General features: G+C 43.1%; 2 protein-coding genes across 2 annotated transcripts; one reads left to right on the top strand and one right to left on the bottom strand.

Annotated features, from left to right (window-relative positions):
* Window positions 1-17786: 17786 nt before the first annotated feature.
* Window positions 17787-23531, top strand: LOC311051621 (centrosome-associated protein 350-like; the record flags this gene model as incomplete). The annotated part of the gene is made up of 1 exon (XM_084066201.1): window positions 17787-23531. The coding sequence occupies one exon, from the start codon at window positions 17787-17789 to the stop codon at window positions 23529-23531; it is 5745 nt and encodes a 1914-aa protein (XP_083922327.1).
* A 1782-nt stretch (window positions 23532-25313) lies between these two features.
* Window positions 25314-25934, bottom strand: LOC311051768 (small ribosomal subunit protein mS38-like; the record flags this gene model as incomplete). Its single annotated transcript, XM_084066403.1, has 1 exon — window positions 25314-25934. One exon carries the CDS (start codon window positions 25932-25934, stop codon window positions 25314-25316), a length of 621 nt encoding a protein of 206 aa, XP_083922529.1.
* Window positions 25935-64749: the final 38815 nt, after the last annotated feature.

Here is a 64749-nt window from a genome sequence, read left to right as displayed (position 1 = left end):
ATGACTTTTTTTCCCTATCGATTAGCCACCCCATGGAGACTTGAATTCATGGATATTGTTTAGTTTTTGTCGCATTCCTAAACCAATAGTTCGATGACTGGCAGCGGTTCCGGTAGGAGACACAAAAAGTCTCCTTTTTGTCTCCTACCGGAACCACTGGTCACCCCTGGAACAATCCACTAATCGATTGGTTTAGCATTTATAAAACACAGACACACTTTCACCGTCAAAATGTTATAAAATATAAATGTAAATGTAACAAAAATAAATACCCATGACATGATGTTACCACTTTCCCTTTCACTTGCAAAACAAACAAAGAAAGAAATAGCAGAAATAACCGATGCACAAGCTCAAAACTCTGCACCGCCATGCAACGCATTGTGCTTGTAAATAGATCGCCATTGTTTTGGCTGCTGTTGTGTTAACTGTCATACGACAGAGTATAGACCAATTATTTGTTTACTAACATTGAGCCTGGACGCACAGGTGATTGTTTCACGCAATCAATTCCCAACCTGTTTCGGGGTGCACTGGTTTCAGCACACCCCAACCCCCTCTTGTGTGTGTTGGCTAGTGAGACGCGTCCTAACGAGACCTGATATAATGGGTTTCGTTGCGCGCATACTGGCTGCACGCAGCCAGTATGACGTCGTCTGTTAAGGGGTCTATAGGGATTAATACAAATTAAAAACAAAAAAAAACATAAAACGTTTGACCCACTTTTTGATTTGAGCTAAAAAAAACATTATTTTACACTTTGGCTAATCAAAAATAGCCGATCTACAAGCTCATAGCGCGGCACCGAGTGCCGCGCTACGAGCTTGTAGATCTGCTATTTTTTAAAAATCGTGAAAATGTGTGCGAATCTTTGAATATATATTTTTTTTAAGTGAACATTTGTGACTCAAATCTTTGCTTCTCGGGGTCCCTGGAACAAAAATATTTTGAGGTGGGGGTCCACGGCCAAATGCATATCATTTTGGGGTCCTGGACATGAAAAAGTTTAAGAATCACTGATATAGAAACATGTTTTTTCAAAAACTGTTAAGATTTAGAAGACATTTCGTATAATCAGAACCTCAGGCCTTAATGGGTTAAATATGGAGATACAAGGTGTCTACACTGTGGTATGGCTGTGCAGTCTGGCCTTTGAGTATACTGTCTACTAAATCAATTGACCCTGATAGATTTGTTTACATTTGTTTGTTTGTTTGTGAGCCGCCTGCTATTGACCCTTTCTCTCTCCGTGAAACTAACTTCATAATGGCCCTGACTTCTTCTATCAGTCAAAAGTCACTGTGATGATGCCTGGTTTATACTTAGCAGTATTGTGGAAGGTAAGGAATAAGTACATTTACTCAAAACTGCATTATATAACATTCCTATTCTAACCTAGATTTGAACCTTGGACTCCTGCACCGAGTGCTGACATTTTTTAATCACTTAGAGCCTGCCTGCTTGCTCAGGGGAGAAATAAAGTCAAATCATAAACAGGATCGTGTCACGGGTCGTGTCCAACCACACAGGATCTTAATGTCTCAATAGAAGAGCAGGCAGACCAAATACAACCACCCCCAATTGTATAAGTTGTATTGTATTAACATACACAACTATACAGATTGGACAAAATAGCATCGAGACCTGAAACCGATTCTACATGTCTCCTGAATCCCAACAGTTTTCTGAAAAACGTGTTTCTATATCAGTGGTGCTCAATCTTTTTCATGTCAAGGACCCCCAAAATGATATGTATTTGGCCGCGGACCCCCATCAAAATATTTTGTTCCAGGGACCCCCCAGAAGCAAAGATCTGAGTTAAAAATTTTCACTTTAAAAATATATATATTCAGAAGATTTACACACATTTTCACGAATTTTCAAAAATAGCAGATCTACAAGCTCATAGCGCGGCACTCGGTGCCGCGCTATGAGCTTGTATATCTGCTATTTTTGAATAGCCCAAAGTGTAAAATAATGCTTTTTAGCTCAAATCTAAAAATGACACAGTTCCAGGTTCTTAATGGGTTAAGAACACTGTGGTAAGTGCAATACTTGAGTACATGTAATTAGTTACTTTCCACCACGGCACGACACGTTTGCACAACCAACTATGAATCAGGCTAGACATCAGCATCTTGTATGAAACACTGCAGGTAGCTAATTTAAACGGTTACGGATGAAATGACATCAATCTCGGGTTCCAGAGCGGTCGGCTCCAGCAGTTGCCTGGCTAGGATTTTTAAATTAATTTGAGACCTCAGGCAGCATTTCAAAGTGTAGGTATAAAACTGAAGGTGACCGTTTGTTCACTGAGAACAACCTAAAGACATTTATTCTGCCAGAAACCTTTCTACGTACCTTACCTTACGTACTGTGCTACTCCACCTCAAACCTCTTGTTCTTATCGGCTCGCTCTAATAGCGGACGTCTTTTTAGATGACATTGATTATTGTCTCCGCCAGGCCGAAAGGCATGGCCGAGAGACTATGTTTTGCACTCCGTCCGTCCGTGTGCCACCAGGGGGCTGATTTTTGCAAAATAATTTTTTTGACAGTACTCCTACAGATTTTGTCCAAACCTCACACAAATCGGTAAACACTATCTCTATAGTCATTAAACCAAACTTGTTCAGATTTTTCATATTCCATCCTGATTGGCTTAAGATTGGACTCAAAACTTTGCAGGAGTGCTCTGCTCTGAACAAAATGCCTCAAATCATGAACACAGAATGTAATTTTCGTGAAATTCTGCACGCACACTCCCATGAGGCCGAGGAATACATGCCACTTAACAATTTTCAAATCAGCCTCATGGTGGCGCTATAACAGGCCGATTTCTGTTTTTACCCATAACAACACCGATCTGTGTAAAACGTTGTACGTGCCTAGAGGCCAAGGAAAAACCTTTAACACATTGGGTGCCAAAACCGCATATATACACTTCTTTTCAAAAACTGACGTCAAGTGCCAAAACCGTATATACGTTTTTTGAAAAAAAGATTTTTTTTATTTTTTTTCCTTCACAGCACCAGGAGGTATCATTTTTCGAAGATTTAGACTTTAATCCACTTCCTGGTTAACTTATGACTTCAAAAGCCTGTATCTCTGCTCCTGTGTACTTTTTTTACAATGTATTTTTGACTATTTTCAACTGGCTGCAAATATGGAACGGATTACCGAATGTTTTGAATTTTTTCCCCCCGATTGTACGAGACCTCTATGTGTGTAATGAGGGGATCACCGTGAGGACGGTGATCACTGAAAATATTTTGTGACTACTTGAAAAAGGTTAAAAAATGGTTAAAAATCCACGCACTCAACGTACACTTTTTAAATAAAACTCTGGCACCCCTTTTCACATCTGCCTTTTATAGCGCCACCAGGAGGCCGACTTATGTAAAACAAATGTTTCGGTATTACTTATTCAAAATGTCACGCAAATCGGTACACATGATCTCATGATCTTTTGAAAATAGCCGATCTACAAGCTCACAAGCTTGTAGATCTGCTATTTTGTAATAATAATAATAATCTAACTCAATGTAGCAGGGCTATGTAAAGCAATGACTATGCCACCCACACATATAGGAGTGAGGGATCCTTTAAACACATCAACCATATACTGTATATAATGTATATAGAGATATATAGGACTGAACAAGGTAAGGTTCCTCAGTAAGGTACGGGTTCAGAATGAACAGAACCAGAGGCTGATGTATCAAATGTGTCAAGTTTATTCAAACAGTTTGTATAAAAAATAGTCAGGTTAAAATACAGAAAGGAAGAAAGCGGTTAGTATTACTGGGAGTTCTGCAAAGGGACTAAACCCAAAAGGCAAAGGGGCAATAAGGGTAAGGGTTTCGGGGCCTCTAAAGCAAATATACCGAAATTAAACAAATCAAATCCAAATAATGCAAAACCAAAAGCAAATAAAGTAAATAAGCAAATCAACACAAAATACAAATATGCAAAACCGAAATCAAAATCATGCAATTAATGGCCCAGTATAGTTCTGTCCTCAGGTCAACCCTATTGCACACAGTCCAATAGACGGGTTTCATGTTTGTAAACATTGAGAGGATATGACCGCGCAGAGGAGGGGGTAAGCCTATGGGTGCGTTTGGAAATTACGCACCGGAGCACACTCGCCTATTAGTTTGTATTGGCCAGTGCGCTCACTGCCGCTCAGGGCTGTATTTTCGAACGCGCCTTTCCCCCAGGCATGCGCAGATTGCGCATTCTGCTCTGTGATGACGTCGCGCGGAAATCCGTCTATAGCAAAAAAACAGTCTAAACAGTGTATATGGCACGGTGGGAAAAACAGTGATGGTTAGTTCAGATCCTACAAAAAAATAAAATAAAGCATTAGACCAACCCTCCAACAATACATCCCAGACATTAGGCCCCTATAGCAAGATGACAAAATACAGCAAAATAACAAACATACCCAATGAGTCAATATATGCTCATGGCTCCCATTGATATAGGCCTGCACAGCCACAGGGTACTGCTGCTCAAAGGACCTGGAGGCTTCTGGAAATACAGATATATATTAGTATAATTAACAACAGGCCTAATAGTGTCAGCCTATCTAAACTCTTATATATATACTATTGCTACAATGAGTTATAAAAACCTTGTCATTTGTTTCAGATAGTCTTACCGAGAATTAGTCTGTACCCCTCATGCCTCCAGGTCTCTCTCACAAACACTCAAGCCAGGTTTCTGGCTAGACAGGAGGCCACAAACCTGGCCACCCCTCTTTATGCACTTTCCTTAAAGGGCCAGTGCTACATCTACAAAGTAACTACTAACTAGTAGTAAAAGTACAGTATTTGCCTCCGAGATGTAGTGGAGTAGAGGGAAAAGTACAGAAACTTGGAAATAATCCAGTAAAGTAAAAAATACCTCAAAATTGTACTTAAGTACAGTACCTGAGTAAATGTACTTAGTTACTTTACACCACTGGGTACCACAGCATGGAAGGCAGTATTTGTGATTCTATGTAGCTCCAAGGAAATGAAGTGTTTTTGACCCAAAACCTTAGCTGTCGTCTTTCCTCCAACTGAGCCTTTGTTACATCGTGGATATTTTATTGTATTTGTTGTAGAGCGAAAACATAAGGGGGCCTAGTAGAGAGCCCCTGCGGTACTCCGCTCAACTAAGTGCATAGGTCTTGAGTGGTTTATGTTTGATATGGAAAGGTAATATTGAATTCTATTTTCTAAACTACTTGAAAGTTTTCATGAGGTTCTGTGGCTCTTGCTTTTTTTGTCCGTGGCATACAGTGCTCCTTTGTTGTGTGTAGACAACAAGCAGTGGTGGAAAGTAAAGTAGATTTATTCAAGTGCAGTGATGGCAGAAGTACTCGTGTTGTTTTACTTAAGTAAAAGCATCAATACCCTATTGAAGAAATAGTCTGTTACGAGTACAAGGTCGGTATTTATAATGTATTTGGGTAAAAGTACAAAAGTATTGGCATCGAAATGTACTTAAAGTACCAAAAGTAAAAGTACTCATTATGCAGAAGGTCCCATTTCACAAGTTTTCAAATGAATAAAATGTAGGCCTGTAAAATCCTTTGAAAATAGCAGATCTACAAGCTCATAACGCGTCGCTTTGCGACGCGTTGTGAGCTTGTAGATCGGCTATTTTCAAATTGACTAAATGTATATAGGGCTGAAGTGGTTAATGTGCAGTATGTTTTGTAATAATAATCAAAATGTACAAAGTAACTAGTAACTAAAGTTTTCAAATAATTGTAGTGGAGTAAAAGTACAATATTTGCCACTGAGATTTAGTGGAGTAGAAGTAAAATAACTGAGAATTGGAAATACTAAAGTAAAGATACCTCCAAAATAGTACTTAAGTTCAATACTTGAGTAAATGTACTTAGTTACTTTACACCACTGAGTTTGTCCTTCTGCATCCTGGATGTCGCTGACAGTCTCTTCATTTACAAGGGTCTGCACTAGTCTCATCACCTGAAACTGGATCAATTGGTCTCTATAGGGGCATTTACTGTAGGGTATAATACTTGAGGATGCATTACATACAGTAAGGACTGCACCTGCTTTGTCTAGCCCTTATGTGTCTGCATTATGATGTTTTTGTTGTTGTTTGTTATATTGCCCTTCATTTAAAATGGTATTGTTTTTTGTGTATGATGTGATCATGTTGAACTCAGGGTGTCCTTGAAAAGGAGAGCTTGCTCTCAATGGTCTGCTATGAATAAATTAAAGTCAAAAAATACATTATAATTTAAAAAAATCTCCTCCTTCCTATCTGTCCACCGGATAAAAAATCTTTTCAGAGATTTAAATCTGGGACAGAGAAACATGGCGACCTTAGTGAGTATAGGAGATCATCTCCCTGTCTGTGCACACTTCTCCTCACATCCAGTGGTGGAAGAAGTACTCACATTTCTTACTTAAGTAAAAGTATCAATACTGCAATATTACTGTTACTGTACGTAAAAGCCTGGAATGAAAAAATGACTTGAGTAAAAGTACACAAGTATTCTATCAAAATGTGCTTAAAGTACCAAAAGTAGAAAGTACTCATCAAGTTTTCAAATGTATAAAAATCTTTTGAAAATAGCAGATCTACAAGCTCACAATGTGTCGCATCGCGACGCATTGTGAGGTTGTAGATCTGCTATTTTCAAAAGGTCGAAATGTATGTTTTGTAATAGTAATCAAAATCTACAAAGTAACTAGTAACTAAAATTGCAAAATAATTGTAGTGGAGTAAAAGGAAAATATTTGCCTCTGAGATATAGTGGAGTAGAAGTAAAAGCACTGACAATTGGAACTACTCCAGTAAAGTAAAAGTACCTCAAAATTGTACTTAAGTAGGCCTACAGTACTTGAGTTAATGTACTTAGTTACTTTACACCAACTGCTCACTGCTCACGTCCAAATACTGCAGCTCAGACACAGAGTTTAGTCTCAATATTAGATCGGGGACTTTGTTGGCATGGTTCACTGACTAACAGTTATTTGTCCAACCTCCTGGGAGCCAGATGATTGTGTTCTGGGGCCCTATGACTTATTCCTTCAAAACAGGTACAAGATTTATTTTAGTTTTTTAAAGGGAAATGCTTTTGGAAAAATAAGAAATGAATGCCCTTATGTATGTCTCCAGTTGGAGTACTTCCTCTTGAAACTCTCACTTTAGAAGTCGTGAGAGAATGATATTTTTGCCAGACAATTTCAGCTCTCTGTTTTGCATCCAACCCACATTTTTTTCTCTCAGATAACAGGAACTTAAAACATGTGACGCCACTGTATAATTACAGGCTATGGCTTTAAGAATGGCTCACAAATTAAAGGTTGTATTATCCACCCCCAATACAAATGTTTCCTCTTCTCCACAACATGATCTCGTAACGCCAGCTGTTGGTCAAGGTATAAAAGATGACACAAGTCGTCTTATAACCTGTTGCACATCGTCACTGTCAGGCAGAAACCTTGTATCTCCATATTTCTTTTCTTTTTTTTTTTCGTAAATAAATGACCGACTTCATCGGTTACATGGCGGCTTTCCGACATGTCGCCTTTCCGACGTTAACGAACCCTATACCTAAACCTCACCCTAACCCTAACCGCACGCGGAAGCCACTAGTCGGAGTGGCGAGATGTCGGCGTGGAAGACGGTTACCGACTTCATCATACTACAGAAGGCCTATCACACACTAGCAACGGTTTGCTATTTTTGAACGTGAAAGTGGTTCAGAGTGTCTGTTTTATACACATCGAACCATTGAGAAGTACAATATGTTGAGGTATTTTTTTTACTTTCTTCAGTATTTACAATTTTCAATACTTTTACTTCTACTCCACTGCATCTCAGAGGAAAATATTGTACTTTAACTCCACTACAATTATATTAACTTTTAATTAAGTTAAAAATGTGAGTCTTTTTCCACCACTGCTATAAACATGCAACATTTCTGAGTGCGTGTGTGTCCCTCCGTCTGTCTACCGGTATATACATGCCTTTTGATAGGCATGTACAGAATATATACTGTAATATGAGTTAATTTCAGTTTTTGGAATGCCGAAAACTTGTACATCTCTCCGGCGAGAGAATGCGTGTGATCCCATTGGTTCACCGATCTGTCCGTCAGCCCCCGCCCCGTCAACACAACATTACGAGCGTCGCCCACTGCACTCTGGTTGGTTGGGGAAATGAAACACTTCCTATATCGGGTACACCGACGCGCTGGTCCAGGCTTTTATTTTTTAGCAAAACTGAAAAATAAAAGCCTGGAGATCGAGGCTACTCCCACACTGTAGGGGGCCGTCTGGGGCGTCTTGGTGTGCAACAGAGGGAGTTATGCCCCAGGAAACGTTTAAATAGTAAAACATTGTCGCCTGTTGGGTGAAAACTTTGTATGTAAAAAAAAACACGTTACTTTTCAGCAAATGAAAAGAAAGAACCATGTATTCCAATGGCTCCAGTGTAGTTATTATATTAACTCAGATCAGGTTTTACTGCAGTCTGGGATCCCATTCGGTAAATTTGGCTTCTGTGTTCATTCCTACTAACAACACCATGTTTAACCCCTTAAATCGGGGAATGCATCTGTGTGTCATTTTAGATTTTAGCTACAGTATAACCATTATTGTATACTTTGGCTATTCACAAATAGCAGATATAAAAGCTCATAGCGCAGCACTTGGTGCCTTGAGCTTGTATATCTGCTATTTTTTTTAAATCTCCGCCCCCCCACCACCCAGAAGCAAAGATTTGAGTTACACATGTTCGCTTAAAAACAAATGATATTCAAAGATCTGCACACATTTTCACGATTTTTCAAAAATAGCAGATCTACAATCTCATAGCGCGGCACTCGGTGCCGCGCTATGGGCTTGTATATCTGCTATTTTTGAATATCCAAATAAATCAAAAAAATGATACAGATACTTTCCCGGTCTTAAAGGGGTAAGGCAGTGGTGCTGATATATTCTGCTGAATATGTCTTGAGAGATTAGTTTGACTAAGAATACAGGGTTTAATTGGTCAAAGCAACACTCAGGATTTGACAGTGTAATGTAAGTACGCAGGGATTCATTAATAGGACTATAATTAACACCTTGGCCACTGGTGCCGCATTAGGAACTAGATTGCTTACAATAACGGCTAATGAAGCATTCGGTAATAACGAGCTCCATTGTCATTTGGGCGGAATAATAGGAACCAATCATTAGCCAATAATGTGACACACCATACCTCCTGGAAAACTAATAACTTACTCTAATAACTACTAATGAATTACTGATCGCATCGACACGGAACATAATTAGCTCTTTTGCCATAGCGTTCCCAACAGGTTTTAGTTGCTAAGGAGAAGGAGGGGGGAAAAAAGAGAAGAAAATAAAATATGTAATTGCTTTTCGATCTCATAACTCCATCTCGTGAATCGACCGCCACCCCGCCTCTCGTTACTTAGAATGATAGCTTTGTTAGCTTTATTGATGCAGTGGTCTGTTTTTAGGTGTGTGCGTGCGCACGCACGCACGCACGCACGCACGCACGCACGCACGCACGCACGCACGCACGCACACACATACACACACACACACCCCCCCACCTACGCCACATGTAGGCGTATATACATGCTGACAAAATACACAAATATATAGCTACTGAAAAGCATAAGGCCCACACATGTGTGGACACACACACACAACTCACTCTTACACGTGCATTCCCAACCGCTCACACACACACACACACACACACACACACACACACACACACACACACACACACACACACACACACACACACGCGCGCGCGCGTGCATGCGTGCGTGAGTGTACTTATATTACCGCACTTGTAAGGACCCATGTCCCCACAACTATAGTGGAATTCGATAAAACAGACATTGTGGGGACAATTTCCCTGGTCCTCACAAAGAAAAATGGTTGTTTTAAATAACGTTATAGAGTGAGGATTACACATAGGATTCAGGTTGTTGTTAAACATTTAGAGGTCAGGTAGCCTATAGGGGTTAGAGTTAGAGCTATATGTGATTTATGGTAAACTCAGGTGCTACAAACCTGAAAATACAAGCTTGGAGCTTGTAGATCAGCTATTTTGGGTTGTATTTTCTGCTAAGTTCGATTCTAAAACGATGATGTCCTCAGAAGTATAGTAATATGAACGTGTGCGTGCGTGCGTGCGTGCGTGCGTGCGTGCGTGCGTGCGTGCGTGCGTGTGTGTGTGTGTGTTTGTGTTTGACAGAGAGTCATTCCATCTATCAATCACACCTCGGCCCCGGAGCGCCGGAGCAAAGCAAGTACCTCTGAATAGAAGATTAAATGACTGTACTTCTGTGTGCTGGTCTCCACCGCAAAGACCTGGACTGAACCATTAAATGGCTCTATTTCTGTGTGCTGGTCTCCACTGTAAAGACCTGGACTGAACCATTAAATGGCTCTATTTCTGTGTACTGATCTCCACTGTAAAGACAAGTGGTGGAAGAAGTACCCAGTTATTTCACTTAAGTAAAAGTAGCAATACCACAATATAAAATAGAATGTAATACAAATAAAAAATGTTATTTGAGTAAAAATACAAAAGTATTGGCATCAAAATATACTTAAAGTAAAAGTACTAAAATGTTTGAAAATAGCAGATCTACAAGCTCAATTGTGAGCTTGTAGATCGGCTATTTTCAAATAGCCTATGTATGAAATAGGGCTAAAGTGGTTAAGGTATGTTTTATAATATAATCATTTATATATGCAAAGTAACTACTAACTAAAGTCTTCAAATAATTGTAATGGAGTAAAAGTAGAATATTTGCCTCCGAGATGTAGTGGAGTAGAAGTAAAAGTATTGGAAATTGGAAATACTCCAGTAAAGTAAAAATCACACCCAGTGTGAAGTGAACGGTGCTATTTATGAGCAAAGTTTTAAGTTAATTTCATCATGTGTCCCGCTAGCCAATCACAGCACGTCCTGCAAAGACAAGTATTCAGACCCTTTGCTGTGACACTTTGCACCGCCCTGTGCTCAAAAACAACAGTGGTCATCACAGTGATGGAAGCTCACTTAAAAAAAAAGAAGTAATTTCTTTGAAGTGAGTGGTGAGTTATTAATTTCATCATGCGTCTCGCTAGCCAATCACAGTACGTCACAGCCAATCAGCCAATCACAGTACAGAAAGAGACGGAGGAGCTTATTCAGGGAGTTCAACGTTTTTTTCCAGACCAAGGACCCCTTAGCTGAGATAGAGAGATGAAGTAGGGACCCCCACTACTGCATAAAATTGTGTTGCAGATTAAACTTTTTCCTAGATGTAATAGATGGCTTCATAGACTTGTTTGATAGCACTATCATTAGTGTTGTGTGGAAAAAAAAATATGAAAAAGTTAATGAAACATGTTTATCTCTTGTTGAGTTCATGTTAATGCATTTTCAGAATGTTTTACCAATTACAGTACAGTAAACCTCTTTGTCGAAAACAGCAGATCTATGAGATGGATTGTGAGCTTGTAGATCTGCAGTTCTTTTGGCTAATGTTCCCCATAGAATAGAGATGCTAGGGTTAGAGTGGTGAAAGAAAAATTAAGAGGAAAAAAAGGCTTTAAGCGGGGTTCTAAATGGACACTTACAAGTCTGTAACTCTAACAGTATACAGATGGAACCAAATGGACCCGTTAGGTTCCATTTGGATCCATGGGTTTACAAGTTTGAGAACCACTAGCTTAGATGTTGTTGAAGGAGGCGATATCTACGATCTGGAGGAAGTCTTTGAACTTGTCAATCTCGTTCTCCACTGCCCTAGGGTTCCCGGACCCCCTGTTGAAGACCCATGGCGGCCTAGAGCTTGTTGAAGTAGGCGACGTCTAGGTTATGTCTTAGAGCTTGTTGAAGCAGGCGACGTCTACACTCTGGACGAAGTCTTCGAACTTGGTGATCTCGTCCTCCAGCATGTCGGTGCCCACCTTCTCGTCCTCGACCACGCAGCCGATCTGCAGCTTCTTGATGCCGTAGCCCACCTCCACCAGCTTGGATACCCCCCACAGGAGCCCATCGGCCGCAACCGAGCGCACGCAGCGCTCCACCTCCGCCATGTCCGTCTCATCGTCCCAGGGCTTGACGTCCAGCACGATCGTGGACTTGGCCACGATTTGGGGTTTCTCGACAACCTTCTGCTTGAGGGGCTCCACGGTTTCAGGTTTTTTGGCGCTATCGTCGTCGCCAAACAGGTCGATTTCATCGTCGTCCTCGCCGTCGTCATCATCGTTGCCTTTTTCTACCTGATGGAGGTCCTCCTGGGCAGAATTGATGAGCATCTTCTCGATCCTCTTCAGCGTGGCGAGTATCTCCATGCTGTTCTTCTCCAGCACGGCCAATTTGGCCAAATCTTGAGGCTGGGCGCTCATGTTTGATGCGTTGATTACAGTGGTTTAATTGCCTTTGAGTTGCTGAGTGCTTGAATGTGATGGTCGAACAGCCAGGTAGGGGGTGACGCAAAGCTTTTATAGGCTCCCGAAGATGTCATCATGACGTATTACTTTAATTTGGGGGTCTATGACATGGAAAAGTTTGAGAAACAGTGTCCTAGCCCTATTTCCCCTAACTCCCTCTCAAAAGGCCTTGCCTTTGGCCAAGCCATAATTGTAAATAAAAAGTGGTTCTTACAAGTTTTTCTACAAATCCTAAGTGGACGAAAGTGACGTGTTTTGGGATGACGTCACATCCGTCCATTCCTTCATCAGAAGATGCGTCGCCATGTAAATTGTGAGTAAAAGTACTCACAATGCGTCGTGATGTGACGCATTGTGAGTACTTTTACTTAATTTTGGTACTTTAAGTACATTTTTATACCAATACTATTGTACTTTTACTCAAATATATTTAGAATTCCGGAGTTTTACTTGTAAGGGAGTATTTCTACTGTATATTTCTACATTGCAGTATTGATACTTTTACGCAAGTAAAAGTATACTGCAGCTTAAAACTGTCACGAACGAGCGAAAACCAACCAATGGGCTCGACTCACGAGCTTGCGCACAAGCTTGTGCACCGGGTTGCGCATGGAGGTAACGCAAAACGCTTCACCTCTGTGAAGCAAAGCGTGTCACAGAAGCCCCAAATAGGCCCAGGACGTTCTTGCAGCCGAGCGGCGTTATGGAGATCTCCCCGACATCCTCCAGACCGGGGACAGAGAAAGGCGGCAGCGCGTTCTCTGACGTCACTCTGTGACATCACAAGCTCATGGACGTCACCATATATGGCTTATTTTTATTCCGGTTATGTTGGAAATAGCCTACTTTAACTCCATATGGTTGCAGGAGAGAGTCAGGTAACATGTAGTCCAGTTCTATATGTCCAAAAAAGAAGGTTCGTTCAAATTTTCGGGGGATTAGGAAAACTATACATTTTTGGAATCTTCAGAGTATAACAAATCAGAAAATCCATGATTCCATTTGCGCAGAAGCCAATATGGTGGCCATCTTGGATTTTGAAAAATGGCAACCTTTGAATATTAGTTTTTCAATATCTCGACTTCTAGATTACATAGGATCTGGATTCTAGTGGCTAAGTCTACATTTTTAGGGTCAGGAAATCCAATGGTGATAATAACAAACATTTAAAAATGATCAATGGCACAGATTTGGGTCATAATCCTTGATTTCTGGGGGAAAATTGAAAAATGTAATATTTGTTTTTCCACTATTTTGACCTCTAGATTACATAGGATCATGATTCAAGTGGTTAAATCTACATTTTTCAGGAAATCCAATGGTGCTAATTAAAATCAGTGATCAATAGCACATATTTACATAACAATCTAGAATTGTAATATATGATTATCTGAAGAGACAGAGATAGATGATTTCTCTCATTGACACAAGGTTACGTCATTTATTTACACAAACACAAACTAGACCAGTCTATACTGTACATCATCCTCACTATCATCATCAGCTGGCCGTCCTTGTCCTTGTAGTAGCCATAGTTGAGTGGGTCAAGGAACTCCTGCTGACAATGTGTGCCTGACTCCACACTCTGCCCTGGATATGGACTCTTAGGACATACTGCTTGAGAGCACCAAGAGTGGGTGGAAGCTTGTCCCCTTCTGCCATGTGTTTGCAGAATAGATGCCATCTCAGCTCAGGGATGTTTTTGATTTTTGATTTTGATCCCCTTTGGTAAGTATGCAGTGCATACAAACTTAGTTACTGCAGTTAGTAGATCCTCTGACACATCACTGGTTTGAGAAAGCATCTTCAGAGCCTCGAGGACATCATCACCAGCTTTGAGGTAGCTGTTCCACCAGGTAGGTTTGCCTATCCTAGACAATCTCCCAGTGTTGTCTGCTCCTGTAAAGGCATGAAATGCCGGGCAAAGCTTTTGCTCGATCTGCACCCAGAATTTTCCATATTGGTGCCACTTCCAAAATCCCAGAAGACTGTCAAGATACATTGGCTAATGACAGCAATGATGATAGTGAGTGATATTCTGCAAACACAAGGTAGAAGGGGACAAGCTTCCACCCACCCTTGGTGCTCTCAAGCAGCATGTCCTAAGAGTCCACATTGCTCAGCAGGAGTTCCTTGACCCACTCAACAATGGCTACTACAAGGACAAGGACGGCCAGCTGAAACCAGTTACAACTGAGTCCCTCCCAGCACCAGAGGCAATCATTGAGATGGTCAGATGTCACTGTAAAGCAGACTGTTCTTCACTTAGATGTTCGTGCAGATCAGTGGGGCTACCCTGTACAGAGCTATGTCAGTGTACTGCTGACTGCCAAAATGATGAAGACTGTCAAGATACATTGGCTAGTGACAGCAATGATGATAGTGAGGATGATGATACATTGGCTAGTGACAGCAATGATGATAGTGAGGATGATGTATAGACTGGTCTAGTTTGTGTTTGTGTAAATAAATGACGCAACCTTGTGTCAATGATAGAAATCATCTGTCTCTGTCTCTTCAGATAATCATATATTACAATTCTAGATTGTTATGTAAATATGTGCTATTGATCACTGATTTTAATTAGCACCATTGTATTTCTTGAAAAATGTCGATTTAACCACTTGAATCATGATCCTATTTAATCTAGAAGTCAAAATAGTGGAAAAACGAATATTACATTTTTCATTTTTTCCCCCAAAATCAAGGATTATGACCCAAATCTGTGCCATTGATCATTTGTAAATGTTGTTAATTAGCACCATTGGTTTTCCTGACCCTAAAAATGTAGATTTAGCCACTAGAATCCAGATCCTATGTAATCTAGAAGTCGAGATATTGAAAAACGAATATTCAAAGGTCGCCATTTTTCAAAATGCTTCTGCGCAAATGGAATCATGGATTTTCTGATTTGTTATACTCTGAAGATTCCAAAAATGTATAGTTTTCCTAATCCCCCGAAAATTTTAACGAAATTACATATAGAACTGGACTAATGCAGGCAAACGTTAAAACGCTGAAGTCAATAGAGTTGTCTCACATGAACTGGAGGTTTATTTGTTACAGACCTGAAACCTGGGGTCACCACCATGACACCTTATGGTGGACATTTTCTCAATATCAGATTTTTGACACGGACATACACAATATATGGTCAATAATTTTACCAGAAACCATACACAGTGGATAGGGAAGGCTAGTATTTGACTATTAACTATTATAGGTTATTTGTTTTAATGACTAGGGAAAACAACCTCATTATGTAAACAACAGTAATTATGGTTGTAAACAGTAATGCACAGTTAAATCAAGCAACACAGTAAAGGCACTGTAAGCTGACAGAGCATATCAGAACATTGGCTGACGGTGGTCAGAAATGTACTAGCAGCAATTGAATCGATCGAAGTGTTTTGTCTGTCTGTCTGTCTGTCTGTGACAGTCTGTCTGTCTGGCATGCGGCTCGCGCACCCCTTGGGTCACAATAGCGCTGGCCATGGTTCTGAAACACATATTGTACATTGAACAGCAACATTAATGGGTCTACTATAGCAAAGGCATGTACAGTATATGCACATTAGCCAGCAGTACATTTACACATTGTTAAATTAAAGTAGACTATTAATGTGTTAATAACATCAGTGTCCTACCTATTATGAAGAACACTTGGAGACTGGGATGTCAGCCACTGTATACTGGCAGGTAGCAATCATGAGGCAGGCGTCGATACAAATCAAATCAAATCAAATCAAATCAAACTTTATTTATATAGCACATTTACAACAATCAAGATTGACCAAAGTGCTGTACATGGAGGGTAACAACAGAAACAGGCCTGTACAACAACATAGTTACAGGACAAATCAATAAGAAAAGAAAACATATGAAACAAGGTAAACGACAAAAGATTAAACAACGTTAAAAGCTAGAGAAAATAAGTTAGTTTTGAGGCGGGATTTAAGACAAAATCTCCTTATCGGACAGCAGCACGTACTACTGCCTCTGAAGCCTCAGTTTGCCTTGTCGAATAAAACAGCAGCATGAACTTTATCTAAACAAAACAAACACACGTGGGGACAATTGAAGATGTATTAAAGACATAGTTCAATGTTGAAAATCAGTGGCATTTCCCTTTAATTGCGAGATGAGAGTAAATGTCCCTATAGTCAACGTAATAGTCACATAAGTAGAGTGCAAATAAAACAGTTCATTGCTTCCAAGAAACTAGGATACCAAGTGTACCCTATCAAACTACTGTACAACTACAATACAATGTTAGAGGGTGTGATCGAATGCAGGCCACTGCATATCCACGATTAAATGAAGACATTGATTTCAGTCCTTTACTGCAGGTGTCCCAATGTATGGTCCACTGCTTCTTTTATTGTATTATTTTCTGTTCTGATGTGTATATTTTTTCTTTCACATTTATATATTTCTGCTTTTTCATTTCTTTAGCTATATACAATATTTTTTGTCACTCCTGTTCATGTTTGTTTTTACGTTCATACAGTAAATTTCATCCGTCTTGTACAGCCATCTAGTGGTACATCTCTGTACTTGTCAACTGTGTCTGACTTCCTCCCCAGTTTGCAGTCTGTATGTAAGTATAGAGCACTGAAGTCTGACGTAATTTACGCATCCTACCTGGGTCGCGTTGTTTTCCCCGCATTCTGAATTCCCACAGACGTGTTTAATTTCGTGTCAAATAAGAACTGTGTTCCAAAAATGATCCTGGCGGTTTGACTCAAATGGATATGAAGCATATTTTTTTATTTAATTTTTTATTTCTATCATCAAATGGCCATCTAACAAAGTCTTTTTTAATTTTTCACCAGCAGAGAGCCTCAGTCTTTTCCTTTGTTAAACATTAAACCTAGTTCACTCCCATTCTAATGCAAATGTCACACTCACAGAGGCGGTCACAAGTGACGTCACTGACAGTGGCGACAGTCAGCCAATTGTGGTACGGCATGACTCATGTCATACCGTGATTGGCTGACCACAATTCAAAAAACAATTCAGCTCGATCAACATTATTAAGGCCTGACTGCACTGTGTGTCCGTGACGTCTCAGCCGATCGCATATGCAGCGCTTACACAGTTTGCAGGTGTCTGACATAAAAAGTATAAAAGTATAAAAGCTCAGCAGCTGTCATCCTCTGATCTTTCCTGTCCAACTACTTAAGTTAAAGCTATATTGAAAAGTATATTTTCTGTAGACTCTCCTGTCTAGCCAGGCATTAGCCCTGGAGAGATAGATGCTACAGGCTATGAGGATGCCTTTGTGTCATCCTGTAGTAGCCGGAGGCAGTGGCCATTCTAACTCACTCACTTAATGGGGAGTTCTCCCCATGAGAAACGGACTGGAGACTTCAACTCCCACCATGTCTACAAACCCCAGCAGTCAAGGCCCCATGTTCCCCAGCAGTCAAAGCCACATGAGCCTGTCTACAAGCCCCAGCAGTCAAGGCCACATGAGCCTGTCTACAAGCCCCAGCAGTTAAGGCCACATGAGCCCGTCTACAAGCCCCAGCAGTCAAGGCCACATGAGCCTGTCTACAAGCCCCAGCAGTCAAGGCCACATGAGCCTGTCTACAAGCCCCAGCAGTCAAGGCCACATGAGCCTGTCTACAAGCCCCAGCAGTCAAGGCCCCAGCTTCCCCAGCGGTCAGGCTACCAGCCCCACCCGGTATCGTATGGCACCAAGCCCCAGCAGCTAGGCTACCAGCCCCACCCGTTATCATATGGCACCAAGCCCCAGCAGCCAAAGCCCCAGGTGCCCCATCCATCTTCCTACAAGCCCAAGACATCACTGTCAGGCTTCCAGGCCAAACCCCAGCTGTCGAACTACAAGCCTCAGCAGCTAAATCCTCGGGTGTCTCAGTCATATGGCTACCAGCTCAAGCCCCCTACTCTGAGGAGGAGCTCAGAGAAGAGCTCTGCAAACAGACAGACCAGGAGTTTTCTCTCTGATGGCACCCTAGGGGGTGCCTCAGGGCATTATCTTCAAAGTGTGGGGCCAGGTAGTAAAAGGTCTTCAGGCAACAGGGTCCCTGCATTGGACTCTCCATGTGGCTCTCCTTCAGATAATGGGTCTCCACCAGGGGCAAACTTTCCAGGTGTGTCCCCGAACTGTGGCTCTTCAGTCGGGATAGAGAGCCGCAACCTTGGCCTGGGGACTGGACCCTTAGCATCCAAGGCTAGGCTAACCACTTCCTCTGGAACACTCCCCACAGCCCAGAGTACGCTACATTACACTCTCAGTGTCCTGCAGCAGGTCCGCCAGAAGCTGCTCTATCTGGAGTCCATGGAGGAATCGGTACGGCAGCTTGGAGACTTGGAGAGGCTGAGGGGTGTGTCGATGGCCCAGCAGGGAGTCTCATTGGCTCAAATACTCAAGGCTCAGCAGCAGAGGCATGAACGTGACCTTTATGACCTTAGGATCAAGGCTGAGGGAGATGCTCCGGAGAGACAGCTGCAGCCAGAGGAGAGTACACAGAGAGCAGCCAGGGTCCACGCTGAGCTGCAGGAAAACATACCAGCGACCTCCCAGCACCAGCCTTTGGGCGGCCTCCAGAACGATACAGCCAAGATGATGAGTCAACATGCTGAGACAGCACGCTACACAGCCAACGCCCCTCGACACATCAAAGAGATGACAGAGCTGGCATGCTCCCAGATAGCTGGAGCTCCCATAAGCACCCCGCCAGACCACCAGAAAGAGTGTCACATGAGACCCCTGCAGGCCAGGGCTGACACTACCGACAGCTCCAGGAGTGAGGTGTCAGGCAGCTGCAGAACCAGGCCGGAGGAACCTCTCTCTCCCCTGGACAGCTTCAGTCACTCCAACTCCCTGTCCTCCAGGAGACCCACAATCAGCGGAGGAGACACCAACAGCCACCCCAGCCCATTGCCTGCCTCATTAGCTCAAAGGGAGCGGAGGAGAATGGTTGTAGCAGAACACAAGCGGAAGAAGGAGGCAGGTCTGTGCCTGAGCAGGGAGAAGGAGGAAGGCAGCAGCTTGGTGGAAGATGACGCTCCCACAGGGGTGGACAACTCACTCTGTACCGACAGCATTACCTCCATTGTGGAGGAGAAAGCCTTATCAGACCAGAGGAATTGGAGAATGGATGGAGAAGAAGAGAAGCGAAGCAAGAATGAGTCAGCAGAGAAGAGGAATCCATGCGTGAGCAGGGAGAAGGAGGCAGGCAGCAGTTTGGTGGAGGATGACCCCACAGGGGTGGATGACTCACTCCGTACCGTCGGCATCACCTCCACAGTGGAGGAGAAAGCAGACAGCACCACATTAGCAACAGAGTGCTCCCGGAAGGTCAAAGAGTCCATGACGGAGGACAAGATGGAGGAGCAGTCGTTCTGCTCCCTTCTGCCCTCTGAGGTGGACCGCTGCGGGACCTTGGAGAAGTCCCGCCCACATGTGGAATCGGAGGAGGACCCAGCCAACCACGACAGGACATTGACCTCGGTGACATGTGTCGGCTCTAAGCCTCGAGACATGAGCAGGGCTTGTTCAGGCCAACAGGACAGCTTCTCCCAGTTCACCATGGACATAGTGCTACGTCAGTACGTGACGGATGAGGAGGTGCGCCTCCAGCACCAGAGCTCACTGCTGCGCCTCCGTCAGAAGACCATCGAAGAGAAGACAAAGACGGAACTAGCCTGGCTGGAGCACCAGAAGAAGAGTTTGCGAAACAAGGGAGAGGACGACAAGGTGCCCCCCATCAGGGAGAAGCAAAAGGGCCTGAAGCTGAAGCTACAGCAGGAGAAGGTTGAGATCCACTGCCTCCAGGAGGCCAACAAGGAAGCAAGGAAGGCGAGGCTGCTGTTGCTGAAGCAACAGGAGGAGATAGAGAGGATGAGAACCTCCACTCTCAGAGTGAAGGAGCGGATCAGAATTGCCGGAGGCGAAGCACCGCCTGAGACTACCATGTCCGAGACGCTGGTATCTGAAGCTGCCTCTCTCATCACAAGGCTAGCAGACAGTGATGTCCGCAGCCCCTCACCCCCCCTCTCCATGTCTGGCAGAAGTGAGACCAGCAGTATCATGAAGCTGAAAAAGATGCACTCTCACATGGATGAAACATTTCTGACCAAGCGGGAGCAGCAGCTGATGCAGAGGCGTCGACATGCCGAGGAGCAGCTGGAGTGGAAGCAGAGATTGGACCGGGAGGAGGAAGAGGTCCGCAGGATGGAGCAGGAGGCCCTTGCTGCCTGGGACCACCACAATGCTGCTGTAGGTCCCTCCTCCAGCCTCCAGCATCACAGCCCAGAACACAGGACTGACAGTGAGAAAAAGAGCGACTACTCTGTGACAATTGGGGGGGGCCCATCCACAGCACCTCCTAAATCTTTCCCTGAAATACTTTTGGCTTCCAAACAGAGCAAACCTTCCACTTACACCCGAGATTTCACCTCTGCCTCTCCACCACCTAGCAAGCCATCTGTTCCAGCCAAAGAAAGCCTCAGCACTGCTCACTCTCCATCAAATATCAGCGCTACCAATACCCAGATGCAGCTCTGTTCTGCCACCTGGACCACCAGCAACACACACATCCAGCCCATTGACACCCCCACAACCACACAGACCGAACCTGTGTCAGATCAGATAGAAATTGAGAGCCGAATCAGAGTGCTGAAGGAAGAGCTGAGGAAAAGCAAGTCTATGGCATACCAGCTGAAGAAGGAACAGAAGAAGAGGAACAAGGAGCGCCTGAAAGCACAGGAAGCCATTCTTCTGAAGCAGCTGGAGTCTATGAAATCATTCATAGAGAAGACCACGGCAGAGCTGAATAAGGAGCCGAGTCGATCCATCTCCCTGGCTGAAGAGCAGTCTGAGGACCCGCCAACAGTTACCCCAACCCCATTATACGGCAGCCCAGAGTATCTCACCTCTGGACACCTGCTCTCAGAAAATCCTCCCAGGCCTGCCTCCAGGGAGGCCAGGTCTCTGAGTGGACAAGCCCAGCAGGACACTTCTGTTTTGTCTATCCATAGGTCAGTTATTGAGGAGCTTGAGGTAGACGTGGACTATAAATCTGAGGATCAGCATTCAGGATGTGTTCTCAAACTAGACCATGAGGACAGACCCAGTGCCCCACAGAAGCTTTTTGGATCTGAACATGTTCCTTCCTCTAGGAGTGAAGAACACAAATGTTCTCCCTCTATTGGCCTTGATAGAGATGTGCAAATGAAGACATGGGATATATCTGAGGAAGAATCTCTGGTTTCCCACTCAAGCAAGTCACATTTGGCTGCCGTAGATACCTCTGTACTTCCTGACAACAGTGTCTCTTCAAATGGCTGCGCCTACACCCCTGACTCAACTGTTTTGTCCTCCAAGACGGAAGCACTCTCGGAAACCTCTCATTCCTCTGCAGATTGTTACCATGATGACTATGAGTCATTGCCCAGGGAATACTGCCGTAGCTCCAAGCCTACCTCTACAGCCTTGCCATCTTGTTCAGAGATCAAAGCTTCCAAGGACTCCTGTAGCAGGTCCCCGCACTATGACATCCAAGACAAGGAAGATGAAGTGGAGGAGGACATTGCTGAGGAGCTGTGTGAACGCTCTGCGGTCAGTGGCGATAGCCACCCCTCTGGAAGACTACTCAACCTCCATAGCCAGACCATTGACTCCAGAATCGACACCAAGAACAACATAAACGCCAACTGCTCTCCAGCCATCTCCCCTTCTCAGTCTCCACTTTCCCTAGTTCCTGATCAGATGCCCTGCTTCAACATTGGAGACCGGGTTCTTGTCAGCAACGTTCATTCAGGCACACTGAAGTTCAAAGGTCCAACCAAGTTTTCCAATGGGTTCTGGGCTGGTGTGGAGCTGGATGAGTCAGAAGCGAGCAACAATGGCACTTATGACAACGTGGTATACTTTGAGTGTGAGGAGCGCCACGGTATCTTCGCTCCTCCAAACAAGATCACACGGTTGCCAGAGAAGTTTGAGACCTACATGGACACCACCGAGGATGAGGACTCGCTCTTTGACGACCTGTCTGATAAAGACGGGAATAAACGTGAGACTGCTGAGAAAAAAACTCTTCAGCTAGGTTATCTGAAGAGTGAAAGTGGAGGAACGACTCATGAAGATCACAGATCCAGCAATAAAGGGCCTGCTGAATATCAAGCTAATCACCAGAAGAACCTGACTTCTCCGAAGGGGAAGGCCCACCTCAGCCCACATAATCACATACAGTCTGAGCATCCAGTGCGTAACGGAGGGAGTCAGTACATCATGTTGGAATTTGATGATGCACCACCTACCCTCATCTCTGACATGTCCAAGCTAGGCCAGGGGAAGCAGAGCCTGAAGGCTTTTGCTGAACAGAAAGACAAAAACTCTCATTCCAAGTCACCCAGGCCAGAGCTGCCTCTTTTTCCTCTCCTCCCCAAGCTAACCGAGCAGCCTGCCATGGTGGTACCCCACTCTGTATCAGAGGTTGAGAAGCTAGTCCATGCTGCTACAAGAGAGATTTGGGACAGTTGTCAGCTGGCAAAGCAGAACACAGGGACCCTGTCGGGGTTGACCTTCCCAAAGCCTTCACAGGAGTACCTGGGTAAAGAAGCCAATGGGCAGGACCAGGAGGCCCTCTGCATCCGTAGCTACAGACAGGCTGTGTATGACCTGACGCGGGAGATCCTCCACGAGATCTACACCGAAGACCCCAACGTCGGTCAGTCACAGTGGGTGAAACGTCGGCCGGTCGGCTCCTCATACTTCCACAAGGTCAAGACCGCTGGAGACATCACCAAAGTCCAGGAATTTGTTGCAACAGAGGTATTGAAGCTTTACGGTCTGGAGGAAGACCACAACCAGAAGCCTGGCTGGCAGAGGAAGCTCAAATTTGGCATGAAGAAACAAGACAGAGTAGATCACATACTGGTTCAAGAGCTCCATGAGGAAGAGGCTCAGTGGGTCAACTACGACGAAGACGAACTGTTGGTTAAGATGCATCTGGCAGACAGCATCTTTGACACATTGCTGAAGGACACTGCAGACGCTCTGACACAGATCTGCGACAAGAGAGCTAAAAGAGCTGCCCTACCCTGAGAGCTGTTTTGCTATCCTTACAGGAACCAGAAAGTAAAGGCTAAATAAACTATTTTATTTTAATATTCATAAGGAGGTCTGTAACTATCGATTATTTTCTTTTTTTATATATCAACAAATCGATTAAGTACGTAGGCCCTATTTTATACTTCATCGCATGATGGTGATGGAGATCTGCTATTTTCACTATTTTGAAAGGTTGAAAGTGTTCACCTATAATGACATGCCCAAAATAGGCATCAATTAGTAAAAGATTATTTTATAAAATGATACATTTTTGATTATTTTTTATAATAAATTAAATCGCTTAGTTCGATTCATTGTTGCACCCCTATATTTTAATGCGTAACATGTAAATGTGTCCAATCCGTATGGTAGAGTATGTTAATCAAATATAATTATTGTATAACAATTGGGGTGGTTGTATTTGGTCTTGGATCTTGAGACATTTAGATTTTATGTCTCACCTAGACACAGGATCTGACACAAATTTTGACCTGATGGTCAAGATTCAATTTATACCCTAAGCAAGCAGGCAGGCTCTATTAGCTCAATGGTAAAAATGTCAGCACTTATGCAGGAAGCCGGGTTCAAATCCCGGGAAGAGGAAAGTTACATAGTGCAGCTTTAAGTACAACATTAGCTTGTACATTAAGCTGTTTTTGAGCATTGCCGTGCTGTAGACAGATAAACAGACGTTAACCACGGGCACATCATTTCCTTTTTTGCTGTAGCTGAAATGAACACATAAACAATGAATTAAGGCACTTTCTGTCCGGTCTTCATCACATTACATAACAGGATGTGTTGGCTTCCTTTTTGATTGATAGACAAATACTGTAAGTGGACATGAACAGAATAATACATCACATTTAAACAAAACAATGTTTTACAAAAATATAACATAAATACATGACACCAAATAGTTCTGTTGTTTCCAAAATAGTATTATTATTACAGTGGGGTAGAATTAATTAATTAACCACAACACAGCCACACAGTAGCAGCTTGGGGCCTCTGCAGCTTGGGGCCTCTGCAGATGCAGTCAGATAAGTGATAAGTGATAAGCTAAGATGCTCAGCATGGAGGACAATACTACAAAACATTGTGGAGACAAACGGCCAACTTTTCCACCATCAAAATACTCTCTAGTCATATGCTACTTTATGTGTCTAAGTTTACCCACTTAATGATATCACACCTGCAACAAGACAGATAAACACATAAACAATGAACATTTCTGTCCAGTGTTCATCACATTACATAACAGGATTGGCTTCCTCTTAGAGTCCTTAATTTAAATTTGAGTCAGTCCTTGTCCCTTTTATGCTCATATATGGAGATCACTGATGTCGTCAGTATATGCCCATATATGGGCATGCCACCTTTTGTGCCCACATATGGAACTGACTGATTTGTTTGTGCCTGATGACACAACGACAAATTGAGGTTAGACAACACACTCCATGTTTTGGCGCAGCTGCATTGTCATAGTGAAGTGGCCTAGGTTTGTTCATGGTTATGTTGTCATAACGACATGGCTGTGGTTTGTTTATGGTTATGTCAGAGTGACGTGGCTGTGGTCTGCCCGCCCAGCCACCGGCCCTCCCATCAACCAAATTTTATTTAGGACAATACCCGCTGACAACAGGTACTGCATGGCTTTACTGATTGGCTTAAACACGTTAATTACCTGTTGCCCATATATGGAGATCCTCAAACTCTACCAAGTTGGTGTGTCATACTTGACCTCCGTCGCACGGAGAACAAATGAAGCCTTGCTCAGTCTCTTCTGTTTCCATGCCGTTTGAGATAGATCTTGGGTGCAGTCCATCCCTCTGGAGGTTCCTTCAGTCCGGCCCGAGTCCAAACACGTTCCAGGTCCTTCTCGAAATGCTTCTGTTTCTTCTTCCTGCGGCCGTGGAGCACTCTCCTACGCACAAACCTCATCCTCTTCATGAGCTTCTTGTATTTATGTCGGTTCATCTTCCGCCGCCGAATCTCCAGGACGTTCTTGCAGCCGAGCGGCGTTATGGAGCTCTCCCCGACGTCCTCCAGACCGGGGACAGAGAACGGCGGCAGCACAGTACCGTCCTGTGGCGGCTGCGTATTCTCCGGAAAGGGAGGGAGGGAGTAACGGAAGGATAGCCAGCTCTCCAGAGGACTCACGGACAGTTTGCGAGGCACGAGGGCCTCGGCCACGCCTGGTTCAAACCGGACCCATCTGGGACGTGAGGTTTTGCCCGCCACTGCTTCTGCGTACTTGCTGTGTTTTCCGTTTTGAAAGGAGCAGCAAGTAAGAGGTACAGGTCGTACAGATCCACTCAGAATGTGAGGTTGAAGAAGTCCACCAGTGGCTCTGCAAAGCAGACGGAGTGGAGGCACACGCCTTGAGATGAACATCGTCCAGCCTCTGATCACATCGATAAAGTCATCAGGAATGAACTGGAATGTGAACCTCCCCTGATGTCACTGTGACCGGGCTTCTAGCTGTCAAAGTGACTTGTATAACTCACACACATAAGACATAGACTGTATCTAAACCTTAACTGTAACTGAACTAAAGGATGAAGGAAAATGTTGGTTCTTAGTTATGGCAGCTTTCACTCCAATAACTCTTGCAGATCTCATTGGATATTGCTGCTGAATGCTCCTAGACTGCAGATCCCTGAACTCTCCCCAAGCTGATTGGTTGAAACACTTGGCCTTATATGGATATCCCAGAACTCTCCCAACTTGGCTAAGTACTCTGATAACAGATGGTATTATCCTTTTCTCCTTCTTATATTAAAATTGGCCTATGGGTGAATGGACGGTGACGTCACAAACATAACATGCCCATATATGGAGATAATAAACATGTTGGCATCACTGATGATGTCATGTTCTGACATCACAAGCTCATGGAGATTACCATATGGCTTATTTTTTCTTCCAGTCATGTTGGAAATAGCCTATATACTTCAGCTCTATGGTTATGAGACCCAGGTAACAAGCAGGCAAATGTTAAAACGCTGAGGTTAATAGAGTTGTCTCACATGAACTGGAGGTTTATTTGTTACAGACCTGAAACCAGGGGTCACCACCATGACAGCTTATGGTGGACTTTTTCTCAATATCAGACTTTTGCCACGGACATACAAAATATATGGTCAATAATTTTACCAGAAACCATACACAGTGGTTAGGGAAGGCTACTATTAACTATTGTAGGTTATTTGTTTTAATGACTAGGGAAAACAACCTATTATGTAAACAACAGTAACAACAGTAATGCACAGTTAAATCAATCAACACAGTAAAGATACTGTAAGCTGACTGGCATATCAGAAAATGGTCTGACATTGGTTAGAAATGTACTTAATCATGTGACTGACCTTGATGAAGAAAGATGTATTGATTTAACGATGCAGTGGCCTCAGAAAGGCTAAACAACAACACAAGCTACTGTTTCCGAATCACAGCATACATTAGAGAGCAGCCTCATACTGCCTCAGTCATCAAAGTTGGTATGATGACTTTAAACATTGTCAGATACTTGAATGTGTCCTTCAACTATCATCACTTTACCCAAATACAGCTCAAGATTCATCTCCACCATTACACATGATGTCACGGAGTAAACAAGCTAAAGAAATCATCTACTGGCCTTAAGGTGGTCTGACTTAAGGTAGACCAGTAATTATTTTTGCCTGCGCACTTCACCGGGTAAGGACTAGTTACTTTAATTTTAATTATTCTCTGTCAAAATCAGCAGGGGAGAAGTATTTCTCTCTCTCTCTCTCTCTCTCTCTCTCTCTCTCTCTCTCTCTCTCTCTCTCTCTCTTCGTCTATTCCCCCTTTGCTCTTGTCTGTGGATGAAAGTTACAACGACAAAAAGCAAGCAAAAGTAGCAGGCTAAGAAACCGATCTAAGTGTTCTGTCTGTCTGTCTGTCTGGCATGCGGATCGCACAACCCTTGCGTCACAATAGCGCTGGCCATGGTTCTGAAAAATATTCTATATTGAACAGCAACATTAATAGGTCTACTATAGCAAAGGGGGGTGCATTTCTCCTTTCCGACATGTCGCCTTTCCGACGTTGACGAACCCTATACCTAACCCTAACCCTAACCCTAACCGCACGCGGAAGCCACTAGTCGGAGTGGTGAGATGTCGGAATGGAGAGTGAACACCAGCAAAGGGATGTACAGTATATGCACATTAGCTAGCAGTACATTTAAGGCACATTTACACATTGTTAAATTAAAGTAGGCTACTTTGGTGTTAATAAAAGGCGTTTTTAGAATCGGCCTCAGGTCTAAATGGGTTGACTTGAGCAGTAGTATTGCAGCATTTATAATACTCATAAATCATTATTATAAACATTATTTAGTTTTTCTAGGGATTCATTCATACAAAAACAAATACCAGGGCTGTATACATTGAACTGATTTGAAAAGAGATACATGCAACACAATAAAAATGAGTCATAATTTATACATTTGTAGAGGTTAAGATGAGTTATGCAATATAAGAGGAGCATTTGATTAGTCATAGAATTCATATGAATAAAAAAGAAGAATGAGGCAGAATCAAGAAGGCTTTATTTTTTTAAATGCTTTATTTTAAAACAAATGCAATTTTGAGCCGTCCACCAAGTACTGCGTTACAACAACAAAGGCAGTAATAATAATACCAAAACAATGGGTACTCTGACAACGGGAACAACGTGCACTCTGACAAAAGGTACAATGGGTATAATGAGTACCACATAATCGGAGGAGCATAGGTTTCCAACAGCCATCGTTACCAATGGGCATCGGCCTAGTACCTGTATACACATCAGCTATTTGAAAATAGCCGATCTACAAGCTCACTATGTGTCACCTTGCGAGGCGCTACATTGGGAGCAGGTCATTTCTGCTCAGATGTTTTATCAGCTGAAGAGCCTCTCAACTCCACCCACTGGTACCTATACCTGCACTTACACACGCGCGCGCGCGCGCACACACACACACACACACACACACACACACACACACACACACACACACACACACACACACACACACACACACACACACACACACACACACACACACACACACACACAGGTGTCCTACCTGCACTCACACACACCCATCACACAACCAACATGCACACACACACACACACACACACACACACACACACACACACACACACACACACACACACACACACACACACACACACACACACACACACACACACACACACACACACACACACGTGTCCTACCTGCACTCACACACACCCATCACACAACCAACATGCACAGGCCACACACACACACACACACACACACACACACACACACACACACACACACACACACACACACACACACACACACACACACACACACACACACACACCCATCACACAACCAACATGCACACACACACACACACACACACACACACACACACACACACACACACACACACACACACACACACACACACACACACACACACACACACACACACACACACACACACACACACACACACACAATTCAATTTCAATTCAAAGGGCTTTATTGGCATGAGAAAACATACGTTTACATTGCCAAAGCAAAAAGCACAATACAACAATACAGCAATACAATCAAAATAAAAAATGTACATTTGAAAGTCAGAATTTTCAATAGATCAATTTCTATGTACCAAGATCACTGGGTGCAAATATAGTGCAGGAATATACACAATGATTAGTCTTTAGGGTGGTTGTGTTCCGTTCGATATCCTTCTCCTATCACAGCAGCTCACGAATCTTGCTGCTGTGTTTGCACATTGTTGTACTTCGCCCAGCAGATATGGGAGTTTTTTGTCATTGGTCATGTTTTCAAAATCTCTGTGTGTGGTTGTAATCTGTGGGAAGTATGTGTCTCTGATGTCTTGGTACAAAGGACAGACGGTTAGGAAGTGTAGCTCGGTTTCCACTTCCTTTTGTGTGCAGTGGGTGCATAGTCTGTCTTCTCTCGGGATACAGGTCTGCCTGTGACGACCTTTCTCGATTGCAAGACTGTGCTCACTGAGTCTGTACCTAGTTAAGATTTTTCTTTGTTTTGGGTCGGTCACGGTGCTCAGGTATTCTGCCACTGCGTATTCTCTGTTTAGGGCCAGATAGCATTCTAGTTTACTCTGCTTTTGTGTTGCTTCTTTCCAATGTGTCAGGTAGTTTTCCTTTTGCTGTTTTATAATTTTGTTTGGTCCGATGGGTTTTCTATTTTGTGGCTCTGTTTGTGTTTGTGCCCGGAGTTCCATGGCCAGCTGGCTGAGGGGGCATCTCTCTAGGGTTTCGCTGTGTGTGAGTGCTTTGTTATGGAGTGCATCTAGGTCGCTTTCTTTTAGGTGGTTGTAGAACTTAAGTGCTCTCTTTTTTATTTTGATTATGAGTGGGTATCGTCCTAGTTCTGCCCTGCATGCATTATTTGGTGTTTTTCGCTGGGTACGGAGAATGGATTTGCAGAATTCTGTGTGTAGGGTCTCGGTTTGGTGTTTATCCCATTTTTCAAGGTCATGGTTTGCTAATGGTCCCCAGATCTCACAACCATAGAGGGAAATTGGTTCTATCACAGAGTCCAGTATTTTAAGCCAGGTTTTAATTGGGATGTCTATTTTGATGTTTCTTTTGATAGCATAGAATGCCCTTCTTGCCTTGTCTCTCAGGTCCTTTACAGCTTGGTTGTAGTTCCCTGTGCTGCTGATGTTTAGGCCAAGGTAGGTATAGTTTTTTGTTTGTTCTAGTGGGATCGTATTTAGGAAAAATTGATGGTTTTGGCGGCTGGATCTTTTTTGAAATATCATGATTTTAGTCTTAGTTAGGTTCACTGTCAGGGCCCATGTCTGTGAGAATTTGTGTAGGAGATCAAGTTGCTGCTGTAGTCCTTCCTTGGTTGGAGACAGCAGCAGCAGGTCATCTGCGAAAAGTAAGCATTTGATTTCTGTGTTTGCCAAGGGGATGCCTGGAGCTGTAGACTGTTCTAACGTTTTTGCTAACTCGTTGATATATATGTTGAAGAGTGTTGGACTCAGGCTGCATCCCTGTCTAACTCCTCGGCTTTGGGGGAAAAAGTCTGTGTGCTTTTCGCCTATTTTAACTGCGCATTTGTTGTTTGTGTACATTGATTTTATGATGTCATAGGTTTTCCCCCCTATGCCACTTTCCAATAGTTTGTACATCAGACCCTCATGCCAAATTGAATCGAATGCTTTTTTGAAGTCGACAAAGCAGGAGAATAATTTGCTTTTGTTTTTGTTTATTTGGTTGTCAATTAGGGTGTTTAGAGTGTAAATGTGGTCTGTTGTGCACACACACACGTGTCCTACCTGCACTCACACACACCCATCACACAACCAACATGCACAGGCCACACACACACACACACACACACACACACACACACACACACACACACACACACACACACACACACACACACACACACACACACACACACACACACACACACACACACACACACACACACGGACACAGACTTCACACAACTGGAAACACAAGTTCAAATAAGAACATCATCATTACATAAAGTCACATGATAGCAACAACATATAGAAATAAAGAATATTGTTGTTGTCGGGCAGAGACCTTGTGTCTCCATATTTCAATGTAGTATGTTCTGTTTTTGTTTTTTCTTGTAAATTAAAGCCCTACTTTATCAAACAAGACTGTCGCACAAAAGCAGTGAAAATAGCCGATCTATCGGTTATTTTCACTACTTTAAAACGTTTTTAAAATAATAATAAAGGAAGGGTTTTCGACATAAAAGGTTTCCACCTGACAGCAACGATATACAACATACACATTGCTTCTTAACTGAACTCATATTATCATCTAAAACCATAACAATATAAAAATACAATATGCTTTGATCAACAGGTACAAGTAACATCATAGAGATAAGAACATATATAATATACAAACTGCTTCTTAAAGCTGTAATCCATAACTTATTTTATGAACAAAGGTTTTATTTTAACCAATCTGTATGGTATTGTATGTTAATACAATATAACACATGTGTGGTGGATGGAGATGGTCTCCCTACTCTTCCATTGAGACATTTACACCCTGGTGAGAGGGAGGACCCTACTGGGTGACAAGTAGTACTGCCTGAAGCTCATTTACACCCTGGTGTGAGGTAGGACCCTACTGGGTGACAAGTAGTACTGCCTGAAGCTCATTTACACCCTGGTGTGAGGTAGGACCCCTACTGGGTGACAAGTAGTACTGCCTGAAGCTCATTTACACCCTGGTGTGAGGTAGGACCCCTACTGGGTGACAAGTAGTACTGCCTGAAGCTCATTTACACCCTGGTGTGAGGTAGGACCCTACTGGGTGACACGTAGTAGTACTGCCTGAAGCTCATTTACACCCTGGTGTGAGGTAGGACCCCTACTGGGTGACAAATAGTACTGCCTGAAGCTCATTAACACAATCTCTATTCCTTGTGGAAAAGGGGAATTGCCTCTTGGATGAGCGGTAGATGTTTGCTCTGCACATGGAAGACCCAGGTTATATCCTGAGCAGGTACATAAAACGTATGTTTACGTATGTAAACACGGTTTTATGAATGAAAAGTGAACCTGTAACCATGTGACAACTACCCTCGGATCAGGAGCATTATACCAAATTAATCACACCTGTGGGTGCGACGACACCCTATAAGTGCGTCACGCACCCACACACTCTCCCTCTTTCTACCGACTGGGAAGGCATGACAGGGCCAGCCTTCACCGCCGAGTGACAATGAAGGGTTACAGGTTCACTTTTCAATCATAAAACCGTGTTTACATACGTAAACATACGTTTTATTTCATTTCAAGTGAACCTGTAACCATGTGACAACATGGGTACATAGTACAGTATACCAAATTAGTCATGAGGAGAGTGAAGTGGCCAAACCTACAGGTCAAAAGCCATACAGGAGGAGTAAACCTCATCACAGTAATACAGCAGAACACAACCAATTGAGTTCAGGCATTTTATTTTAACTGAAACACAGGTGAACACATAACTCTTCAGGTTAGTAACAATAAACTTAAATGTTCCAATCAAGGTAACAATAGTCTGGAGCACAAGCCAAGGTGGCCCAAGTGTGACTATATTTGTAAAAAATAAACTTAAGCATCTGCTTCGACCCCCAGTACAGATGAGGCAAGAGCAGATGAGGCCAGATTCAGACGATAAAATCTGGCAAAAGTAGAGGCGGATGCCCAGCCAGCCGCATTACACACATCCTCCAAGGATGCACCTCGAAACAGCGCCCATGAAGTGGCCATGCCCCTCACAGAGTGCGCCACCACCCCAGCAGGGGGGTCTGCCCCAGCCTGCACATAAGCCAGGGAGATCAGATCAACGATCCAATGGGCCAAACGTTGCTTTGAAATAGGTCTGCCCAATGTGGTTCCACCATGGGAAACAAAAAGCCCGTCTGAAGAACGTAAGGACTTAGTGCGGTCTACATAGGACTTGAGAGCCCTCACAGGACACAAATTATGGAGCTTTTCAGTCTCTGCAGAGAGGTGTGGAGGAGGACAGAAGGCCTCTAGCACCAAAGGTCTGGAAACATAATTTCTAGGCAAGACTTTAGGCTGGAATGCTGGGTTTGGCATGAGGTGGACCACTCTGCCCTCTTCCCCAAACCTGAGACATGCTGGATCCACAGAGAGAGCACTCAACTCGCTCACTCGTTTGGCAGAGGCAAGGGCCAAAAGGAAGACTATCTTCAAACTGAGAAGCTGAAGGCTAAGACTGGTTAACGGCTCAAAGGGGTGCTCACAAAGAGCCCTGAGTACCACCTGGAGGTCCCAGGAGGGCAGTAGAGGCTTCTGGGATGGACGACTCCGTCTCACGCCCCTCAGAAATTGTGTCACTAGGGGATGTGCTCCTGGGGACACACCATCACATTTCTCATGAACAGTAGAGATTGCAGCAAGATAGCCCCTCATCGTAGACTCCGCCCGGCCCAGGGCAAAGAGATGTTGGAGGAAGGACAGAATGACAGACATGTGACAGGCCAAGGGTAAATGGTAAATGGTGCATTTATATAGCGCTTCTATCCGAAGCGCTTTACATTGATTGTGCCATTAACCCATTCACACACACATTCATACACCGATGGCGGAGGAAACCATGCAAGGCACCAACCTGCTCATCGGGAGCAATTAGGGGTTCAGCGCCTTGCTCAAGGACACTTCGACACTAACTCTAGGGGAGTGCCCCAGCCCGGGATCGAACTGGGAACCTTGCGGTTTTCCAGTTCACTCTACCCGGCCACTCTACCCCTGAGCCACTGCCGCCCCCAGGGGTCCTCCCCTTTAGCACGACACCAGTCTCTAAACACCCTCCACTTGCAATTGTATTGCAGTCGAGTGGAGGGTGCCCGTGAGGCTTGCAAGGTCTCTACCACCTCCCTTTCTAGGCCAAGTGAATGCAAACGCTGCCGCTCAAGGGCCACACATGAAGTGTCAGTATCTGGGGCTCCAGGTGACACATCCTGATTGTAAGATGCCATAGGCGGCCCTTCATTATTATTATTGTCCATGGTCCCCGTGGCCAGTTCACCTGGGTGCACAGCAACTTCACGCTCCTGACAGGAGCCAGTAGTAGAGGAAGTGCGGGAAACGCATACAGTCTCAGCTGAGGTCATGAAAGGCCCAGGGCATCCGCCCTCAGCAGCACTGGTGGGCTGCGTATTGACAGCCACAGAGGCAAGCACGTTAGGGGTCCAAATCAAAATTGGAGCGGTACTGTGTGCAACTGATTCAATGTCACAGCTGGGGCAGCAGCCCCTAAGTCTAGCAAGGCAGAAACCTTTTTGGCCAGAATGACAGAATGAGATACCCTCTCTTCCAAAAGCCCTCGAAAGTGAGGGGGGCGGTCCCTGAATAGCAGATGGCGCCCAAAATCCAGAGCACCGATCATCCACGGAGAAGTGGTGCACTGACGCCAAGCACTGAGGTAGGTGGAAAAAGCCGGCGCCAGTTGACTCGCACCGTCAGGTGCGCTGGCGGGGCTTGGCAGATCCACCCTTGGTGCGCTCCCGAGGACGAGGTGGGGAACGCTGAGGGGCCTGCCCCTGCTGTGGGGGATACCCCCGCCTCACAGTTCCAGAACCCCGGGAGGAGCTGTGCTCTGCAAAACGAGGCCGCTGGAAGCTCCCACGCCTCTCCAGAGGCTCTCGAGCACCTGGCCTGAACTGCCCAGGCTGGCGCATGTCCTGAGTGCGCTGCCTGACCTTCTGGGCCTCATCCAGCGCAGCATCTGCTGCAGGCCCGAACACCTCCCCAGGTGTTATGGAGGCCTCCATGACAGCAGCTTGGTCTGCATCTGCCAGTCCAGCCTGGCTGAGCAAAATCTGACCGGGCCATGGTCAGTTGTGCCAAGGAATTTCCAAGAACCGTGGCTTGAGTGCTCGCACCCTGGATCACGGTGTCAATAACCCTTTCCATTTCTGGTAGGAGGTCAGCTGGGTCCTTGGACCCCAGGTCCCGTATCAGAGCCTCCAAATATACAAGCAGGAGTGTATTTGTGTTCGCCAGTCTAGAGGCCAAGGCTGTAGACTGATAAGCCTGCACCACCAACCCATCAGTGGAACGGCATTTTTTATTTGGGTGACGGGTAGCCCTATTGCCTGAGCAAAAGTTGGGCCCACTCTGGCTATGCCATCTAGCCCATGCTCTGCCGCACCATACAGGGTGCTGAGCGTAGAACGGGGTGCAGCAGCCTCCCTGGGTCGTGCCCACGACCTTTGCAGGTGCTTGACAAAGTCAGGATACACTGGGAGAGGGGCCTGTCCCCGGCTCCTAGGGTCCCGGTCCAGAGCAGAGGCCCTTGGTGGAGAAGGCGGGGGAGACATGCCAGCAGCCCCTGCTGCCCGTGAGAGCATAGCCTCAAGGGAGAAATCACCCAGCACAGGACCCCGATCCTGCTGGAAGCTGGAACCAGCCTCAACCTCCTCGTCATCCATCTGCCCAGAGGAGCCGCAGCCAAAGCTGTCGGTCCTATCCAGGTTACCTGAGGCAGTAATAGAAACAGCATCAGGATCTGGAAGCCTATATGGAGGAGCCTGGCGTGGCGGATCCAAAGGGCGGTTCTGTTGTGCAGCCATACATTCAATGGTCTTACGCATATCCTCCAAGTGCCTCTGCATGAGGTCTACTCTTGGGTCACAGATGCGGCCTTGTTCGGTCCGCTTCCGCTTCTCAGCGGCCTTCCGTCCTACGGCTGGAGCATCCAAAATGGGAGGAACTGGATCCTGGCCAGGTGGCACACCATCCTCTGGGCCATTGTCCCGCTCATCATCTCCCTGACACTCCATGGCAGGGAAAACCCAATACTGTATGTCTCTCACCAAAGAGTCTGGAGAAACACACATGCACACATAGCACACACATGCATGCATGTAACATGAAATAATGCAAGCCCAATTTAAGGGGCGGACAGAATTGCTGTTTTTTTCAACAATGAAATCAAAACAACCCTCCAAACAATGCAAAGCCTGATTGCAACAACACTCCGGAGGCATAGGTGGCGACAGCGCACTGTCCAAGATGCGGGTGGCCCAACAATACCACCGGAGAAAAACGGCCGTAGCCGACAGCGTAAACAGCAGCGCTAGGCTAACACAAGCCTGCTCCATTGTTGTGGAGTGCTGCCAGTAGGCTATGCTTGCAGGAGTAAAAATGTAACACACTTACCAAATAGGAATGTGAGTATCCCTCACGCGCAACGAGCGCACAACTGCTACCAAACTGGAACGTGAGGAACGTGTATTGCACGCAACAAACATAATTGTCACCTGCAACAACAACACAGATGAATAATAGCCCCACGGCACGCCAAGGGGGTACCTCAACGGCAGCCCAGAGTAGGCATCCAGCACCGTGAGAAAACAATTCAAATTACACATGCAGCAATTTAACATGCAAGCCCAATTCAAGGGCGGATTAAAGTGCTGCGTTATGACAGAGGATGAGACAACCTCACGGCACGCCAAGGGGGTGCCACATATAAGGCAGCCCAGAGTAGGCATCTAGCACCGTGAGGAATTAAAGTCAAATCGCAAGCTGGTATAAGCTCTTACCGACCAGGAGGAAGAAAGAGGGAGAGTGTGTGGGTGCGTGACGCACTTATAGGGTGTCGTCGCACCCACAGGTGTGATTAATTTGGTATAATGCTCCTGATCCGAGGGTAGTTGTCACATGGTTACAGGTTCACTTGAAATGAAATAAAACGTATGGATTGCAGCTTTAACTGAGCTCACAGATCATGTAAAAAAAAATGTAACAATACAAAAATACAATATGGATTATTGCTCATAACAAAGCTTTTTTTTTTTTTTTATAAATGAGAACACATACAATCAGAGAAGAGGGACGTTAGCCCTACAGGGTGCCCCCCAAGTGAGGCACTAGCCAATCAAGTTGCATATAGGGCTGGGCAATTAACCGATAATATTTCGCTAACGATATTAAGAGCCAAAAAACGACTTAATCATGAATGTTAATTGAATAATCGAAAAGCTGTTTTTCTTTTAGAATATGTATTTTCTAAAAACAATTTTAATATTTTACATTCTTACAAATGAATGTGAATTGAATAATCGAAAAGCAACTACATCGATTAGTCTGATCAATAATACCTTCTCACTCATAATGTACTTCAACATTAAACAGTCTGATTGAATCCTGCATGTACACAAATGTTGACTTACTATGTTTGGTGTTAACAAACGTCCAGTTTCAACGTTACTTGTGAGTGGAATAAATGTACAGTGACGATGTTTTGTGATACAATCACACAACATTTCAATATAAAGAAGATCAGAATCCTATAAGAGAGAGAGAGAGAGAGAGAGAGAGAGAGAGAGAGAGAGGGGGGCGACCTTCTCAACAACTTAATTCCTATATACTCATTGACGTACAACGATAGGGATATCAAAAGCAGAAGCATGGATCCCCTCGCAAATCCAACCCTGTGATAATGATGTATTAGATCCTCAAAGGCAGTGATTGTAAATCAGCTAAAACATTTAAGAGTAAGAAGCGTAGCTGCGTATGTATATTGTAATAATATGAAATATCATTACAAGAAACCTCCTCTTTAACCTACAAGTTGTATTCTAGCCTTGTGTGGCCAGACAGTATCACACTGCCTAGGGCAAAATGCAATTTTGCAATGGCAGATTCGTCTGGAACCAGGCTAGTTGTATTCTACCAATAGAAAGCTGTTAAAATGCAATCAGAACAATAGAGATCAATATTTGTCTTTGCTCAGACTGTGACGATTCACTGACACTCTCTTGTCACTTCCCTCATGAAGTGCGTCAGTCCATCTCCTAATGAGCTGGTTCTCTATGATTCTATAAGGGGTTCCTGGTAACAGGGGGTCCCTAGCTAAATGAGTTAATATAGGATCACTTTTACCCTATACTTTGGCTATTTGAAAATAGTCAATCTACAAGTTCACAATCAATCTTGATGTGACACGTTTTGAACACAAATCTTGTATGGCACAAAATATTTTCACATGTGCGTCCACGGCCAAATACATATTCATTTGGGATTCCTTGACATGAAGTTTGAAAACCACTGGCCTAATGAATTCACTATTGGACATAGCATAGCTAGCTAGCTAGTACGTCACACATGAATGTAAATGATTTAGTATTGGAAGTTGCGTAACCGGTTTCATGTATATATAATATATATAATCTTTATTCCAGACTCATGCGTCCATATAAAAAGAAAAGACTGTATGTCTCTTCCTACTGGATAGAGAAACAGTGGTCTCACATTGGACTGGCTTGGAGCTTCAAATAATGGAGCTTTGTTTACCAATTATCATTAAAGGGGTAATGAAGCCCTAGTCTGATGTTGTAGTAAAAACATGGTGGCCAATTATCCGCCCTCACAGCTCAGCCCCTCCCATACCCATGTTTCTCACTGTGGCAGATCATCCAACACATTAGAACCTCAAATAGCTACGTTTGTCTCTCTGTTGCTACCACAGTCTGACAGAATGGATCTTTAACATCACATAGATTAATGAAATAGAATGTGTGAGTTTAATTCATGTATTATATCTTCCAGGTGTGATGTTCTAAAAGTTCACACCTTGACGGAGGTGATAATCGTTAGTTATGTGATGATGTGGCCAGGGGAGCGCTCCACTTCTAAAAACAGGATTTGGGTTTTGGTCAATTGATGAACCACTTGAACCCCAGCATCCATATTCTGGGGGGAACATTAGCCAAAAATAGCCAACTTACAGGCTCAGAAAGCGATGAGCTGTGAGCTTGTAGGTCGGCTGTTTTTGCCCAAAAGATTTGGTGTAGAGGGAAAAGCCGGTATAGATGCGCTCCCCCACTTCTAAAAGTAGCACTACACCCCTGGATGTGACATGTGATCATTACAGAACCTCTTCTGGCTCCTCATGGTCTCCTTCTTCTTCTGGCTCCTCATCGTCTCCTTCCTCTTCACTGAGTCTGGCTTCAGCACTGGAACCAGCAACATTAACGTAAGCCATCTCAATGTTCTCCACTCTTGCATTCTACCCTCTGGTGCCCTGGAGAAACACAGCAGCACCCAACTTTAAGTTGTTGTGTATGATATGGCCTTGCTTACATTATCGCAATATTTCCCAATTGTGACCAATGCACTTTGATACGTATCGTTTCGCCAACTTGTTGCCAATACACAGCCCTACTGGACAGTAATGATCTCATTTTCAGGATTGTGTTCAATAAAGATGAATGTATTTACCCTCCTCTTCCAGAAACCAAATTGGAAGATGAACTGCGCCCACAGAACCAGCATTACCACTGCCACTCTGATGATGATTTTTTTCAGATGAGGGGCTGTGAGAGAAATATGATGGATTAAAAACATCACCAAACAACATCATGTAGGAAACATCCTTCATCTAAAGAAAGTTTATTCAACTGCATTGCTTTGAAGATTTATGAGTTTGTGTCACTCTCACGTGACTTATTGATGAAGTTACATGATATACAGACAGACAGACAGACAGACAGACAGACAGACAGACAGACAGACAGACAGACAGACAGACAGATAGATAGATAGATAGATAGAGAGATAGATCAATCGATAGATAGATACCTTTGACTAGAGAGAAGATTTCACTCTCAGAGGTGAAGTTATGGCTGAACACAGTGATGTGATAAATACAGCTGTAGTTTCCTTGGTGGGTGTGGTCTGCTGCAGGAAACAGGAAGTTGGCAGAGTGATTGACAGCTGGCTGGGTGTAGGTGTGTGTTGTGTTGGATCCATTGAAGGTGAGGTGAAATGAGCCTCCTGGGTACTGTGGCTGGACGGAACAGCTGATGGAGAAGTTGGAACCCTCCCACAACTGCAGCCCCTGCTGCTGGCCCTCAGAAACCCCCTTTATGAAGGGGTAGAGGGTGATGTTCGGCTTAAACAGCAGATCTGTATCAAGACAGAGGTGATTGGTTATTACCTGATACAAGGCAGTATCTGTGGATGATACTTTCATCATTTCATTGTGAATTACAGCTCTTTAGAGTTGAAATTGGCATTACAAATTATTGATTCAATGCCAGTAATATTTAATGCCAATAGATTAAGTCTGGGGATAACGTGACCATCTCAAGAAAAGTCAATGTGATTTTTGCTTTAGATTTTTGATAATTGCTCTGAACCCAATACAAATCCATGATACTCAATACAAAAGATACAAAGCTACACAGCATAGATTTAGCGTTCTTTGTATCTCCATGTCGCTGGCTTCTATCTAAAAAGAATGGTAGCCTGTATCTTTGTAGCTGCCAGTGTGAAAGCATAATTACACATTTTGTTCTTCAATATAATCTTCAAGACTCAGGAAGGTTTTATTTGGGGCGCTCGGTGGCACAGTGCTAAAGTGCCTGCACACCATGTAGAGGTTATGGGTTCGAATCCATCGTGGTGCATTCAACTTTGTCGAACGTCTACACGAACACAATTGGCCCTTGTTCGGGGGAGGGAAGCCGGGCATGGTGGGTGATAATTGTCACTGCATGCAATCCTGCGGGCTGGGGGGTGGCGGCGCTTGTCAGCAGGGAGTGTTGGTTGGGAGGAGTAGGACAAAGGCTCTACGACCTCCAGCCTGGGGCTCCTCACTGGCAGGTTAGTCAGTAAGATACAACAGCAGTGACGACACAGCAAGTGTGTGGGGGAGGAATCAATTGGCATAACGACTTGAATCCAGAAAAGTCCAAAACTGACCAAAACAAATGCTAAAATATCAAAAGTAGCAGATTTACAAGCTCAAAATGTCTCGCTTTGCACCTCGTTTCCAGCTTGTGGATCTGCTACTTTTGATGCTTTTGTGTGACGCTGTGGTAGGATCAAGTAGGGCATTAATTTATGAAAAAATACCAAAAAGTTTGGATATGGAGATAAGAGGTTTCTGCCTGACGGCAACGATATTGTGGCTATAGTGTTGGTGGTGAAACCGTGGAAGTGATGCGTTGTGAGTTGTAGATCGACTATTTTGTACGTGTAAGTATAAATGAAGCTTTAAATTGTTGAAGCATGTGAAGCATCATTGTTGTTACCTGAACAGATCACCTCCAGTCTGGAGGACGAAGTGCCAGACCTCCCTGTTTTACACTCCCTCAGTGAAGATTCAGATCCAACACAGGAAGATTCTATCACCCATACAGGTTGATCCGCAGAACCAGAACTCCCTTTTGTGTAAACAGCAGAGCCACAGCCCAACTGTCTACACACTACAGTTGATGACTTCATGTCCCAGTCATCATATCCATCCCCTGGTCTCCACTCTCCCTGGTGTTTCATCTCCAATCTACCAACACAGTGACTGGCTCCTTCCACCAATCTGACATCATCAGGTTCTGTACACAAACAATTTAATGAACAGTAAACAATATTATATGTTTATTGTAAAATAATAATCCAAACAAAATAAAGTGTAGTTTATCTTTTACCTGAGCAGGTGAGTACAACATTCTTGTCAGGTGAGCAGGTGTTTGTAGTTGAGTCTGAGGTTCTACAGTCCAGGAGAACAGACTCACTGCCTTCACACTGGAACTCTTTGGTCCACTTTGGAGCCTTCACTTCTCCATAGAGCGCCCCCTGGAGGACTGAAGGAGGCCCACACCCCATCTCCCTACAGACCACCTCTGCATCCTGCTGGCCAAAGTCACCTTCACACACTGAGACCCACGACTGATCAGACTTCACCTCCACTCTGCCTGAACACACACCAGTCCCATTCACCAACCTCACAGACTCTGGAGAGAGAGAGAGAGAGAGAGAGAGAGAGAGAGAGAGAGAGAGAGAGAATGACGTCACATGTTGACAAAACTATTCCTAACTCTAATCCTATCCCTAACAAAAACTATGCAGAGATTAAAAAAAATGTCCTAGCCACGGTAACATAATAATATATTGAAACATTGAACATCTATCTATCAACATCAATCTATGATTTATGAAGCTTGAATGCAATTGCCAGAAGTAAAAAGGCTAACGTTCGGCTATGAAGGAACATGATGCATGGTTGCATGTCTTGAACGTCACTACGAATGCTGTATGTTTGGCGTGATAACACCTACAACAAATGTAGTTCTATATTCCATACTCCGCTTTGAGGTCTCGCTATGGGAGAGCGCCCTCTAGCGCGAACACAGAAGCATTATCTTGATACGCTTCCAGACAAGAAACCTTTTGGCTGGATCCTGATTTGTTCCCCTGACCTGGAGGTCCCGCCCTCTGCCTATATAATCAGGGGACAGATATCCGCTCAGTCCTTTTTGTTCTCTTCTAGTCAGGAATACAGAACACATCTCCTCATCAGTTTTCGCTGAAGGATTGTTAGCTAACGTGCGATAGCTGTTTGGTTAAGCTCACCGCTATTGCTCGGCTAATCCGCAGATTAGCCTCGACTCCATGTTTTGCGGCCTGCTAGCCTCAAAGCTAGCATCAACGCGAAATTCGTGGTTGGCAACCTTCCCCGGATCATCCCAGTCAACAGTGAGTTAGGCCCAGAGCCAAAGTCTCACCCACAGCCTAGGCCTTAGTCGAAGCCCCAGAGGCCTACGCTAAGAGCATGGCGTAGAGCAGGAGGAAGACCCGGGCCAGCGGTGCTCCCCTGCTGAAGACGGGGGCTCATCAAGGGAGCAGTCTTTTGTCCGAATTACGGCAATATGGACACTAAGTTTCTGAACAAGTTCCCCGTTGCGACCTCGCCTTTATCCCCAAACCCCCCAGGGGTCGATCCGGGGGAGGGGCCGAGCGATCGCACGGGGGCCTCGACGACGCTAGCCTACACGAGCTGCTTCATCGAGTGGCGGTACGCTCAGGCGCGGTGTGGCCCCGTCCAGAAGAAAGGGCCCCACAAACAGGTTATATAGGCGGAGGGCGGGACCTCCAGGTTAAGGGAACAAATCAGGATGGGTTTCTTGTCTGGAAGTTCATCAAGATAATGCTTCTGTGTTCGTGCTAGAGGGCGCTCTCCCATAGCGAGACCTCTCGCTTCGTATTTTATAGAACCAGGGTTACGTTAGTAACCTATATTTTTTATTTTTATGTTGTTTTATTGTTTTTAATGTTTTTTTAATTATTCAATTAAATCTATAGGTTTAGGGTTAGGTTTAGTTCCAAAACTATCGAGTCAATCTGAATAAGCAATATCTCATTTTTGTAGCTATGATTATCTATTTTCATATGAAATGCAAAGAAAAAAAGTAGCAGATTTATAAGCTCAAAATGTGTCGCTTTGCAGCGTGTTTCGAGCTTGTAGATCTGCTACTTTTGATGCTTTTGTGTGACACTGTATGATCAAGTACGGCATTAATTTACAAAAAAACACAAACAGTTTGAATATAGAGATAAGAGGTTTCTGCCTGATGGCAACGATATGTTGGCTATGTGTTTGTGGTGCTGGGTCACATTTAATAAACACTGAAGGTGACTCTACCTTCGGTAGGACACACAAACACGCACGCACGCACACTCTCACGCTCTCTCGCATAAATGGCAACACTTGTTTCACTCACCTGGGAGAACGTGTGGATTTAAAGACAGACAAATGCAATTTAGATATGCTATAAACTGGAAATTATGAATTTAGGAGTTGTTATGGATGTTGGAGGGATGTTTAATGTGCAGAATTGCACATTCAAAATAATAATAATGAATTAAAAAAAAACTGGAAAAAAAAACGCAGAAATAAAACGACTACTGGTTATGAACAGAACTGACTATGACTACTACAAAAGAAAACCGAGAAAATGCCTGCGCGAGACTCATGCGCATGAGTCTCTATTTGTGCTACTGCACCAATATACAAAGTCTGTCACGCCTGAAACACGCACGCACGCACACACACACACACACACACACACACACTCATCAATACAAGCACACACGTGCATGCACAAGAAAGAGAGAGGTTTTAATGTGTTTATCATACATTTTGTCAAACAATTGGCTCAGCTCTCTGCTCAGTTAGATAACCACCTATCAGGTAAGCACCTCAACAGGGAGAGTCAGTGGGGCAGAGGCGGTGCGCGGCAAAGCAGGCCACGCCCCAGCTGGGCTGCGTCATCAAGGGGCGCTACCTACCAATCCACCTGTGGAATCAACCTGATTTGAGCGCACCTGCGTTGCCCAGCTGGGGAGCGCACCAGCAGAACAAAAGCACCGTCTCAGCCTGAGTGTGGCCTGACTCTCCACGTTGAGCAGACAGGTGCACAGGCAGTAAGCAAACCTCCACTTATTCTCCTCCTCATTATTTGGTGTGATAACTCAGAGTCTAATTACAGTTTTTCTGTTCTAGGCAACATAGGACCCGACACTGACTTGTTCATGTTCATGGACTGGAATCCCACGCAGAGGGCGTGAAGGAGAAACACATGGACAATTATGACACAGAGAGGGGGTAGAACGTGTGTTTATTGATTTATGATTTAAAATGTCTTCAGCTCCCCCCTTCCACTGTGCCATTTATTGAAATAAAAATGTGTTACCTGAACAGATCACCTCCAGACGGTAGGAGGAAGTATGAGACTCCTTTGTTACACACTCCCTCAGTGAAGATTCAGATCCAACACAGGAAGATGTAATCTCCCATACAGGTTGATCTGTCGAACCAGAACTCTCTTCTGTAACAGCAGAGCCGCAGCCCAACTGTCTACACACTACAGATGATGACTTCATGTTCCAGTAGTAAACATCCCCTGGTCTCCACTCTCCCTGGTGTTTCATCTCCAGTCTACCAGCACAGCGTCTGGCTCCTCCCACCAACCTGACATCATCAGACTCTGTTCACAGACAATAGAATAATCAGCAAATAATTAATATTACTTTCATCATAATAAATAACAATAATACATTTAATAATAAAAATAATAATAATTATAATACAAATAATAATAATAATCATCGCCGCCGTTGTCACCATCATCATCATCCAAACATAACATATGTTTGTGTTTTACCTGAGCAGATGAGTAAGCAGTAAACAATAAATATTTAATTTCATTAGAATAAATCCCTGCACAATAATATATAATAGTATAATGGTTTATTGTTTACCTGTTGTATGGTGTGTTGGTTTAGCCTGGAGAGCTGAAGAGGAAAATAATGAATACAGTTAATCATCTTCACCGTAACATAGTTCATAATTTGATTGGTCAGGAGCTACTTAAAACAATGCTGTCTGTCCGTCCGTCCGTCCGTCCGTCCGTCCGTCCGTGCGTGCGCATGCATGTTGCGATGTAGATATTTGAACACACATGTGTGACATCATGTATTGTGTACTGAACTATGAGTTAACAAGGTCTATTATTTACAAACTACTAATTTATAATCCATCACTGTATGACAATGGACTGTCTTTCCTTAACACTGTGCAAGCTGGCTCACTGCTACCATTTCATTTATAACATATGATAGCTTTCTCTTTCCTACTAAATACCGGTCCATATCTATCGGTCAGATAAGAATTAATTACATCAATAAACGGAGGAAGGAAACGTGTTATAATAGTATTTGGGTTCATTCCAGAGAAGAGATCTTACAAGCGTTGGACATGCATGGTTCCAGATATATTCTTCTGACATTAAAACAGAGATACAGAGTAATTATACACATAACGTGGTGTTACGCCTTTCGTCATCACGTCAGCCGTAAGTTATGGCTTGAATGGCTCAGTTTCCTGGGCAACCAAGGTTGGGGTATCGAGGTTAATCTGCTATCTAATATTGTTGACATACCAGAAGACCAAAACACTGTTGCAGGCTGCCAGAGAGGCACTGACACTTTTAACCATATTAACACATACAAATGGAAAATGGTACACTTTAGAACCATAAGAAAATGGTACAAAATCATACCTATCAACATATTTATGAGAATTTATGAGACATTTAAGAAGATTAAAGTGACAATCAATTGACTTTTGTCCAACATATTTGTCACAAAAAAGAAAAGAAAAACATTACAGAATTTCTGTGCATTTGTGTTCAGCATCTTGACCACAGACTATTAAAGGGATATTTCACTTTCAAAAAAACTTTTGGTCATTTTATCATGTACTCAGGCCTTTGTGAGCCCCCCAGACAGTTTTTAAGTTGCTCGATTCAGTATTTATATATTTGATATTCATTTTATCAGACACGCCCCCTTCCTATACAACCCCATTGTAACTTCAAACTCCATTTTAACCATGTTAGATTCATCAAAAACACCCGTCCTTGGTTCTGGTGGCGTGAGGGGGCCGTGTTTTTCCAAAAAATGTTTATTTATTTTATTTTATTTTTGTATTGTATTTTATTTTTTTAATTTTCAAAAAAAAAAAAAAATGAAAAAAGTTATTGAAAAAACACGGCCCCCTCGCGTATTAGGAGGGCAGGGTGAGTCACCAGATGGGCAGTAGGGACATCTGGGTAACTCGATGTAAAATTGGTTATTTTGTCCAAAATGTAAAAAGAATGAATATTTGAAAAACATTAAAGTAAAGTATAGAGTACATGATTAGAACATGCTTAGACGTTTGACAATTATGGTCTAATATTTCTACAATTGCTACACAACCTCTATATCGAGTCTTTTTGGGGCATAAGCAAGAAGTTGAAGGATAAGATTCAGTCTGATAATGATGTACCACGCGTGTTCACATCATACTTTACATCACCATTTTTCATTTTGGAAATAAATAGCCACTTTTAGGTGTCCATATAGTGCCCACCTATCCTGTATCCCTAGTAAGCATTGACATAATTATATTTGCTATTAGATAAACGAAAATAATCAAATTGATCAGCTTAAGAACAAGATGTCCAATACCATATAGGGAGATGCTTGGGGTAGCCACCTGTAATACTGCTGCTGCCAGGGTGTTCTGTGTTTCTGACGTGACGAAACGTTACGTTTACGGGACTGACCACCAAGCCATGCCGTGCACCAGAGAAAACATTCACCTACGATACAGTTCGCGTTATAGGCTATTCATTCCCACTGATGCCGTCAAGTGTTTGATAGTTCTCACTAACTGCATTAACTTTAGCGTGCGTTTTCTCTTCAGTTGTGGACATGTGGTGGAGTTAGTAGCTACTAGGCTAATCGTTCTAAATACCCGGGTGCACAGTGGTTTCCACCAGACAGTGCAGGGTTGCAGGAACAGAGCTCAGACAGGACGTATGCCACAGAGAGGAAGCCACTGGGGGGGGTCCAACGACAAATTTGTTTTGTTCATTACTTCAGTGTTGATTGTCAGGAGCGATGTTTATGAAAATTGCCGTTTGGTAATGAGTTATATTACTCGTTACCGCAATTAAGTAATACATGACAGTAACTAGTGACTTTTGTAACTGTTACCCCCAACACTGGTAAAGTACCCCCTAACTACTAAATAAAGTTTTCATATAAATCCACTATAATTATAGTGGAGTAAAAGTATAATATTTGTCTCTGAGATGTAGTGGAGTAGAAGTAAAAGCATTGGAAATTGGAAATACTCCAGTAAAGTAAAAAATACAAAAAAAAAATGTACTTAATTAGAATACTTGAGTAAATGCACTTAGTTACTTTACTCCACTGCAAATAGACATCACCCAACAAGTGTAATTAAAACAAAGTCCTACTGTACCTGAGCTCCACAGCAAGCAGAATAGAATCCATATTGTCTCCATATCTGTGTGTAGGACAGTTAGCAGGACAGCTGCATGGTCGTAGTGCTGTTATCCAGACTGAAGACTTCACTGAACTAGCCTTTATGTCTTTTAGCTCTTTACATTCAGCATGTTTTCACACGTGGTTTTTCTCTGTATCTTCGCAGCGTTCTTACAGGGAGGAGTGGGGTGTGAAACAAACAAGAGGCTCAACACTCTGAATATCTGACCACAAGAGTGAGGGCAGGAAACATTGTTGTAGCTGCATTTATATATATAACCCCTGTCAACGTCAGAGATGTCTATGAGACTATGATGAAACTAAACAATATACAAATAACAAATTCAGTGAATTTCATTCCTCCAAACATGTAATCAGTGGTGTCTAGGCTCTAGAAAATCTTAAATCTTAAAACAATTAAGTTCTCTAGACTCTACAGAACCCAGTAGTTTTAAGAAACTGTAATTTGAGCCCAACACATTTTCAAATCAGGTTGCATCAAACACATGAGAATAATCTTCATGCACAAACTGCAATATTTTGAAATAATTGCAAATCAAATGCTACAGGACATATTGATTATTGAGCCCACACATTTCCTGCATCTCAGCTCTCCTACGCACTCGTAAACTCGTTTTTCTTTTCATAGTGGTCACATGTCTAAAGTCTGTCAGGGTGCAGCTGCCATGTGGTTTACTAAACAATGCTTGTGACTCCAGCATACATTGTGGTCTGATTCACTAAGCTTGGGTACGCACACATTGTATTCTTATGCGCAAATATGCACGTTACCACCAACAGAGTCTGATTCATAAAAAAACAAATATATATATATTATGTTACGAAACCCTGTAGGGTGTAGGGTTGGGTTTAGAACATAATGATAGAAAGCGGGTTGTTGAACATAGGTGTGCAAATAATGGAGGCGAAACAATGGTTTGAGCAAAAGGTGCAGTGCTTTTACTCTTCAAACAGTGTTATTTACAATATGTACATTTCAGTATGCACAGGGCATAATGTTTAACCAAAACAAAAGTAAGCCACTACCAGGGGACTCGGGTGTTGCCAAAACAACAAACAAAACAGCTAGGGAACAAAAGACAGCTTAACTACCTAACTAAATCATTAGTATAGTAAAACAAAAGCCTGCCTACCTAACTACTCTACCAGTGACTAGCGTCAAAAATACATAGGTGGCAAACACCCCTTACCTAGTGTGCTTAACAATGTTCTACCTACGTGATGTCTATGTATACAGGCCTCTGTCTTTCCTGGCTAGCTCTGAGAATGTAGGTGGAAGGTTGGGGAGAGTATGACCCAGCCTTTTATAGGCAGCAGATGGTGGTGATTGGATGAGGGTGGGGCCAGGTAACAGGATGATTGACAGCTGATGAGACCTGTAGTGAGTGACAGAGGGAAGGAGAGACAGGGGGAGGAACACACAGGAATCCCAGACAACAAAACCAAACTACGTGGAACGTAACAATATATATATATATATATATATATATATATATATATATATATATATATATATATATATATATATATATATATATATATATATATATATATACAATAATATATACATAATAATGTACATGGGTTTCAACGTAGGTACACTCAAACTGACGTCTGCTGTCTTATAACCATAGCTGTTATTAGAATGCCTTATTCTTCATGGAAAAATAATTTACAATAGTGCCAAACCACAAATATGATATGTATGTGCCCAACATTACTCATAGCACTTCAAAAAAATAATCTGTTAAATGATCTATTGCTTAGATGGATATTATAGACATGATGCAACCGATTTGTATTTATTGTTCAATTGACACAAAGGGGAGTATGGGGGGTCACTAGATAGATCCCTGGGCATTGGAGCATGTAAGATCAAAGTTATACATACGTTATACTGTAGATAGAATAGAATAGAATAGGCTTTTATTTGTCATTGCACACAAATGCATACACAATTGTCACAACGAAATTACTAGGGAGCTCCCATATACCCGTAGTACACACACAACATACAACACAGAGTATAAAGTGCATGGTGATATTTTAAAGTGCATGATGAATGAATAGAGAAACAGAAACCAATAATAAATTATCACAGTCCGGTTGAAATGCATAGGGGACAGTCAATGTTCATTTAGCAGACGTACTGCGTACGGAAAAAAAGCTGTTTTTGAATCTTGAAGTGCTAGCACTGATGGACTGGTATCTCCTCCCTGAGGGGAGGAGATGAAAGAGATGATGTACAGGGTGTGAATGGTCTGTGATAATGCGCTGGGAGAGGCGGAGGCAACGGGAGGTGAAGACGGAGGTGATAGATGGTAGAGGGGACCCGATGATCCTGCTCGCTGCCTTCACCACCCTCTGCAGGGCCTCCTGCTCTGCCCTTGTACAGCAGGAGAACCACACAGCCACACAATAAGTCAGTACACTCTCTACTGCACAGTGATAAAAGTTAACAAGGAGGTTTTGTGGTAAGTCAGCCTGTTTCAGCTTCCTTAAGAAGTATAAGCGTTGTTGTGCTTTGCCGATCACACGAGTGGTGTTGATGCTCCAGGACAGGGTCTCACTCACACTGAGACCCAGAAACTTGAACTCCGAAACCCTCTCCACTGCCTCGTTGTTAATAAGCAGAGGTGTGTGGTCAGGCCTTGACTTCCTAAAGTCCACTATGATCTATCTTGTTTTCTTTATATTTAACTCCAGGTTGTTTCTGTCACACCAGGCTGTGAGGTCCTTCACTTCACTCCTGTAAGCAGACTCATTGCCATTTGTTATGAGCCCCACAACAGTGGTATCGTCTGCGAACTTTATGATGTAATTTGAGGGGAAGGAAGGGGAACAGTCATGTGTTAGCAGGGTGTATAATAATGGGCTTAACACAACCCTGCGGAGCTCCAGTGCTGACGGCTGACGGCTTGTGTACGATTTGTGAGGAAGTCCAGTACCCAGTTGCACAGTATGTTACACAGACCCAGAGATTGGAGTTTGATGATGAGTTGCCGAGGTAGAATTGTGTTGAAGGCGGAACTGTAATCGATGATGGGCCAGGGCAGTATGAAGCACAATGGCTATGGCATCTTCAGTCGAATCTGCTCCGCCTGTAGGCAAACTGGTATTGGTCAAAAGAGTCAGGTATGATAGATGTGATGTGTTTCATAACAAGTCTCTCAAAGCATTTAGCAGGGAGGGGAGTGAGTGCCACCGGTCTGTAGTCATTCAGGCACGTGACAGCTGACTGCTTGGGTACTGGTATTATCGTGGATGACTTGAAACAGGCTGGTACATGTGATAGTTGTAGAGAGAGATTGAATATATCTCTAAAAATGTCCGTCAGCTGATCCGCACACTCCTTCATGATGCGGCCCACCACTCCATCAGGTCCTGCTGCCTTCCGAGGGTTGGTGTTCCGGAGGCAGCACCTGACTTCATGGTGGCTCAGGACAGGAACTGTCCCACTGGGGGGGAGCGGCTGCACTACTTGGTCCATATTTGCCCTGTCGAACCGGGCGTAGAACTGGTTCAGCTCTTCAGTCAGAGCAGCAGAGCTGTTTGTGGGAGATGTTGTCCCCTTATAGTCCGTAATGGCTCTGATCCCCTCCCACACTTGCCGGGGGTTGGTGGAGTTGGAGAAGTGGGTCTCAATGCGCTGCTTGTACTTGAGTTTAGCAGCTTTGATGCCTCTTCTTAAAGCTGACCTGGCGATGCTGTAGGCAACTGCGTCCCCGGACCTGTAGGCTGCATCTCTGGCCCGGAGGAATGACCTGACCTCCGCGGTCAGCCACGGCTTCTGGTTAGGGAATGAACGGACCCTTTTAGTGACAGTCACCATATCCATACAGAAAACAATATAATGCATGACTGTAGAGGTGTAGTTGTCTAATGCTGCTCTAGGATCTACCTGCAGTCCTCTGTCTTTAAAGGTGTCCCACTCCGTCACCTCGAAGCAGTCCTGGAGCCGGGATACAGACCCCTCCGGCCAAACTATACGCTAACTACAGACATACAGAGATACTGTATGTTAACTACAGACCAGATCAATATCAAACATGTTTGATAATTATCAGGGTGGCATCAATGCATCTGTGAACATGCCAAGGATCTCCATATTATTATTGTCACTGGTACAACATCTTTTCAGATGGGGGTCCATGGCCAAATACAAATTAACTTGGGGGTCCTTGACGTGAAAACGTTTCAGAACCACTGGTCTAAAAATAGCAGATATACAAGCTCTCACAGCGTGATGCAGTGTGAGCTTGTAGATCTGCTGTTTTTGGTGAGAGACACTGGCGCACAACTTAGTACAACTGAGGTTAAAATGGCATTTATAAAATTGCTGTCTTAAAATGTTGATGTCCTCGCAAATATAGTAATAAAACTTGTTTGGTGTTTACGTCTCCAGTCATCTCGGTTCTCCATACATCTGGCCAGCTCCTTTGTGCTTTCTGCACAAAATCTTTCCTTAGTACATCCACGTAAGTAGGTGTGGGACGTCCTCTTGATCGATGCCCGTGTACGAGCTTTTTGACCGAGAATTCTCAGTGTCGGTGGCCAGCTAGTCTCATCCTCCTGCCTGCTATCTTTTCTGATACACTTGGTATCTGGCTGCTGGATTATAAATGTTTAAAAAATATTCCAATGTTTTTCAAAATAGTAGATTGACAAGCTCATCACATTGTGAACACGTTGTGAATCCGCTATTTTCGAATGGCCAATGCGTATAGCTTTACAATATGCTAAAAGGATTTTTAGTCTATATTCAGTCATTTTTCTGGGGACACCCTTGGAACCCCCTCAAGGACCCCAGGGGTCCCCAGACCCTACTTGTTCCAGCACAAAGATCAGATATACAATAGATATAAGGTCATATAGTGCGTACCAAAAAATCCTGAAGGGGGCGTCAACAAGTGTCATTTGGTAGCACTTCTCATCGAGAAGTGATTCTAAAACTCTTTTTATTTCAAGGACCCCCAGTTTGTTATGCATTAGGCCGTGGACCCCCCATAACTGTGAAATGGAACTAAATGGACCCGTAAGGGTCCATGTGTACACTCTCAGAGTTACAAACCTGGAAGGTTACACACTTGCAAGGGTCCATTTGGTTCTTAAGTATCAATCATTTAGCTGGGGACCCCCTGGAACCCCCTCAATGACTTTCTGTGCATATGTGAGCATTTGTGTTCAGCAACTTGACCACAAACTAGTAATAGCACTGTAACAATATCCCAAAGTGTGTGTGTGTGTGTGTGTGTGTGTGTGTGTGTGTGTGTGTGTGTGTGTGTGTGTGCGTGCGTGCGCGCGCGCGCGCGTGCGTGCGTGCGTGCGTGCGTGCGTGCGTGCGTGCGTGCGTGCGTGCGTGCGTGCGTGCGTGACTGCAGAGCAAGAAAGATAGTTCTTGACTTGAGATGAGAAGTGTTCTAGGTGAAAGCATGACTGGTATATCTGTACTTTTGGCATGTTTTCACACGTGTTTTTTCTCTGTATCTTCACCGCGTTCTTACTGGCAGGGAGGAGCAAGGTGTGAAACTAACAAGAGGCTCAACGCTCTGAATATCTGACCACAAGAGTGAGCAGCAGGAAACATTGTTGCAGCTGCCCACACATTTCCTGCATCTCAGCTATTCTACGCTACGCACCCGTACAACAGGGTTTTTTTTTCTTTGTGGCCACATGTCTAGAGTCTGTCAGGGTGCTAGCTGCGACACAACTTTTGTAACGTTTTAACAACAAAAATGTTGTATGGGGGCCCCTGGCACAAACTAGTTTCAGATGGGGGTCAAATACAAATCATGTTGGGGGTACTTGACTTGAAAAAAGTTTGACAACCACTGCTCAAGGCTTGTGATTCCACCAGACATTGTTTCAGATGCATTCATATCAAACATGTTTGATAATCATCAGGGTGGCACCAAAGCGTCTTGTGAACATGCCACCAATGCGTCTGTGAACATGCCAAAGGTGGGTGTCCGTGGCCAAATACAAATGAACATTGACATGAAAACGTTTCTGAACCACTGGTCTAATCTTTGCAAGGTGAAAAAACAATCTTCATGACTTTCAGCCTGGAGTTCTTATTTTGTGCATGTGTATGAGTTGCATACAAGTTAGTGTATGAGTTATTGTCACCACTGTATCTCAAGAACAGCCCGTCCATTCTACTTCAAACTCAACATTCATATCGTTGAAGACCCAAGGGAGTGATGCATCGATTGTCAAGTCAGCCGTCGGATTTCCCCTAGAAGTATTGACAAATTGGAAAATCTCCACCTATGGAGAACCCTGATGTCATCAATATGACAATATTACTGAGGTCATACAATGGACTAGACTCCATATTTGGGCATGCCTGACATGGAACTCCATAATTTGGAGTATAATATATTGCCAATATATTATATTGGCATGAAAGGGACACAGACAGACAGAGACAGAAATCTCCATATATGGGCATAAAGGGGCACATGATGATATCATGTTGATGACATCAGGGTTCTCCATATATGGGGATTTGCGAATTCATAAATATTTTTTGGGGGATCCGCTGGTCGGCGTTAGCGCTGTTAAATCGGCGTTGTTAGGCTACAGTTTGTGTTGTGTCTGATGTCAGAGCAGAGCTCTGATGTCAGCCTATAAAAGGGTTAAGAACGTTTTTTTTATTAATTTAGACAGTATGAGTGTCGGACTAAGTACTTTTTCATCAGTAATAGAAATTTGTTCAAACCATCCAACCATGGCATCTTCCTCCTTTGTTGTGTGCAGCAGCAGCAGCAGCAGCGGTTACAGTTAAAGTGAAAGTGCGAGCTGAAATTTAGATTTTTTTTTTAAGTGGAGACACATGTGAAGGTGGAAAATAAAGTAGATGGTATAATCTACTTTTGCATGAGTGATTTTTGTAGCAAGTTGGGAGAGAATTGGACCACTTCTTTGGCCGTGAGTTGTACCTAAAGTTTTGGCTCCAGGAAAGGGCCCCCTCTCTGATTGTGTGGCAGGGATGGGGGAGAATGGATGAAGGTTAGAACGACGAAAAGCAAGCAAAAGCAGCAGGCTAAGAAACCGATCTAAGTGTTCTATCTGTCTGTCTGTCTGTCTGTCTGTCTGGCATGCGGATCGCGCAACCCTTGCGTCACAATAGCGCTGGCCATGGTTCTGAAAAACATATTCTACATTGAACAGCAACATTAATAGGTCTATAATAGCAAAGGGATGTACAGTATATGCACATTAGCTAGCAGTAGGCCTACATTTAAAGCACATTTACACATTGTTAAATTAAAGTAGGCAATTTTGGTGTTAATAAAAGGTGTTTTTAGAATCAACCTCAGGTCTAAATGGGTTAACGTGAGCAGTAGTATTGCAGCTTATAAATTATTACTATAAACATTATTTAGATTTTCTACGGATTCATTCATACAAAAACAAATACCAGGGCTGTGCATATCAGCTAAAGGATAGGGTATACATTGAACTGATTTTAAAAGAGATACATGCAACACAATAAAAAGGAGTCATATTTTATACATTTGTAGAGGTTAAGATGAGTTATGCAATATAAGAGGAGCATTTGATTAGTCATAGACTTCATGTAAATACAAAAGAAGAATGAGGCAGAATCAAGAAGGCTTTATTTTTTTAAAATGCTTTATTTTAAAACAAATGCAATTTTGAGCCGTCCACCAAGTACTGCGTTACAACAATAAAGGCAGTAATAATAATACCAAAACAAAGGGGTACTCGTGCACTCTGACAAAAGGTACAATGGGTATAATGAGTACCACATAATCGGAGGAGCATGGGTTTCCAACAGCCATCGTTACCAATGGGCATCGGCCCAGTACCTAATACACATCAGCTATTTGAAAATAGCCGATCTACAAGCTCACAATGTGTCACCTTGCGAGGCGCTACATTGGGAGCAGGTCATTTCTGCTCAGATGTTTTATCAGCTGAAGAGCCTCTCAACTCCACCCACTGGTACCTATACCTGCACTTAAACACATGCGCACAGTCGCACACACACACACACACACACACACACACACACACACACACACACACACACACACACACACACACACACACACACACACACAGACTTCACACAACTAACACAAGTTCAAATAAGAACATCATCATTACATAAAGTCACATGATAGCAACAAAATATAGAAATAAAGAATATTGTTGTTGTCGGGCAGAGACCTTATGTCTCCGTATTTCAATGTATTATGTTCTGTTTTAGTTTGTTCTTGTAAATGAATGCCCTACTTTATCAAACAAGACCGTCGCACAAAAGCAGTGAAAATAGCCGATCTACAAGCTCACAACGTGTCACGATGTGACACGTTGTGAGCTTGTAGATCGGTTATTTTCACTACTTTAAAACATTTTTAAAATAATAATAAAGGAATGGTTTTGGACATACAAGGTTTCCACCTGACAGCAACAATATACAACATACACATTGCTTCTTAACTGAACTCATATTATCATCTAAAACCATAACAATATAAAATACATTATGCTTTGATCAACAGGTACAACTAACATCATAGAGATAAGAACATATATAATATACAAACTGCTTCTTAAAGCTGTAATCCATAACTTATTTTATAAGTCAAGGTTTTATTTTAACCAATCTGTATGGTATTGTATGTTAATACAATATAAAACATGTGTGGTGGATGGAGATGGTCTCCCTACTCTTCCATTGAGACATTTACACCCTGGTGAGAGGGAGGACCCTACTGGGTGACAAGTAGTACTGCCTGAAGCTCATTTACACCCTGGTGTGAGGTAGGACCCTACTGGGTGACACGTAGTAGTACTGCCTGAAGCTCATTTACACCCTGGTGTGAGGGAGGACCCCTACTGGGTGACAAGTAGTACTGCCTGAAGCTCATTAACACAATCTCTCTCTCCCTTGTTGAAAAGGGGAATTGCCTCTTGGATGAGCGGTTGAGTTTGCTCTCCACATGGAAGACCCAGGTTATATCCTGAGCAGGTACATAAAACGTATGGATTGCAGTTTTAACTGAGCTCACAGATCATGTACGAAAAAAAAGTAACAATACAAAAATACAATATGGATTATTGCTCATAACAAAGCTTCTTTTTTTTAATAAATGAGAACACATACAATGAGAGAAGAGGGACTTTAGCCCTACAGAGTGCCCCCCAAGTGAGGCACTAGCCAAGCAAGTGCATCCCCCCCCCCCCCCCCACAACCGATATTTAGAGCCAAAAAACGACTTAATCTTGCTCATGAATGTTAATTGAATAATCGAAAAGCTGTTTTTCTTTTAGAATAAATATTTTCTAAAAACAATTTTAATATTTTTAATTTTTGCAAATGAATGTGAATTGAATAATCGAAAAGCGACTACATCGATTAGTCTGATCAATAATACCTTCTCACTCATAATGTACTTCAACATTAAACAGTCTGATTGAATCCTGCATGTACAAACATGTTGACATGCTATGTTTTTGGGGTTAACAAAAACCCAGTTTCAACGTTACTTGTGAGTGGAATAAACGTACAGTGACAATGTTTTATGATAAAATCACACAACATTTCAATATAAAAAAGATCATAATAAGAGAGAGAGCAGAGAGAGGGGCGACTTTCTCAACAACTTAATTCCTAAATACATACTCATTGACGTACAACGATAGGGATATCAAAAGCAGAAGCATGGATCCCCCCCGCAAATCCAACCCTGTGATAATGATGTATTAGATCCTCAAAGGCAGTGATTGTAAATCAGCTAAAACATTTAAGAGTAAGAAGCGTAGCTGCGTACAGTAGGTATACTGTAATAATATGAAATATCATTACAAGAAACCTCCTCTTTAACCTACAAGTTGTATTCTAGCCTTGCGTGGCCAGACAGTATCACACTACCTAGGGCAAAATGCAATGCAATGCAATTTTGCAATGGCAGATTTGTCTGGAACCAGGCTAGTTGCATTCTACCAATAGTAAGCTGTTAAAATGCAATCAGAACAATAGAGACAATATTTGTCTTTGCTCAGACTGTGATGATTCACTGACACTCTATGAAGTGAATCACACATTCTTGTCACTTCCCTCATGAAGTGCGTCAGTCCTTCTCCTAATGAGCTGGTTCTCTATGATTCTATAAGGGGTTCCTGGTAACAGGGGGTCCCCAGCTAAATGAGTTAATATAGGATCACTTTTACCCTATACTTTGGCTATTTGAAAATAGTCAATCTACAAGTTCACAATGCATCTTGACGTGACACGTTGTGAACTTGTAGATCTGCTATTTTCAAAAAATATTGACACATTTCAAGTAGTTTTGAAACACTTTAACAACACAAATCTTGTATGGCACAAAATATTTTCACATGTGCGTCCACGGCCAAATACATATTCATTTGGGATTCCTTGACATGAACAAGTTTGAAACCACTGGCCTAATGATTTCACTATTGGACATAGCATAGCTAGCTATAGCTAGTACTTCACACATGAATGTAAATGATTTAGTATTGGAAGTTGCGTAACCGGTTTCATGTATGTCTCTTCCTACTGGATAGAGAAACAGTGGTCTCACATTGGACTGGCTTGGAGCTTCAAATAATGGAGCTTTGTTTACCAATTATCATTAAAGGGGAATGAAGCCCTAGGCTGATGTTGTAGTAAGAACATGGTGGCCAATTATCCGCCCTCACAGCTCAGCCCCTCCAATACCCATGTTTCTCACTGTGGCAGATCATCCAACACATTAGAACCTCACATAGCTACGTTTGTCTCTCTGTTGCTACCGCAGTCTGACAGAATGGATCTTTAACATCACATAGATAAATGAAATAGAATGTGTGAGTTTAATTCATGTATTATATCTTCCAGGTGTGATGTTCTAAATGTTCACACCTTGACGGAGGTGATGTATCGTTAGTTATGTGATGATTTGACCAGAGCTCCACTTCTAAAAATAGAATTTGGGTTTTCGTCAATTGATGAACCACTTGAACCCCAGCATCCATACTCTGGGGGGAACATTAGTCAAAAATAGCCAACTTACAAGCTCACAACGCAATGAGTTATGAGCTTGTAGGTCGGCTGTTTTTGCCCAAGAGATTTGGTGTAGAGGGAAAAACAAGTATAGATGCGCTCCCCCACTTCTAAAAGTAGCACTACACTCCTGGATGTGACATGAGATTATTACAGAACCTCTTCTGGCTCCTCATGGTCTCCTTCTTCTTCTGGCTCCTCATGGTCTCCTTCCTCTTCACTGAGTCTGGCTTCAGCACTGGAACCAGCAACATTAACGTAAGCCATCTCAATGTTCTCCACTCTTGCATTCTGCCCTCTGGTGGCCTGGAGAAACACAGTAGCACCCAACGTTAACTTGTTGTGTATGATATGGCCTTACTTACATTATCGCAATATTTCCCAATTGTGACCCATGTAATTTGATAAGTACTGTTTCGCCAACGTGTTGCCCATACGCAGCCCTACTGGACAGTAATGATCTCATTTATATTTCAGGATTGTGTTTAATAAATATGAATGTATTTACCCTCCTCTTCCAGAAACCATATTGGAAGATGAACTGTGCCCACAGAACCAGCATTACCACTGCCACTCTGATGATGATGTTTTTCAGATGAAGGCCTGTGAGAGAAATATGATGGATTCAAAACATCACCGAACAACATCATGTAGGAAACATCCTTCAACTAAAGAAAATGTATCAATCAGTCACTCTCATGTGACTGATTTATTGAGTTACATGATGGTGTTACAGACAGACAGACGGACGGACGGACGGACGGACGGACGGAGATAGATAGATAGATAGATAGATAGATAGATAGATAGATAGATAGATAGATAGATAGATACCTTTGACTAGAGAGAGTATCTCACTCTCAGAGGTGAAGTTACGTCTGAACACAGTGATGCGATAAAACACATCAGTGTAATTTATAACAACATTGTTGTGATAAATACAGCTGTAGTTTCCTTGGTGGGTGTGGTCTGCTGCAGGAAACAGGAAGTTGGCTGAGTGATTGACAGCTGGCTGTGTGTAGGTGTGTGTTGTGTTGGATCCATTGAAGGTGAGGTGGAATGCGCCTCCTGGGTATTGTGGGTGGATGGAGCAGCTGATGGAGAAGCCGGATCCCTCCCACAACTGCAGCCCCTGCTGCTGGACCTCAGAAACCCCATTTATGAAGGGGTAGAGGGTGATGTTCGGCTTAAACAGCAGATCTGTATCAAGACAGAGGTGATTGGTTATCACCTGATACAAGGCAGTATCTGTGGATGATACTGTTATTATTAACATTTCATTGTGAATTACAACTCTTTAGAGTTGAAATTGGCATTACAAATTATTGATTCAATGCCAAATAAATGTCAGTAATATTTAATGCCAATAGAACGGTCTGGGGATAACGTGATCCTCTCAAGAAAAGTCAATGTGATTTTTGCTTTGGATTTTTGGTAATTACTCTGTGGCAATACAAATCCATGACACTCAATACAAAAGATATAAGCTACACAGCATAGTTTTAGCTTTTTTCTTTGTCTTTTTCTTTGTATCTTCATGTCGCTGGCTTCTGTTGAAAAATAATGTTAGCCTGTATCTTTGTAGCTGCCAGTGTGAAAGCATTATTACACATTTTGTTCTTCAATATAATCTTCAAGAATCAAGAATCAGGAAGGTTTTATTTGGGGCGCTCGGGTGGCACAGTGCTAAAGTGCCTGCACACCACCACGGAGATTATGGGTTCAAATCCATCCGTGGTGCATTCAACTTTGTCGAGCGTCTACACGAACACAATTGGCCCGTGTTCGGGAGAGGGAAGCCGGGCATGGTGGGTGATAATTGTCACTGCATGCAATCCTACGATTTGGGGGCGCAGCCTGTCAGCAGGGAGTGTGGGGCGGGAGGAGTAGGACGAAGGCTCTACGTCCTCCCGGTGGGGGCTCCTCACTGGCAGGTGAGTCAGTAAGATACAACAGCAGTGACAACACAGCAAGTGTGTGGGGGAGGAATCAATTGGCATAATGACTACAATTGTGGAGAAAAAGGAGTAAAAAGCAAAACCAAAAATTATGTTCCGCAAATTGTGCTACAATCTAACATAATAATATGTTGAGCAATTGAACATCTGTTCTATGATTTATGAAGCTTGAATGCAATTGCCAGAAGTGAAAAAGCTAACTTTCGGCTATGAAGGAACATGATGCATGGTTGCATGTCTTGAACGTCACTATGAATGCTGTATGTTTGGCGCCGACAACACATGTAGTTTTTAATTTTAGTTTTTTTTTCTCTTTAATGTTTTTCATTATTTAATTAAATCTGTAGGTTTAGGGTTAGGTTTAGTTTCAAAACTATCCAGTCAATCTGAATAAGCAATATCTATTTTTTTTGTAACTATGATTCTCTATTTACAGGGCCAGAGCTCAGCTCTGGACTTGTTTTATCATTCGCTTTATTCTGTCACTTCTTCTGCCACTTTTCACAGTTCTGGCTGAACCGTGCTCTCGCTTTTTACGAAACTCGGCCATATGGTAGATGGTCATGAAAAACTATCAAGAAATAATTCTCACAATCTTTTGTCCAAAGGTGGCGCTATAGCACTCAATTGAAAATGCCAACTTTGAACAGGTACAACTCATACCCTGTTTGACCTACAGCCATGAAACTTCGACACACATATGCGTCTCCTCATGCTGAACAACTTTCACCCTCTGACTTTTGACCTCTGACCTTTAGATCTCCCACCATTTTGAATTATATGAAAAACAGTCATTGGCTCCTAACTTCTGCATTTTTTTCACTTATGAAAAATCCGCTGCAAATATTTGTCGGCAGAGGTCCGACGTTCATGTGTAAAGTGTTTCGTGCAGATTACTCAAAAATCCCAGGAGGAGATAGATTTTAACTATTGCAGTTTTATGAAAATTATTCATCTGCCCCTAACACATACATGCAGACTAACATTTCTTTGAAACTTTGCAGAAAGGTTGAGGGTCATTCCAAATATCACTGAAACCAATCTTACTCCAATTGGCCAAAGGGGGGCGCTATAGCAATTTTTTGAAAATTCAAACTTTAAACAGGCATAAGTCATGCCTCGTTTGGCCGAAAGTCGTGAAACTTGCTTACACTTGTGCTTTCTAATTGTGGCCTGAACTATTATGACCTGCTCCACCTGGGAGAAAGAAACATCTGTCATGTTGATTCTGGGTGAAACCAGTATTGCTACTCCTACACTGACATTCGAACCATGGCCATGAAAATGCTGCCCTCCCTAACTCATCCCTCAATCTATCACATTATCATGAGTGCTGTGTGTCTCCCGCAAGAAAATCATCTATATGCATTGCATTACTCATTTCATTTAGCAATCCTCTACTATTCCTGTCCCTGCTTCCATTTATGTTTAATGTTCTTATTATCAGGCTTTCCATAAGAAATGGAAAAAGGAGGGAAATAACAGCAGAGGCAGAAAACCCAGAAAAAACACCCTTTTGTGATTCACCCATTTTTTAACGACAAGCAGCCTTTCCTTTCTTTTTGTCTTTCCTTATTTTGGTCATTACTTTGTTCAACCTGAACATTTTTTTGTCTATTCAGTGGTCCAAACTAGCTTCCTGCCTTGCTGCCACTACAGACCTAACAAACTTCTCAATAACCGGGAAATACTCATTCAAATCAACCGTATGTTTCCCATACATTATATCCAATAACTGATTTATTTCCTTTACTGAGTAGCAAGATTGATCTTTCTGCGTTATAAAATCATATAACTGTGAAATGTTCTCCTCCTCCTCCTCTGGCATCTCCTCATCATCCTCATCATCATCCTCACCCTCCTCCTGTTGCCCCCCGCTAGCTAGTTCTGAGCTTGTTGATTCCACCCCCTCCCTACTTTCACCATTCTCATTCCCTGTCCACACCTCCGGTACGGTACCACCTTCCTGTACATTATTTGTTCCTGACTCACTAGCCTCCACATTATGATCTGCAGACTGCTCAGTTTCAGCGGTGCGCTTTCCACATCACCACTCGGGGTCTGTCTTTGTGGGGACAACCCGCTCGTTTGTGGCCCACATCGCCACTCTCAAAACATTTCATGTTTCCAGTGCTTGCATATACCGTGTAGTACCTACTTTCATATTTCACTTTAAATGACACCTCAAGTGTTTGCGTTGGGCATTTCAAAAACATAAGCGCCTGCCTCCTAAGAGACTGAACGTGTTGCAACCGAGGATCACTGCACCCGAGGCGAATGTGCCTATACTTCGTAGCAAACTCAATTCACTTTCCAGTGCTTCATTAGAAATAAAAGGGGGGACCCCTGACACTGTTACGCGTGTAGACGGTACAGCCAACGGAGTCACACAAACAAGGTTATCATCCAGCATTATCCCCGCTCCAACTAGCGCCTGGACAAGCCGCTCTTCTTTAAAAAAAACATCTGCAGCTATTCTCGCCCCATGTTTGATGGACATGGACGGCATTCCCCACAGAGGCATCTCCGCCGCCGCCAGCTTTTAAACTTTACTCTTCTTACCTTATCTTGCAGTACAGTACAGTTTGAGAAGAAACAGGGATTAATCTAACAAAAGGCCTCAATCAACTGCATCTCCCAAACACAGCCCTCACTCACACACACCAAGGTTATTATAGTTAACAAAAACAAACAAAATAACGAAAACTAAAATTGGAAAAACATTTTAGTTAACTGAACTAAATAAAAACTATAATAATGAAAGAAAAACGATAACTAACTAAAACTGTATTGTGTGTTAACAAAACTAACTAAAACAATCTGAAATTATAGTTAAAATGCCCTTCATTTTCGTTTTTCTCAATATTTATTAACCTTTTGGATTTAAATTAATTCGATTGATTCACCAGTTTCACCGCAGTTTGCGGATGACATAGTTTGCCCCAAAACACAGTTACCCGGGGCAAATCCGGCAGTATTCACCTGGGCCCTATTTCACGAAAGCAGAATTAGGGGTTAAGCCTATAGGGGTTAAGCCTAGGGGTTAAACAAGCTCAGTGCTTAATGAGTCTTCCAGTTTAGTAGACCTTGTATTGTGAATTTATACTTCCATGTACTGTTGTTCTCATGTCTTACTAAATAAAGCACATCAAAGCCTGGATTTAACATCTATCCTGGCTTAATTTAGCCAGGATTTGCGATGAATCAGTTTCATGAAAACTGAATTATCTTGCAAGATTAGCTTAGCCAGTTCACCCTGGCTAAGTTTATCCATGGCTACAAGGACAAGGACAAGGAATAGGACAAGGACACCGTCACACAGACACAGACACACAGCCACGCACGCACGCACGCACGCACGCACGCACACACACACACACACACACACACACACACACACACACACACACACACACACACACACACACACACACACACACACACACACACACACACACACACACACTTACTGACAAACAGTGATTGTTTTAAATGTGAGGTTAGTAGTCATAAATATCCACACACAGTAAATCACACATTGTTATTCAGTTAAATGCTATTGTCAGACTCATAGTCCATCAGAGGTTGTGTTGTGATATCTTGTTATTTTTTAACATGTTATAAGAGGGTCAGTGTAGGCTAGCCTGGTTCCAGACAAATCTGCCATTGCAAAAACATTTTGGCAGATTAGGTCTGGCCCCTCAATAGAGATTGCATATCTCCCTCCCAATTTGTGAGGGACCAATCAGGGCCCAGTATGCAAATATGGGGCGGGTTTATCAGCAGAGGATTTTTTTTATTTGCCTCTCGGAAATGCAGGTTCCACACAGAGGTTCCAGACTAATATCTACGTAGTGATATTAGTCTGGCCATGCCAGGCTAAGTGTAGGCCAGACAACTGGCTCTGGAGGATCACACCTGGCCCACGGGCCGCATGTTGGTGATCATTGCATATATTGCTGTCTTTGTTGAAGT

This window comes from Gymnoscopelus microlampas (genome assembly GCF_963454915.1).
Source record: "Gymnoscopelus microlampas genome assembly, chromosome: 9".
In the NCBI taxonomy this organism is placed as follows: domain Eukaryota; kingdom Metazoa; phylum Chordata; class Actinopteri; order Myctophiformes; family Myctophidae; genus Gymnoscopelus; species Gymnoscopelus microlampas.
Note: the sequence above shows the minus strand (reverse complement) of the source record. Positions and strands in the feature narration are given on the sequence as shown.